The sequence below is a fragment of the Lontra canadensis genome, unplaced genomic scaffold (assembly GCF_010015895.1).
Source record: "Lontra canadensis isolate GAN:19392208 unplaced genomic scaffold, GSC_riverotter_1.0 scaffold108, whole genome shotgun sequence".
In the NCBI taxonomy this organism is placed as follows: domain Eukaryota; kingdom Metazoa; phylum Chordata; class Mammalia; order Carnivora; family Mustelidae; genus Lontra; species Lontra canadensis.
The window spans coordinates 1746841-1814904 of NW_022631102.1; the positions used below are offsets into that span (position 1 = coordinate 1746841).

General features: G+C 57.6%; 3 protein-coding genes across 6 annotated transcripts in view; all 3 read right to left on the reverse strand.

Annotated features, from left to right (window-relative positions):
• Positions 1-26909: 26909 nt before the first annotated feature.
• TNFAIP2 (TNF alpha induced protein 2) lies at positions 26910-40004 on the reverse strand. 4 transcript variants are annotated; one of them, XM_032839568.1, is made up of 12 exons: positions 39982-40004; positions 35922-36282; positions 34958-35600; positions 32908-33022; positions 32623-32745; positions 32409-32509; positions 31654-31752; positions 31002-31125; positions 30031-30153; positions 29635-29790; positions 29355-29476; positions 26910-27994 (listed from the first exon to the last, which is right to left on the reverse strand). In XM_032839568.1, the coding sequence occupies exons 2-12, from the start codon at positions 36265-36267 to the stop codon at positions 27853-27855; spliced, it is 2094 nt and encodes a 697-aa protein (XP_032695459.1). In that variant the 5' UTR covers positions 36268-36282; positions 39982-40004; the 3' UTR covers positions 26910-27852. The 4 variants fall into 4 exon arrangements, with proteins under 4 accessions (XP_032695459.1, XP_032695456.1, XP_032695457.1 ...); XM_032839565.1 differs by lacking the exon at positions 39982-40004 and adding an exon at positions 39100-39170; XM_032839566.1 differs by lacking the exon at positions 39982-40004 and adding an exon at positions 38180-38306.
• Positions 40005-48323: 8319 nt separating this feature from the next.
• On the reverse strand, positions 48324-59393 carry EXOC3L4 (exocyst complex component 3 like 4). The gene is made up of 12 exons (XM_032839620.1): positions 59260-59393; positions 55624-56060; positions 54466-55129; positions 53614-53725; positions 53223-53345; positions 52757-52857; positions 52442-52522; positions 51419-51533; positions 50791-50910; positions 50551-50703; positions 49798-49919; positions 48324-48597 (listed from the first exon to the last, which is right to left on the reverse strand). The coding sequence occupies exons 2-12, from the start codon at positions 56042-56044 to the stop codon at positions 48405-48407; spliced, it is 2205 nt and encodes a 734-aa protein (XP_032695511.1). The 5' UTR covers positions 56045-56060; positions 59260-59393; the 3' UTR covers positions 48324-48404.
• A 4202-nt stretch (positions 59394-63595) lies between these two features.
• Positions 63596-68064, reverse strand: part of LBHD2 (LBH domain containing 2) — a 4738-nt gene continuing 269 nt past the window's right edge. The window contains exons 2-4 of the mRNA XM_032839679.1: positions 66477-66555; positions 64878-65034; positions 63596-63868 (exon numbers count right to left, since the gene is read on the reverse strand). Coding sequence (XP_032695570.1) covers positions 63774-63868; positions 64878-65034; positions 66477-66545 — 321 coding nt within the window. The 5' untranslated portion in view covers positions 66546-66555 and the 3' untranslated portion in view covers positions 63596-63773. The remainder of the gene's footprint in view (positions 63869-64877; positions 65035-66476; positions 66556-68064) is intronic.

Consider the following 68064-nt stretch of genomic DNA (forward strand, 5'->3'; position numbering starts at 1 on the left):
TTTCAGCTAAGGCACTAGAATGCTAGAATGGGACCATCACCCTGCAGGGCTGGGGTTCTATCCATGAGGATGTGGAGTAAGCATTGGACCAACGGCCCATACATGGTGGTCTGTCTAAATTGCTAGGAGACACTGGATGGAAATAGGAACGGCCACTCTCAGCATCACTCCCAGGACCTACGTGAAGAATCTGTGCTTTCAGTAGCTGAAAATTTATGCTCTACTACATTCCTGTCTCGGGGCGGGGGGGTGGGTGGGTGAGTGAATTCTTCCTCCAGAAACTATAAGAGCTCGAAGCTATGACAACCCTCTGGTCCTCTTTGAACACTATCCTGATGGACCAGCAGGCGAAAAAGGAGTGACTTTGCTGGTGGGGTAATTGACCCTAATTACCAGGAGGAGCTCCGTCGTGCCGCGCAGTGACGCAGAGAGGAGTCCATCTGGAGCTCAGGGTCTTCCGGGGCATCTCTTGGTGCTTATAAACTAAATGATGACAGGGCAGTGGGTACAACCACATCTGGACAAAAGTAAGGCAGCTGAAGTCTCAGACTCCTCAAGTCTGAAAGACTTAGTCACTCTAGCAAGCAAGCAACCTAGGGCGTTTAACATTCTTGTTGAAGGACAGGAAAATCTAGAATGAGCGGTGGAGAAGGAGGAAAATCTCAATTATCACCTCGGGTCCAGTCGCATCACTGACTTAATAGTTTATTCCCCTGGTTTTGTGCACTAAGCCTTTAGAGGAACTGAAAGAACCTGAAGAATTGGACTTATAGTGTGACATGAAAGGACCTGAGTGACGCGAGAGGCTTCTGTAGCTGACCCCTCCCATGCCCCATGTCACATACCATCAGCCACAGGTACGAGCTGACTCACCCCGGTCTGGCAGTGTCCTAAGTCAAGAGGGTACTGTGTGATCTTCCTACTCTCTACAGCAGGGCTTTGGTCAGGGTTTTTGTTTTTTTTTTTAAATTTATTTATTTGACAGACAGAGATCACAAGTAGGCAGAGAGGCAGGCAGAGAGAGAGGGGAAAGCAGGCTCCCTGCTGAGCAGAGAGCAGGACCTGGGCCTCGATCCCAGGACCTGGGATCATGACCTGAGCCGAAGGCAGAGGCTTAACCCACTGAGCCACCCAGGCGTCCCTTTGGTTCAGTTTTTGAAAATGACTGCAAATTCTTTGATGTCCATCCCATCAAGAGGCCTTGTCTATCTCTCCGACGCTTGAATTCAGGCTTGGATGTGCGAATTGCTTTGGTCAAAGTGACATTAGCAAACACCACCAACAGAGGCTTGAAAAGTACTTGCTCACTGAGACCTGCCTTTCCAGTTGTTACCTGATCTATGGGCATAGGCCGATATGGTAGAGAGAGTCAAGTAAAAGCACCACCATTAAAGATTTAAAACCTACAAGGATGGTGGCCCTTCCAAAATATTGATTCTACTCACCTGTCTGCCATCCACATGACCTAGAGGGGTTATAGGAGATGGCGATGGACGAATGTTCACTTAAACAGGTGACGGTTCCAACTGCAGCTGCTCTTCTGAGCGTGTCATTTTCCAGCGAAGCCTCTGGAACGGGATACATGGTTATTGGTATGGTGAACGGATACGTCTCGATACCTATGAAGACAGAAGAGGAAAGGCAGTTCAACTCTTGGCGATGAGGATATTAACATACCTGTGCGTCTTGCCTCAGTGCTATGTTAGCAACCGCTCTCCATTCCGACGCAGTCTGTAGGGATTCGATCGTCCTGTGGCTTGTGCGACATCATGGCGGCCCCCCGTGCTGACGGTGTCGTGTTAGTTGGACCTGTTACGCAGGAAACGGCAACGGCCTGGATACACCAGTAAGTCTCAGGTGGACAGATAGTGGGAAAGTTAACCCTAAAGAATAATCAGCCGACTGCCATGTCAGTGAGGTTTTTAGAGGTTCGATGGCCTGGACCTTCTGAAACATGTTCCCTAAGTTAAAGTTCAAGTTGCTACTTCTTGCATCTGTGAGTGCGGAGCAGAGGTACAGCTGGGTGTCTGGGTGTCTGTGTGAGAGGCCCAGCTGCTTAAGGGGGCCCTTTGCATGTATGAGGTAACAATACTGAATCCATTTATACAATGATCCAAAGACTTCCAGTTTTGAATAGCGCCCAGCCCAAGGGACCGAGCACTTCACAGAATGTCCAGGATGCCTCTTGAGCCACAGATCCAACAGATGTGATGGAAATGAAAGTATCTGGATTGGGTTAGAGTACTATTTGGCTTGTCTGGCGATCCCCGATAGGAGCCTTGCTGCAAAGTCATCCAGCATATGGAGCAGACCCGCGCCCTTGTCTGCACCTGAGGAACAGCTCCTCAAAAGCTGTCAGGCCCTCGTAGACACACAGCAGAGGACCACGGGACACACGTGCCCATGCAACAAGGGTTCCCCAGCACGAGCCGTTATTTGACCCACTGAGTCATAACAGAGTCCCGGGACAGGCACACACAGGAGCAACCCGTCACATAAGGGAAGTGACCCGTTCAAAACCAGGCTCAAGACGGTCCAGAAGACATGAATAAATTCTGTCATAGATGCACCCCGTGTCTGTCCGTTCACACCTATGGCCTCGTGAGGAGTTCCCAACGAGCACTCGACAGAAAAAGATGCACTTGGGCCAGTGACCCACTTGTGAAACTTCTGGTTCTTGTCCCTAAAATTCTGCCAAGTTGCAGGTGCAGGGGGTCCCTCCCAGGGAAGAAACTTAACCTGAGGTCACTGTTGGTTTTGCCAGTTGTCACTTGGCTACTGGTTGTCACTGGTAAGCTTTCCTCTAAATATCGTGCAGCTTCGGGTGCCATTGAACCAAGAGATAAGAAGGTGCTAGATTCTAGTGACCATGAGATGCTGTGGTTGTTCCCCTATGATGGAGGCAGGAAGAGATCGTCCAGAACCTGGGGATTCACTGGGACATCGACCCTTAAGACTTCCAAGAGACTGGCCACCACTTGAAAGGGGGTGTTTGATTACTTAGAACGATATCATCCTGTTCTTATTAAGAAAAAAAAAAGGAGAACCCACAGTGTAGCATGGAAGCTAGATACAGACAGAGGAGGCGATCTAGGGAAGTAAGGGGAGAAGGGCTGTAACGGACACACGAGGCGCGTACCTCCCCACGTGCCACGCCCCCCCAGCCCTCCGCTGCTTGCTCCTTCCGGCTGCCTCCACTCCCAGGTGACTCAGCTAGGGCCCAGGCTGTCCCGGCCCCTGGGACAGGTGGGCACGCACCCTGGGTATAATGGACTCTCCTCCTTTGCCACCACTTTGTAGTCAAACAGACCCAACACGTCTGTGGGGTGCTGGCCTCCTGCCGCTCCTGGATGAAGCGCCGTGCCCCAGGCTGTGGGACCTGCAGTCTGGCCCCCGAAGGACCCAGCAAGCAGCTCAGAAGCACGAGGAAGTGAACTCCTCATAGGGCAAACTTTGGCCAATGGAAAACCAAAGATGGGAAGGATCTAATGCCCTTTCCCTCCTCTCTCTGAAGTGCTGAGGAAAACTCCTTCCAGTTTTTCCAAAGAAGCCCCACGAACCAAGCAAACCCGTGCACTAAGCAGTCTGCTCGTTCCCTTGGGGCTCACGGTGACATGGCAGCCAGCATGGCAGCGAACCGTTTCACCCTGGGTCCTGTCGTCCCTTGCCTTTCTTTGTCTCCCTCCCCTTGCTGCCTGGGTGGGTACCTCCCCTGAAAAGCGTGAGTATATTTGTCTCTGCCTCGGTTGTTTTCTGGGAAACCCAGACCAAGCCATACCTCATTTACTTATTTTTGTTTTGAAGTTTTTATTGGATGAAGTCATTAAAGTTGTGCTCTTTTTTCTCTGTAATTGTTTCCCAGAGCATTTCCATGATCATTCATTTTTAGAACGTCTTCAATTTCAGTTATATCCTCCCTAATTGTTTAACGGAGAGGTAATTTTTTTCCTTTCAAGATGGAAAGACTTTTTTAAAAATTAACTTCTGGTTTTATTATACTGGGATGAAGTTTGTTTGTATTATTTCTACTTTATGGATCTTCTTGAGACTTTCTTGGTGACCTGGTCATCCAAAGTATGACGGATGCTTTGTCATGAGTGTTCAACATACACTAAAAATATGTATTTTCTGGGGCACCTGGGTGGCTCAGTGGGTTAAAGCCTCTGCCTTCGGCTCAGGTCATGATCTCAGGGTTGTGGGATCGAGCCCCGCATCAGGCTCTCTGCTCAGCGGGGAGCCTGCATCCCTCTCTCTGCCTACCTCTCTGCCAGCTTGTGATCTGTCAAATAAATACATTTTTAAAAATCTTTAAAAATAATTTTACTCTTTATTACAAATAGTTTCTTTATCGTCCAATATATGCTGCTTCTACAGTTTCCTTGCAGGACAGCTCTCAGGGCCAAGCCATACTCCCAAGAGAGCCTGTCATTCACCTTGCTAACAAGGCATGTTTTCCTTTTAGGAAATCACTCAGGAAGGAAAGAGGGAGAGGAATTACCACTTATGATATGCTAGGTTCTCACATTCACTCATATTTTCACTTTTATTCCTCACAACTACCTTTTCATCAATGAGAAAATTGAGGTTCAGAAAGGGTAAGTAACATACCACCATAGTTAGCTAAAGGAAGGACCAGAATTTAAATTGGGTCTGATTTCAAACCCATACTCATTTCATACATAAATTTGTCTCATTTTGGGGCACCTGGGTGGCTCAGAGGGTTAAACCTCTGCCTTCGGCTCAGGTCATGGTCTCAGGGTCCTGGGATCGAGCCCTGCACGGAGCTCGTGTCGGGCTTTCTGCTAGGCGGGGAGCCTGCTTCCTCCTCTCTGGCTGCCTGCCTGTCTACTTGTGATCTCTGTTTGTCAAATAAATAAATAAAATCTTTAAAAAAATATATGTATTTTCCTTTACTTGACAGCACAGTTTACATTTATATGATGTGCCTTCTTGGTTCTGTTGAACGTCTGACTTAATATTTCTGTCAGTTTAACTTTGATTGGCCCAAAGTCCAGGAGATAAAGGAAGACATAGAAAAAAAAAATTAGATATAACTAGACGTTTTGGGGGCGGTGGCGCGAGGAGGGGAGAACACTAGAGCGCCCTCCAGAAGCGTCAGGCAGCACCCCCTAGAGCCAAGCCTGCGGGCTCCCAGGCCAGCAGTTTCACTCCCCGGGGTGTGTGTGTAACAAAGTAGGGCTTCTGTCCCACAAGGCATGTGTGAAAATGTTCATAGCAGCTTTATTCCTGCTGGAATAAAACTGGAAGCAAATGCCCATCGGGGGTAGAATGAGCAGGTAAACTGTGGGATAGTCATACAACGGAATAACCCGCCAGGAAGGGAAAGTACACTCTGCGGACACTTGCAGCACAAGGGGTGAGTCCCCCAGATGCGGCGCTCAGTGAGAGAAGTCGGGCATGGGAGACAATGCCGCGCATGCGTCCGTTCGCGTGATCAAACCCAGGCAAAGCTAATCTATGCTAACAGGTTAGGAGGAGTGTCCTTCTGGGGGGCATATTGCCCGGGTGGGGGACACAAAGGAATACTGTGCACGTCCTGACCCAGTGCTACCAGTTTGCAGATGTAAAAACGATGCCTGAGGTTTGCGCGCGTCACTGAGCCTAAGTTAGAGCCCCATAAATCACGCGACATTCAGATTAAGTTAGATACAGTCCGGAGAGGGATGGGACCGTTTTATTTTTCAGTCTCAATGTTGGCAGTGTGCCAGAAATTACATCCCTGGAAACAGTTTAAACTTTTGTTAAAAAAAAAAAAGAAAGAAAGAAAGAAAGAAAGAAAGAAAGAAAGAAAAAGAAAGGAAGAAAGAAAGAAAGAAAGAGAAAGAAAGAAAGAAAGAAAAGAAAGAAAGAAAGAAAGAAAGAAAGAAAGAAAGAAAGAAAGAAAGAAAGAAAGAAAGAAAGGAAGAAAGGGTTGTAAGTTCCCATGAAAAAGCGTGGGACATTTCAACAGATTTCAAACTTGTTTCAGTGAGTACGTCAGCAACAGGTGTCATGGTCTGCTCCGTGCTTTTCCTTGGACTGCTTGTGTGTGCCATGGGCTCCTGATGAGCTGCCTTGACCTTGTAGTGAGAGCTGGGTCGTACACCCTTAGCTCAAGGGGAGCAACCAAGTGGCGCCTCCCCTGGGCACATCCCCCGCTGTCACCACTAGGGGGCAGAACCAGCACGGCAGAAGAGAGGCCCGCCGCCCCTGGCTTCCAGATCAGGGTGTGGGGCCAGGGCCTGCCATCCCCAGACAGCTTCCAGGGAAGCCTAGTGGCCAGGTCTTCTCTTGCCCCAGGGGACCCTGCTCTCCGAGGCTCCGCTGGGGGGACGGGCTCCTGGAAATCCCCTCACCGCCCACCCCCAGCTCTTTCTGCAGCTATGGGATCCTCCGTGTCCAGAGGCACTTGCTCTCTGAAGCTGGGGGTCCCACAGTCCCGGACAGTCCCGGGGGCCACGGCCTGTCTGACCCCTCCTGGTGGCCGCACCCTTCCCAGGAGCTGGAATCTTAGTCTAGTGCTTGAGTCTATTAGGATTTGTGTGTGATTTTCAATTCTTTCTTTCTTTTTTTTTTTTTTTTTGACACAGAGAGAGGTCACAAGCAGGCAGAGAGGCAGGCAGAGAGAGATGGGGAAGCAGGCCCCCCGCTGAGCAGAGAGCCTGATGCGGGCCTCGATCCCAGGACCCTGAGATCATGACCTGAGCTGAAGGCAGAGGCTTTAACCCACTAAGCCACCCAGGCGCCCCACAATTCTTTATTTCAATATTTTATTTAGTTTGGATACTTTCTCCAATAAAGCATTTTTGAAGCTAGAAAAAAAAATTTTTAAGAAAAAATGTTTTAATAAAAGTCTGTATAATAGAGGAAAGGACGCCTAAGATTTTACATCAGATGGGGACCAGGTCACCTGGAGATGGGAGAGCAGACCTGCCTCCAGGGGCAGGACGGGGACTTTTCCCACCTGATGGGTCAATCCTTCTGCCAGTTCTTTGGTGAGGGGCCCCATCCAGGTCTGGATGGAGGCTGGGGGCAGGCGGGAGGGAGGGACAGAGGGGGGGCCTGCAGCTTGGCGGACAGACGGGACAGGGTGGATATAGAACCTATGAGCTCGGGACATCCAGAAGGGGAACCTAGAGTACGGCCAGCTCCGGGCAGCAGGGAGGATGGTGGGCTGTCCCATCTGGCCCGAAGCCTCTTGAGAAGGGGGTCGTACATATTTGCATCTTACCCGTGAGCAAACAACCAGCCCAGTGTCCACTATCCATGGGCACCCCCCAGGGGTGACCCAGCCTGTTCCCTGTCCCTGGGCCCAAGGACCCCTCCCCACCAGTGCAAGGGGGGAGGGGCTGGCACTTGGCTTGGGTCACCTTCTCTCTCTGGGGTTCCTGTGGCCCCAGCCCCGCGGTTTTGCTCCATCCAGCCAAGGTACCCTGTTTCCCGGGGAGTGCCAACACTGCTGCTCCTTTCAGTCGGTCTAGAAGCTCACAAGGCGCTCCCCCTTGCTAAAGAGCTAGAAGAACCTGTGCATACTTGGGGAAAATGAACCCCCTTTCTGTTCTTCCAGGTCCCACCAGGGTTCTCTGCTCGGGGCACTCAGGCACCCGACAGAGCAGCCCCCTCCTCCGTATGGGTCTGGGGGGCCTGAGGCAGAAGCCCTCCTGGCTAAAAGGGGACTCTTGCACCCCCGGTCACGCTGGGGATGGACCCCACGGTTCCTGCACACGGTGTGGCTGGGTCTCTACTCAGGAACAGGATGAATAGGAGGGCGTGGCCAGGTTGATGGGGCTGGTCCTGGCAGGCAGTTGTGGCCCTGCAAGTTCCAGACCTCGCCCATCCCTGAGAAACAGCCGCCCTCCTGGCCTAGGAACCCATCTGCTGACCACACCTGACTCCTTCTGCTCTGTTGCCCAGTGGCAAGAACCGCACCCCCGCCCCCCGGGTACTTGTTGGCCCTGTGTGGGCTCCACCTTCCTGTGGCTCTGCCCCAAACCCACACAAGTGTGGGGGGTCCACAGCTGGCCCCTGCCCCGCCCTCCTGGCTGCGCTCCGCCAAGCTGCAGGCCCCCCGTCTGTCCCTCCCTCCCGCCTGCCCCCAGCCTCCATCCAGACCTGGATGGGGCCCCTCACCAAAGAACTGGCAGAAGGATTGACCCATCAGGTGGGAAAAGTCCCCGTCCTGCCCCTGGAGGCAGGTCTGCTCTCCCATCTCCAGGTGACCTGGTCCCCATCTGATGTAAAATCTTAGGCGTCCTTTCCTCTATTATACAGACTTTTATTAAAACATTTTTTCTTAAAAATTTTTTTTTCTAGCTTCAAAAATGCTTTATTGGAGAAAGTATCCAAACTAAATAAAATATTGAAATAAAGAATTGTGGGGCGCCTGGGTGGCTTAGTGGGTTAAAGCCTCTGCCTTCAGCTCAGGTCATGATCTCAGGGTCCTGGGATCGAGGCCCGCATCAGGCTCTCTGCTCAGCGGGGGGGCCTGCTTCCCCATCTCTCTCTGCCTGCCTCTCTGCCTGCTTGTGACCTCTCTCTGTGTCAAAAAAAAAAAAAAAGAAAGAAAGAATTGAAAATCACACACAAATCCTAATAGACTCAAGCACTAGACTAAGGTCTTTTTTTTTTTTAAGATCCATTTATTTTGAGAGAGAGAAGGGGGGAGGAGCAAAGGGGGAGGGAGGGAGAGAATCTGAAGCAGACCCCGCACTGAGTGTGGCGCCCACTGGGGGCTGGACCCCACTGCCCAAGGCCGTGACCTGAGCCAAAATGAAGAGTCTGATGCTTTGCCGTCTGGGCCACCCAGGCGCCCCCAGACATAGGTCTTTAATGCCCTCCCCCTCCCCCCCGCACAAAAGCACTGTTCTCAAAAATCTGAACAAGGAAGAATCTCATGGGCTGAAAGTCTTGGTTCACCTTGAACAAGATCTTCGAGGTAACAGTTCCCGCTCGTGGGGAACGCGGGGCTCAGAAAGAATAGATTCTAAGGAATGACGTGGAGCAGAGATGGGACGTCACCCTCCCCTCAGCCCAGCGATGCTCTCACGCGCCTGCCCCAGGCATACGCCATGCCAGCGATCTGGTACAAGCGCGTGTATATTTATGCAGCGATTGTGCTGTAGACATCGCTCTGCAAATCTGCGTGTTCCTTAATGCCGTGCCAAGGACACTTTCCCCACCCCTGAGGATGGAGTCAGCGAGTCGTCTGAATGGTCACACTGTCCTTGGTAGTGGAACTGTTTCCCTCTTTCCCTCTTGCTGGATATTTGGGGATTTTCCAGTGTTCCCTACAATGAAAGTCTTGTGTGTGTGTGTGTGTGTGTGTGTGTGTGCGTGTGCGTTTGTCCTATTATTCTGAAACATATATTCCCTGGAAGTAGGATTCATACCTCAAAGATCTTATTTAAGGCGAGTCAAGACTCAATGTCTTCCTTGCGATACGAAATCCAGCAGAGACGGACACTGTCTTGTGTTTGAGGAATCTTCCAGGTTCTTGTTCCATGCAGGAATCCAGAAACATGATTGCACACTCCACCCCCCGGCAATGCTTACCAAGTACGACAGAGTTCCAGCTTTCTATCTGAAGTGATCTTCTTAGAAATATTGTAAGACCCTTTACGTTAAATACCAGATTCACTGAAACCGAGAAATGAGCGAGGTGGTAACAGTTATGAGTGTGCAGACAAGTCCCAGTTTTGCATAGATTTGCAAAATTTACACACTTGTAAATGATCTGACTCAACAACTTACCAAGTTAAGTTCTTTGAGTTTCATGATTCAGAATGATATCTTTCCCTCCATGATTTCGGGGGAAAAGACACATCTTTAACTCTTTCTTAGGTTCCTTTTGTTACATAGACTTTTATTTTTAAGGATTATTTATTTATTTATTTGAGGGAGTGAGAGCAGGAGTGGGGAGGAGGGGCAGAAACAGGCTCCCCACTGGGCAGAGAGCCCCATGCGGGCCTCCATCCCAGGACCCCCGGATCATGATCTGAGCTGAAGGCAGACGCTTCACCGACTGCGCCCCTAGACTTTCATTTTGAAAGCCAGGCTGTGGAAATTCATTACTTGGCCACAGAAGTTGAGGAGCTTAATTTTACTGAGACAAAAAAAGAAGTAAATGAAAAGGATCTTAATAACAGCTATGGTATTTTTTTCTTGCCCAAAGAACAGAAACGTTTTTCAATGGATGCTGCAAAAATGAATTCCAGAAAGAATTACATCAATGCATTCTTCCAGGGGTAACGTAGCCAGTTTCCTCACAGTTTTGCCAGACCTGGAGGCAATTATCTTGTTTATTTTTTGATCATCTAGTAAGTCCAAAAAATTACCACGTGTCCATGTTTTTTTAAGAAACAGCTTTACCGAGATATAATGGGTGTGCAATAAACTGCACATATTTAAAGTAAGTTGTAAGCATATACTCATGAGACCATCACAGCGATAAGGAGAATTAACACGTCCATCATCACTGGAAGTTTTCCTGGGCCCTTTGTAATCATGCCCCCAGCCCTCCCCAGGCACAGGCACGGGGCCAGCTACTTGCTTAGCCAGATCAGTTAACATCTTCTAATAGCGAGGTGGCCAGCCCCCAGAACGTTCACTCACTGCTCTGGGAGTGTAATTTTGCATGTCCCTGTGGAGGACCCCTTAGTAATATCAGTTCCGCTGACAAAGCCTCCTGTGAACCAGCCATCCCCCTTCCACGGATTTATCTTACTGATCCTCTAACATCCATGCACAGCGAGGCGGGCACCAGGTCAGTTCCTTTGACTGCAGTAGCACAGTACTGGAAACTCCCTAAATGCCCATCAGTAAAACCCAGGGAAATAATTGCCAAGCCCGAACAGTGGAATACTATACAGCTGTAAAAAGGAGGAGGAAGTTCTCTTTGTCCTGACGCAGAAATACCTCCAAGATAGGAGGTAAAGGGGAAGTGGGTGTGCAGAAGTGGGTGGTATGCATCCCTCTTTCCAATCTGGGAGGCAACCATGAACGCCATGACCCTGACCTTGCCTCTTTTATTCTCCCCTACCCCTCACCTTCGGAGAAGGAGGAGGCGCTCAATAACTATGACGCTCTCTGTCTTCATGGTTTTGGTTGCTCGAAGTACTTTGTCTAAGCGGAATCACACCATCTTTCTCTTGCTGTGACTGCTTATTTCACTCAGCATAATGTCCTCCAGCGTCACCCATGTGGTAGCCCTATTGCAGAATAATTAAGATGGAATGATAAATTCTGTTTTTAGACTTTTTCACATCTGAATAATTAATTCCACTGTAATCCCGTTGTATGTATATGCCATGCTTTGCTTATCCATTCGTCCGACCACGGACGCTCGGGCTGCTTCCGTGGTTTCGCTATTGCCTGCAGTGCGGCTCTGAACGTGAGTGTGCAGATGTCTCCTTGAGACCTTCCTTTCCCTCCTTTAGGGCACATACCTGGAAGTGGGGCTGCTGGATCACATGTAGTTCCTCATTTAAGTTTTCAAGGAACCACCGTTCTGTTGTCCACAGCGGCTGCACCGCTTTCCATTCCCACCGACAGCTCACGAGGGATCCGGTTTCCCTACATCCCTGCCAACCCTCGTTTTCTATTTTTTCTTTCCTTTGATGGAGGCCATCCCACTGGATATTAGCTGGTATCTCCTTGGAGTTGTGGCTTGTGTTTCCTTGAATGTCTTTTCATGTTCTTATTGGCCATTCATGTATCTTCTCTGGGTCTAGTCTTTTGCCCATTTTTGAAGCAGGTAGCTGTGTTTTGTTATTATTACTAATATTATTGAGTTTTAGGAGTTCTCCACATAGTCTGGATATTAATCCCTTATCAGATCTATGGTCTGCAAATATTTTTTTCATTTTCTCCCCTTCTGTGGGCTGCATTTTTACTCTGTGGTTTGTGTCTTTTGACGGACACATTTTTAAAGTTTTCATGAAGTTTAATTTGTCAGTTTTTTATTTTGTTACCTGTGCCTTCAGTGTCACATCCAAGAACTCACTGCCAATTCCAATGTTGTATAGCTTTTGACCTATGTTTTCTTCAAAGAGTCTGATAGTTATAGGTCTATCATTTAGGTCCTTGATCCATGTCAAGTTAATTTTTGTATATGGTGTGAGGTAAAAGTACAAATTCTGTCTTTTCCATGGCGATATCCAGCTTTCCCATCAAATTCAAAATTTTCAATTTTCTATTTCTGAAAATAATGTCATTAGGGTTTTGATAGGAATTGCATCAAATCTGAAGATTACTTTGGGTAGTATTGACACTTTGATAATATTACATCTTCCAGAGTGCCTGGGTGGCTCAGTGGGTTAAAGCATCTGCCTTGGCTCAGGTCATGATCCCAGGGTCCTGGGCTCTCTGCTCAGCATGGAGACTTCTTCCTCCTCTCTCTGCCTGCTTCTCTGCATACTTGTGATCTCTGTCTGTCAAATAAATAAATAAATAAAATCTTTAAAAAAAATACCAAGTCTTCCAATCCATGAACTTCAGTGTGTTTCCATTTCTTTGTCTCTTTATTTTATTTGAGCAGTGTCTTGTAGTTTGCCTTGTGCAAGTCTTTCACCACCCCCACACCCAGTTAATTCTTAAGTATTTTATTCTTTTTGATGCTATTATAAATTGTTTTGGTTTTGTATTTTCCTTTTCAGATTGTTCACTGTAAATAGAAATGCAACCAATTTTTTTGTGTTTTGCTTTTGTGTCCTACTTGCTGAATTTATTTATTAGTTCTGATGGCTTTTTATGGAGTATTTAGGGTTTTCTACATATAAGATCATGTCATCTGCAAACAGATAATTTACTTCTTTTCCAAAGAGGATGCCTTTTATCTCTTTTTCTTGCCTAATTGCTCTGGCAAGAACTTCCAATACTATGTAGAAGGAAGGTAGTGAACATGGTCATCTTTACCTTGTTCCTGATCTTGAAGGAAAAGCTTTCAATCTTTCAGCAATGAGAATGATGTTTGCCGTGGGTTTTCTTTTTTTATGTGTGGCTTTTATTATGTTGAGGTATTTTCATTCTATTCCAGTTTTGTTGAGTGTTTGATTATGAAAGCGTGATGAATTTTGCCCCGTGCTTTCTCTACATCAGTTGAGATGATCAGGTGGTTTCTTGCCTCCATTTTGTTGCTGTGATGTACACCACTGATTGAGTCTCATATGTCAAACCATCTTTGCATTCCAGGAATATATCCTGTTTGGTCATGGTGCATGACCCTTCTAATGTGCCACTGAATTTGGTTTGGAATATTTTGTTGAGGATTTTTACATCTATGCTCATAAGGAATACTGATCTGTAATCTCTTTTCTTGTGGTGTCTGTCTGGCTTTGGCATCAGAGTTATGCTAGCCTCACTGAAAGAGAAAGTGTTCCCTCTTCAATTTTTGGAAATGTTTGAGAAGAATAGTATTAGTTCTTCTTTAAGTGTTTGGAAGAATTTGCCAGTGAAGTTATCAGATCCAAGACTTCTCTATGTTGGGAGTTGTTTTGTTTTGTTTTGCTTTGTTTTAATTTAAGCAGTCTCCACACTACTGTGGAGCCTGAAGGGGGTTTGAACTCACTACCCTGAGATCAAGATCTGAGCTAAGATCAAGAGTCAGATGCTTAACTGACTGAGCCACCCAGGCACCCCTATGTTGGGAGATTTTTGATGACTGATACAATCTCCTTACTAGTTATAGGTCTATTCAGATCTTCTATTTCTTCATGACTTGGTCTTGGTAGGTTTCCTTTTTCTTGAAATTTGTCCATTTCATCTAGGCTATCCAATTTTTTCCAGTACAATTGTTTATACTATTCTCTTATAATCCTTTTTATTTCTGTAGGAATCAGTGGTAATGTCCTCACTTTCATTTCTGATTTTAGTAGTTTGAATCTTCTCTTTTTCTTACTCCATCCAGCTAACAGTTTGTCAATTTTGTGATTTTTTTTTAAAAGAATCAACTTTTAGTTTCATTGATTTTTTTTCTGTGACTTCCTGTTTCCTCTCTCATTTATCTCTGCTCCAGTCTCTATTGTTTCCTTCCTTCTGGCAGCTGTGGTCTCATTTTGTTGTTCTTTTTCTAGTTCCTTTAGTTGTAAAGTTAGCTTGTTGATTTGAGACCTTTCTTATTTTTTAATGGAAGCATGTATAGTTGTACAATTTCCTCTCTGCACAACTTTTACTGTGTCTCATAAATTTTGGTACGTTGTGCTTTCAATTTCATTAATCTCTAAGTGTTTTCTAATTTCCCTTAAGATTTCTTCTTTGATCTCTTTGTTGTTTAAAAGTATGTTGTTTAATTTCCACAATGTTGTGGATTTTCTAGTTTTCCTCTTGCCAATGATTTCTAACTTCATCCCACTGTGGTTAGAGAAGATACTTTGTGTGATATTTGTCTTCTTAAATCTATTGGGACTTAATTTGTGGCCTTATTTCCATTCTAAATAATTCCCCTTGTGCACTTGAGAAGAAGATGTGTGTTGTTGGGTGGGATGATCTGTGTGTGTGTGTGTTTGTGTGTGTGCATGCACGTGCATGTGTGTGATCTGGTCAGTTTATTTTGTGTTCAAGTCCTGTTTCCTGCCTTATCTTCTGTCTGGTTGTTCTGTCTGTTGGGAGTGGGAGATTGGAGCATCTGACTATAATTGTAGAACTGTCTGTTCTTCAGTTCTGGCAATTTTTCCTTCATATATTTTGATGGTCTGTCATTAAGTGTGTAGATATTGTAATTGTTTTATCTTCTATTTGCTTTGAATCTTTTATTTATTACTTGCAATTTCATTTTTATCTCCTTTTTTAATTTGAGTATAATTGACATGCAATGTTACCTTAGTTTCAGATGTACAACTTGGCGATTTGACAATTTTATACATGAACCTCATATTAACAGATAAATTAGTCTTCATCTTTTGTAAACCTTATTGATATATAGTCTATTTTGTCTATTGTTGATATAGTCAGCTGTTCTGTTTGGGGGGCTATTTGCATGACCTATCTTTTTTTATCCTTTCACTTTCAACCTGTCTGTGTCTTTGGATCTTAGCAGAGCCTCTTTCTTGTAGGAAGTATGTTATTGGGTCATATGTTTTTATTCATTCTGCCAGCCTCTGTGTGTTGATTGAACAGTTTAACCATTTACATTTAAGGTAATTACTGATAATGTACTGTTTTTTTTTTTCTCTATGCCATGTAGCTTTCTTGTCCTTCATTTGTGGCATTACTATCTTCTTTTGTGATTAGTTAATTTTTTTGTAGTGAAATGTTTAAGTTTCTTTTTTTTTAAGATTTTATTTATTTATTTGACAGAGAGATCACAAGCAGGCAGAGAGCAGGCAGAGAGAGAGGGGGAAGCAGGCTCCCTGCTGAGCAGAGAGTCCGATGCGGGCCTCGATCCCAGGACCCTGAGATCATGACCTGAGCTGGAGGCAGAGGCTTTAACCCACTGAGCCACCCAGGCGCCCAATGTTTAAGTTTCTTTTGTGCATATTGTATAACTATTTTCCTTTTCAGATAACATTTAACATCCTAAGGTTATAACACCCTTATTTGAATTTATACCAGTTTAACCTCAATAACATACAAAAACTTTGCTCCTTTACAGCTTTTTCGTTACTGATAGCACAAAATTACATCCTTACACAGTGTCATGGTGTCAGTCCCAGTCTATTGGTGGTAATGCCCTCAGCTAGGAATGTCTGAGGCGCTGGCCCAGCCCAGCATTGCTCACAGAGAGCTCCATAGCCATCTCCCTCAATGGGGCCAATTATAACTGGGCCAGCCCTTGATTTCTTATTGTTATGAGAGGATGTACTCCAGAAAAAAAAAATCAAGGAACTTTGAGGAAAAAGCTTTATTTCTCACAGGTTTTGGAGGGTACACGGCATACCTGAGGCCACAAGGTGAGGTCAGGGAGGGGAGAGTAAGACAGGGAGAGGGACGAGGAATGCGGATCTGGGGCTCTCCCTCTATTAGGGTCCAAAGGTGGGGTTTCTGGGGTTTTGTGGTGTCTCTCATTATTGCCTAATTTGAAGCATTTACCAATGGGAATCAGGCTGTAGGAGGGTGGAGATCAGTCAAGTGGTCAGTTATCTAGGTTGCCCCCAGTTGTCTGCAAGGGGAATTTCCTGGGTGTGGTTGGCCTCATTCCTCATCTGGTGGTTTTGCTGTGTCTTGCAGCTGGCAATCTGTTTATTCAAAATGGGTGTATTTTGGAATGAATCCTTCAGTTACTAAAAGCTTAATGTTAGGCACTCCCACCTGTGGTCTTGAAAACATAAACCAATTATTCTTTGAAAGGTATCAGTCTTCTAGATTATGTAGAAAACAAGATTTGGAGTTGCAAACCAAGTTACAGTAGTGCTAGCTTTTACACTAGTAATTGTTTTTTTAAAAAGTTATTAGACTCCTAATCATGTAGAAAATCAATAAATGTACAGTTCTAAACCATTGTTGCAATACTAGCTTTTCTAATTGCCTATGTATTTGTCTTTATGGAGATCTTTACTTCCCCATACATCTTCAAGTTGCTGTCTGAGGTCTTTTCATTTCATCTCGTAGGACCCCCTGAGCATTTATTGCACAGTAGCACTAGTGGTTGCAAAGTCTCTTGATTTTTGTTAATCTGGGAATATGTTCTTTCTCACTTTTGTCAGATACGGGATTCTTGATTGATGTTTTCTTCTTTTAGCCCTTTGCCCATATTAACCCACTGCCTTCTGTCTGCCAGAGTTTCTTTTAAAAATTATTTATTTATTTATTTATTTATTTATTTATTTATTTTGAGAGAGAGTACATGCATAAGCAGGGGGGAGGGGCAGGAGAGAGAGAATATCAAGCAGGCTCCCCACTGAGCACAGAACCCAGTACGGGGCTCGATCTCACGACCCCGAGATCAAGGCCTGAGCTGAAGTCAAGAGTCAGACATATAACCAACTGAGCCACCCATCGCCCCTGGCTTCCAAAGTTTCTGATGTGAAAGCTGCTCATTATCTCACTGGGACTAACTCCGATGTGATGATTTGCTTCTCTTGCTGCTTTCACAATTCTCTTTTTCCTTTGAAAGTTTGATGATAATGTTGTCGAAGTGTTGATCTCTCTGGGTTCATCTTACTTAAAGTGTGTTGGACATCTTTAAGATGGTTGTTTTAAAGTCTTTCTCTAGTAGATCTGTCATCTGGTCTTTTTCCAGGGCAGTTTCCTTTTCTTTATGCCCTACTCTCTACTGTCTGGTTTCCAGAGGGAGAGAAAGTAAAAAATGAAGGGGGCAAAAGGGCACTCGTCCCTTAAATTTCCTGGAAGTCACTTCAGCCAGAGGGGAAGGGTCTGGCTACAATGCGGAGGAGGTGAGACAACAGAGCCCCCTCACTTCTTGTCTGCACTCTGTGACCAGACGCAGCCATCAGTGATGAGAGCACAGGTCCCAGTATTTGGAGGGCGTGGTCTTTTTGCCCACCCTGACTCCCACAGCTGTGTGGAGGCTGCTCCAGGAACAGGTGCACAGCTGCCTGCCTCGCGGCAGGTATGGGGTGGGGTATGGGGTTTGCTATTGTGCTAAGAGCTGAGATTGACCAACTAACTTCACTTTATTGTCCGGGTCTTGCCCTAGAAGTTGCAAGCCTGCAACAAACTCCAGAGCTCCAGAATCATCATATCAGACAAATTTTGCTGGCCCATTTGTTATCTAAGTTGGGGAGGCAGATTCCCAATGCTTCTTACTCAGCTCTCTTCCCAGGATCTTCTCTAGGACATGTATATTTTATAGAGACATTACACAATGCATACATGGATGCATAATCTCCCCAAATGATAGGATTGTTCATCCAGAAAATAGAAGAGACTAAACTAAAAGCCTCTTAGAACAAATAATACAATCTGATAAGGTGCAGAGCACGGACTCCTTCATGATAAACCTAAAACTGTTATTTGACTTTTTAAACTATGTTTACAGGGTAGTCTGGTAAAAATTTAAATTGAAAACGTAAAAATTCACAAGACAGAATGCATTTGTGAGAAGTTATGAGGCAAGTTTGGAATCTTGAAATCACATTTCGTTAAATAAATATTCAAATGCCCTCCAGGAATTTTGTGCCAAGCTACAGTCCCCTCAATGGCAGGTGCCTGTATTAACTTTCCACACTCCACTCACATAGCCCTGGGCGTGAGTGTTTCCTCCAGAGCAGGGCACCTAGGGAATGACATTTGAGTTCAGGCTCAGAATTTGCACAATCCTGGGAGTGAGAACCTCCTTAAATTTTGTGTCCTCGTGCCTCACTTCATCCAAGGCCTGGCCCTGAGTGTGTCCCTGGGTCATTACAGGGATTAATGCCACCACTGAAGACTTGAAAGAAGTGGAACTGGGAACACCTGTCACATTCCCACAGGTCTACCTCGCCCGGATATTGGTTGGATCCTGGATTAAGACCGTGATGCAACCGTCATTCTACTTTCCATCTCTGTGAATTGATCTTTTTTTTTTTTTTTGATCCTAACATTCCACATTATATCACATTGGCCACCACATTGATGACATTATACTGATTGGATCTGATAAGAAATAGCAAGAAGTACATGAGATGTCTTAAGAAGATATGCGTGAACTTGAGAGTGGGAGACATCCCTCCCCTCCAAAAGCCCAGGAGCCTGTGATTTCTAAGTTTCTGGGAGTTATTTGGTCTGGTGGATTTTTTAATATCCTCTCTAAGTTCAAAGACAATTTGTTGGGCCTGTTGACATCTACCATGAAAAAAAAAAGAGGCAAATGCTTGGTAGGTCTTTTTAGATTTTGGAAGCAACACATTTCAGTGCGCTGTGTTGTTGTCTATCTGGCCAGTTTCAAGAGGAGACCAGAAGGGAAGGCTCTGCAGATCCAGGCTGCTCTACACACACCAGTGAATCTATCCCCCGGGCTCTGGGATCCGGCAGGTCCACCAGGACTCAAAATTTTCCTGACTGGCATCAATGGGAGAATCAGAGCCAGATCTCTAGAACTGGGGACCAAGTCTATGTTTTCTTCTGGAGATGACTGTTTTCCTTCTGAGAAACTGCTTCTGGCCTTATCTGCGATCCGATGGAGACTGAATGCCCAACCATGGGACACTGGCGACCGTTTTGCCTGAGTTTCCCATCATGAGCTAAAAGTTGTTGTTGGACCCACCTCGCCATAAGGTTTGGTGGGGGTGACCACATTTCATCATCATATGAAAGTAGCATGTGAGAGTCTGAGCTCAGTCACGTCCACGAGGCACAAGTCATGGGCACAGAAGGTGGCTAAGATGTCTTCAACAGCGGCTCCCGCTGCATGGCTTCCCCTCCCGCCGTCTGTGCCTGTGGCCTCCTGCGATGGTGAACAACTTCCTGAGATGCTGAGTTGAAAACTCAAGCCTACTTGACCGATGGGTCTGCACGATGTGCTAGTTCCATGAGAACGTGGACAGCTGGAGCCGCAGCCGCAATCCGTGGGTGCCCTGGAGGACGTGCGGAAGGAACGTCCCTCTAGGGTGCGGAACTCAGAGCAGCACATTCGCTCGACCGCTAGATCTCGACCGAGAGATGGCCAGAGGTGCAGATCCACGCTAACCTGGACAGTTGCTCACAGTTTGGCTGGACGGGGAAGGACTCAGGGAAAAACAAACAAACAAAACAGAACTGGGAGTTTGGTGATAAGAAAAACCGGGGAAGAGGTGTGTAGGCGGACATCTCCAAGTGGGCCGAGGTTATGAAGACGTGTGCACACTTGACGAGCGCCCACCCAAGGGCACCCTCCCCAGAAGAGACCCTTCCTCATCAGGCGAGGGAATGAAGCTCTGCAGAGATGTCCGTCAGCCTCCGTCTTTGCTTGCTGGGGCGCCACGAACGAGCACCACAGCCTCGGGCATTCAAACAACAGAGACGGATGTCTCACCGCTCCGGAAGCTGAAGGAGACAAGCTGGTGGCAGGCGGCTTCCTTCCGAGGCTGGGAGAAGCGACCCTTCCGTGCCGGTGGCTCTCTGGAGGGCTGACGCTCCCGGCTGGGAGAGACGTGACCCCAGCCTTCTCCCCACACGGAGCTCTTCCCGTGCGCGCGTCCGTCCGCCTCCACAGTCCCCCTCTCTAAAGGCGCAGTCAGACCGGGTAGCGCTCCCCCAAAGACTTCGTTTTCCTTCGTTCTCCTCTGCGAGGATCCGATCTGCAGCTCAGGTCGTCGGCTCAGGTGCTGGGCCCTGGGACTTCGGTATGAGTTGGGGGGGCACAGTTCAGCCCCAAACAGCCTCTTTCCCCGGCCACTCCGGTGCTTTCTCAACAGACCCACGAACAAAGTAGCTAAGGTGACGGGGACGGAGGCTGTTCGTGGGCTCAGCGACACGGGCTTCTCTTACCAGGCGCTCTGGCCCCTGCCGAGTGCCTCACCCGACAAGCGTGCAGACCCGCGCTTAGCCCTGGACGCCCGGTCCCTGGAGAACGCAGCCACCCGCCCGGACCGCTTCTGTCTGGGAGGGGCACTGGGTCACCCTCCGGAAGGGACGCGTTCTGGAATGGCCTTGGCTTCCTCGCCCTCCTCATGCCGCCGCTGGCCCCACGCTTCACGGGCTCGCAGGGGCCTCCGCCGCCATCACGTGTCCGCACAGCCCTGCTTCTGGCCAAGGGGTCAGGTCTCCGCCGCCGACGGTGTGGCAGGGTGGGCTGCACCGTGGGCTCGTGGCCGTGGACTTCACTGGAGTCCCCACAGCCCCCCTCACCCTGAAGTGGCCGCCGGAGCGAGAGGCCGCGCGACCCCCAAAGGGTCAGTTATGGGCCAGCGGGGAGACGGCACCGGCAGCGACGGGCTCTGTGTCGCAGGGTTGCCCTTGGAGTTGTTAGTGTTATTAGGACCCCCAGGGGTGGATACAGCTGCTCTGCGCGTCTCCCCACCGCCGCCAAGCGTCTTCCGTGGCGGAGGGACAGGTGGGCCGAGCCCGGGGCCGCTGTCATGAGGCTCCGTGTATGCAGAAGAGCTTGCGTGGGAGCGACTGCCTCTCGTCGCTCTCCTGCCAACCGGCCCCAAACTCATCTTTCATCGGCCTATGTGGGCATTCTGGAACTTTCTCCGTCAGTAGAGGGCGCTGGAGAGACAGCCCAGGAGGACGGGTTGTGCCACGCACCTGGCGGTCTCCCCAGGACGCTTCCCGCACCGCCGCCTCCGCTGCTTTGCGGCAGGTTTGAGCACCGCACCCTGCGGTGCCGGTGCGCCGCCGACCTGCATCCCGGGGCGCAGCCTTCCAGCAGGTTCTGCTGGCAGAGCATCTCTGCGAACAGCACCAAGGCTGCATCCTCTCCAGGGAGGCCTGACTGAGGCCCAGTGCGGGGGCTGGGGGGTGAGGAGACCCTTCTGGATTTACCCCTTCCTTGGCGCTCTGCCTCAGTGGTCCCACATACCTGCTCTGCCTGTATTTTTAGGGTTCTCATCCTCTCCCTAGCTGACCCCTTGTGACCCCAAGCCCCTGCTACAGGCTTCTTTAGAAGTCCCCTGTTCCAATTTCTGGGGCGTCCCCCCTCTTGATTGGGCCCTGAATGATGGAAAGACTAGGAAGTTGCTCGGCTACCAACATGGGCGGTTGGTTATAGCAAAGGAGGGCCCCTGGGTGGGCAGAGCTCGGCGCAGATGCAGGGCGGTGGAGTCCAGGGCTGTCCAGGAGACGGCAGGCAGCTCCTTACCTGCGGGGTCCCTTCCCTTATTTTTTAAAGATTTATTTATTTATTTTTGAAAGCAAGAGCGCACAAGCCGGGGGAGGGGCAGAGGGAAAGGGAATCCCCAGCAGACTCCCAGCTCAGCACAGAGCCCAGTGCAGGGCTTAGTCCCACAACCCTGAGATCATGACCTGAGCCAAAATCAAGAGTCAGACACTCAACCCATTGAGACACCCAGGTGCTCCACTCCCACCCACCCCCAATTCAATGATGTCACCAACCGTCACCATCCTGTCCCTGCACCTCCACTCTGTGTTGAGCATGTCAGACAACTGACTTGTGTTTTTAGTTCTTGGGGTGTGGGTCTGGAGTTGCTGGCCCAAGGAGCTACGCAGAGAAACTCCTCTACATTCGGTCCCACTAAAGGTCAGAGATCATGTTTGGCCCGCCTGATCCATGACTGGATAAGACCAGGTGATCTGGGGATGGGGGCGACCCTGTGATTCACAAGGGAAGCACTTCTAGTCACAAGACAAATTGGGGAAAATGTCATGAACACTTCAGTTTCCCCAGCAAAGGGAATCCTGTTTCTCTTGAATGTGGACCTGGTCGTGTGAGTGTGACTGGCTTTGACCACGGGGTCGTTAGCAAAAATGTGCACAAGTAGAAGCTGGAAAAGCACTCGTGTACTAGGTTCACCTTTGCTTGTTTCCAGAACCTTCCGGCCTGTGTGTGAACAAGCCCAGGCTAGCATCCTGAGAGAGACGCACCCCGGGTGTTCTAGCCATCCCCCTTGACCCTGACAACCCCCAGACCCTCAGGGTGTCTCTGCAGGGACAGTCACTGCCCATATGGAAGCCTTGACCACCTGACTCACTGCCATCCTTAACAGACCACCCACCTAGAAGGCTCAGAGAATCAGGGTATCTTTCCTTCCCAGGGTCATGCCAACACAGCCTTCCCACCTGAGCTCTGGCATGACCCATCACAAGCCTGATCCATCCACTGAGTCCCAGGACTCTCCACTGCTCTAAGGCAAGGGCCAGACGCCAGGAGTTAAAGCCGATCGGTGCCTGCCCAGGTTGGCAGGCACCCATCTCGCTTCTCTTCACCAGGGCCCTCACTGCCGGGTCTCTCCCTGGCATCCTCAGAAGTCACCTGCCCCATGATTCCGTCAGTGTTCTTGGGGCCTTCTGCATCCACAGGCTGCCTCCTGGTTCCTGGAGCCCTCAGCACTCCCCATGTCAGCACACCGTCCCAAGGTCCTACCCTCGCCTCCCCCAGCCCCCGTCCTCAGTGACCGCATCACTTCCACGACCTCGGCTGCAAGGGTCCTCCTCTGTGGCCCCAGTCCTCTGGCCTGGCACTCCCTCCCTGCTGTGACTACCCCAGCAGTCCCCCACCTGACCCTCCTCTGACCCAGTCTGATTCTACAGCCCCTCCTGCCTGCCCAGCCCCCAGGACCATGGCCGTGACCTCTCCCGGTGAGCCCCTCTCCATGCTGTAGCTCTGCTCACCCCTGGTGGGACCGCCTGACCAAAGCCCTGTTCTCAGTTAAACCCAGCTCTGGAACCCCGGGTGGACTCCCGAGCACTGAACTTGGCTGCAGAAAATCTCAGGCTGCAGATGAACCCACTTGAAGGGGTACTTGACCTTGATGGACAATCCCACACCCAAGACCCCGGACCTCATCTCCTCTCCCCTCGAGCCCCCCACCACACTGGCTTCCATCCTCAAATAAATGTCAGATTATAGAATGTGGATGTGTAACACATTCATGTGGCTCAGTAATAAAAATTTAAACTAGGATATATGGTGAACTAGCTCCTTCCCATCTGTCTCCCTCCCCATTGCCCTCCTACCTCCTGCTCTCTCCTTCCCCATTCCTGGTGCACGCGTGCACACACACACACACACACACGCATGCACGCACGCACACCCCTGTGTGCCCACACACTCACAAGTAATCGCTCTTATTAGTTTCTGGTGTATTTTTTCAGGCTGCTTTAATGCACACGCAGGCAAATACAAATGAATATATTCTACATGTGATGTGTAAGGTACCAGGTTCTCTCCGTATCTTTCCCCACTTTTATTTATTTGGATGTAACACACCGCAAACTGCTCTGCATTGTGCTTCTCTCTCCAGGACATTCTGTATTGGAACGATTTCCACACCAGGACAGAGGGGGCTTCCTCAGGCTTCTGTACAGCTGTATCATTCCCCGTTGTCTGGTGCCCGGGGGCTACTGATGGACAGGTGGGGAGTTTACAGCACTTTGCTGGTACACGGTGACTGGCCTGGTACCTGCATCGCTAGGCGTGGATATTAGAGTATGGATGAGATTCATTCCTGGAGGGGCACCTCGGTGGCCCAGTCGGTTAAGTGTGTGCCTTCGGCTCAGGTCATGATCCCAGGGGCCTGCAGTGAGCTCCTTGCTCAGCGGGGAGCCTGCTTCTCCCTCTGCCGCTGACTCTCCCTCTCTTTGTGTGTGCACGCGCTCTCTGACAAATAAATAAAATCTTTTAAAAATTTTCATTTCTGGAATGGCTGGTTTACAGAAGTTTTGCTGACGTGGCCCATGCTGCCAGACGGCCCTCCCAGCACAGCAAGTGACAGTGGCCGATGGCTGTCAGCCTTGCCAAGCAGACTCTTGTCACCCACTTGGGTCTTGGACAATCTAATGAGAGGTACTCTTTCTGCAGACCTTTCAAACGTCACTCCCCAAGTCTCCCCTCGGGCCTCCTCCTGCTCCCCTCAGGCCCTCCTCCTCCGGGAGGTGACACCACTGTCCCCCTGGTTTGCTTAGGGGCGGGCTCTTCTCTCACTTCAGAAGCCGACCCCGTCTCCCCCCCCATCACAGCCCTCCTTGACAACATCATCTCCCCAGGCAACGCCAGCACCCCTTAAAGGGTCTCCCGGCCTCCCCCCAGCCCTGTTCTCCAGGCGGCACCCGGAATGCTCTTTCTGAGTCGAATGTCCCATCAGTCCCAGCTGCCTCTTCAAAACCCTCAGTGCTTTCACGGCTGGAGTGAACCCCAACTCCCAGCCCCAACCAGGGTTCTCAGACCCCTGCCTCCCACCTTCACGTCCCACCCCCAACCCCAGTGCTCCTTCCCTCCAACTGGCTCTTTCCCTCCAACTGGAGCCCTTCCAGCACCACCACCCGCCTGCCCTTTGCCCCCTGCTGTTCCCTCCCCTGCACGGCTCTGCCCAGGTCCGTGTAAGTGGTCTTGTCAAGTCTGGGGTCCCAAACCAACCGTCTCCTCCTGCGTGAGCAGCCTCACGGCCAGAGTGGGAGCTGCTCGACTGTAATCGGCCTCAATCTCTCTGAGTCACTCCCACCCCATCACCCCACTGCACTTGGACCTGAACTGTTTGTTTGCTTGCTCTGTTTCTTGTGCGCTGGGAATGTCAGCCCTTCTGGGTGGCCTTGGCCACCTCTCCCCACTGTCCCGCCCCCAGCAGCGATGGGGGAGGATCGGAGGACCCCATCAGGGCTGGTGACCCGACTGACTACAGATTCCCTTCCCATTCACAGGGGCCCCGTGTCCACGTATGAACTTAGAATAGGTGGCCACCCCCTGTCCAGGCTGTCCCCTCAGTGCCCCGAGCCTGGTGACTCACTCCTCCACTGGGGTTGGATCCTTCCCCTAAGGGGACTTTTCCCACAGGGGTGGGAGAGGAGGGGGAAGGACAGGGAAGTTCCTGAAGTGGAAACCTTAATGGTAGCACAGCCTGTGACCTCGTGTCCCTTGTGCCCCTTCTCGTCCCCTTTGAGTCCTGTTCCTCATTCCTCCTGGAGCTCTGCCTGCCCAAGGGGGTGGGGTGGGGGTGGGGCAGAGGTGGGGCTCTGGGGTCCTCGCCCCTCTCCCGTGCTCCGAAGACCCCCACCCGCTGTGGCTACAGCCAGTCTGGGGTCCTGGCTCCCCAGCCTTTCCTGTCTTTAGGTCTATCAGGTCAGCCTGGGCAGAGGAATCTAAAGCTGGTTCTGGGCGCCTTCACTCCCTGTGGGCAGTACCGAGGGGGAAGGGTGCGCTGGCCCTGGCAGCCCTAGCACCCCCCGCCCCCGCCCCTCACTCCCCAACCCCCACTCCTGCTGCCCCTGTGTAGACCTGCGGGCCCAGCTGAACAGAGGGGAAGGAGGATCCCAGGGTCCCAGTTCCCCTCTGTCCTTGCTCCCCACTGCCAGGCTGCTCCAGCCCCTCCCCCCCCCACTGGAAGTGGCTGAAAGGGCCCCCTAGAACCTCAGACGCCACCTGTGGCTCCCCTGGGGCCCCTCCCTCAGCCGTGTGGAATGGAGGGGATCGGGTCCTTAGGGACTCGGCCCTTCTCCAAATCCTGGACCAGGTGAACTAGTGTGCAGGTGAGCTGGGCCGTCTCTGGAGACAGACTGTGCGGCTCCTCCGACCACAGCTGCAGCTTTGTGAGGTCAGTTCCAGAAATATAAGGGTAGGTTCCCACTGGGTCCTGTGAGTGGGCTTGAAATGACTGTCTGAGGTCCACCCCCCTCCCCCCTCCTCCTCAGAAGGCATGTAGGGGAGACCAAAGGGGCTTATGGTCCCCTGTTTACAGGTAAGGAAACTGAGGCACAGAAGAGGGAAATGACTGGCCGTGCCCCATAGGCAGAGCCGGCCCCCCAAAGCTCAAGGGGGAGGAGGCACCATAGGCTGGACTCACAGGGGGTCTGACACAGAGCCTGGCAGACAGGATTTCCCAGGCCCAGGAGGCTGAGAAAGTCACCGCTGTCCCTTCCTGCTCCCCAAATAAATCACTCCAAGCCACTTTGGAAATCAGTTTTATATTAAGGTATAAAAACTCAGACCCTGTCCTGAGTACATATGTACAAAAGCAGTACTATCAAAAATAATATTAACAACATCAACCACACGAATTCCTACAAATGTACAAAGGCCCTGTGCACCATTTACATGGGCCAGTTCCTGGCCACAGTACCTGGAAAGGAGGGGGGCGGGGACAAGCCCAAGGGCACTTGCTCCAGACCCCATCTCAGCATGCTCAGGGGCACACGGCTGAGACCCGCCGTAAGGCTCAGGGGGCCTCGTGGGTCGGTAGGTCTAGGCGCATTCCTGGAGCCACGTTTTCCGGGGTGGGCTAAGGCACCATTGGGGGTAGGGGGAGGCCAGGGGCAAATCATGCCCCCCCCCCAAGCCCATGCCCTAGCACCTGCCACCTGTGATTACATCAGGGTCTGTGGCAAAGTGCCTGAGGTTACAGGTGGGGTAAGGCTGCTAATCAGCTAACCCTAAAATAGGGGCAAAGGTCAACAAAAGGGTCCTTAAAAGTGGGAGAGGGTGCAGGAGTGGAGGTCTGAGGTCCGCAGTGTGAAAAGACTTGACTGGCTGCTGCTGGCTTTGAAGATGGAGGGAGCCACGGGCCAGGGAATAGACAGCCTCTAAAAATCGGGAGAAGCAAGGAAATTCCCCCCAGAACCTTCCAGAAGGAACCAGCCCTGCTGACACCTTGGCTTTAGCCTATGAGACCTGCGTCGGACTTCTGACCTCCAGGCTGAAAGCTAAGTTTTGGTTTCAACCACGACGTTTGTGGAAATGTGCTCCAGCAGCAAGAGGACACTGACCCAGAGGCCAGGGGGTCAGAGGTCAAGTCAGCCCTGCCCAGACCGCAGGCTGACTTCCAGGTAGAGGCCCCACGGAGGGCCCCTGTCCGGGCCTATCCCTGCTTGGAAGACCCAGGATGTCCAGGGTCCAGATAAGAGTTCATTGTTTTCTTCTTTCTAGCTCTGCCTTCGCTTCCGCGGACACACTGAGCCCCACTCACTATCCTGGGCCAGAGGAGGTGGGATGGGCAAGCCTAGCGCTTGGCAGCTGGGAAGGTGCTCAGGCCCAGCCATGAGGAGGACAGTTACGACAGACTGTGGAGGGGCCCCCTGGATGGGAGGTAACCCGGGATCTCTGGGCCACTCTCCCTCCTGGCTCCCCGCTTTAGTACACACACGATCAATCGTCATTTACAAGGAGTTTCTCGGGGATGAACTCATGGCCTCCCTACGATGGCGCCCCTGCCCGCACGGGCCTATCCAGTCCAGCTGCCCAGGGGCTCACGCCTTAGCCAAGGCTGGGCAGAAGCAGCAGCAGGAGGCACGAAGCCTGTTGAGGGGCCGTGAAGTGGGGTGGTCGCCCACCAAGGGGGTGGTGTCCGATGCTCGCTGGGGGCTCCCAAGTAGGCCAGGCCGCAGGGAAAGCTAACCGACCTTTATAAGTGAAAATAGGGGCTTGGAGGACTGGTGCGCCCCCATGCTGACGTCCAGGATGCTTCGGATGCTCTTGACGTCGCCGCTTGACAAGTTGCCCTTGATGGACAAGATGGCACTCAGGTGGCCTTTGCTGGTGAGGAGAGCATCCGTCAGTCCAGTCTCGTCCCCAACACCCCTACTCACACCTCTTCCCAGCTCCCAGACTCCTCGCCCAAGCCACAAGGGCCCTGCAGCCAAGGCCCTGTCCACGAGGGTGTCGTAGTCTCCTTTCCCCACTGTGCTCCAGCAGCCCCGGACACCTGTCCTTCCCTAGAGGGCACCAAACACCTGCCTGCCTCAGGTCTTTGCACTGGCTGTTCCCCCGAAATGTTCTTCCCCATGCTCCGGCGATGAGCAGCTCCTTCTCACACCTTGGGCCTCAGTGAAAGTGTCACTGCCCCCAGGATTTCCCATCTCTGAAGTCAGCACCTCCTGCCCTCACAACCTTGCTTAAATAATCTTTACAGCTCATACTATTTCTTTCCCTGGTTACTCATTATTATTAAAGCTCATTAGGCCGTAAGCTACACAAGGGAGGACTGAGACCTGGTCTGTCTTATACTTCATTGTATCCCAATACCTACAACAGAGCCCAGCACTTAGCGGGAAAGTACTTAGTAACTGGTAGGATGGGTGGGTGGGTGGGTGGATGGAGGATGGGGGGGTAGTTGCATGAGTGGATGGAGGGATGAGTGGGAAGATGGACAGACGGATGTTTGGGTAGAAGGTGGGAGCAGGTGGATGGATAGATCCATGGATGGGGAGATGAGCAGACGGGTGTCTTTACGGGTAGACGGATGAACAGGTGAGTACGTAGAAAGCCGATAGGCGGGTGGATGCATGGAGGGGATCAAAAAGAGGCTAGACTAGGCCGGACTGGGATAGGCACTCCAACTCAAAACTGCTCGAACTTTCCCCACCACATCAGAGGACTCATCCTAGACAGAGTCACCCTAGCTCACTGGATCGTAGGTTGGGGGGTAAGCCTCCACTCTGATCACCCCCAGGCTGACTCCAGGTGTGGACCCCAGCTTAGCAAGGCTTCCAGCAGGTCCCTAGTGTCTCTGCTCTCGATTTCCCCTCTAAGGGGCAGTATCAGATCAGGCTAAAGGCATGGACTGTGGGGCCAGTGGACCTGGCTTTGGCATCTTGGCTTTACCCCTGGCTAGCTATGTCGCCGCAGACACCTTCCTGAAGCTTTCCAGGCCTCATCTGCAGGGTGGGAAAGAAAAGCATCCCCTTCATAAGGCTGGAGTGAGCTTCCAGTGAATGAGCCACTGTAAACGTCTTAGCACAGTGTCCAGCGCTCGGCCAGCCCTCCACCAGGGTTAACGGCTGGGACTGGAATCAGCCCTAGCAACCCCGCGGCCCCGAGGCCAGTTCCCCCAGGCTCCGGCCAGCACTAGCAGGGCCTTGCGGATGGCCCCGTCTTGCAGTGCCCTGGCTCTCACCTGAAGTCGGGGTACCAGGTAGCATAAGTGGCCACCTCAATCTTGATGGCACTGGGGTCCTGCAGGCGGATGATCTCGGCGAGCTTGGGGAGGGCGTGATGCAGCCAGGTCGCCGAGGAGCCCTGCGAGCATAGGTCTGGTTGGAGGCGGGCCGCGCCTTCCGGGAGGGGCCCCCCCCCCCGAGGGCCCAGAGACGCTCAGGTCAGAACTGCTCCAGTGGGCGGGGGTAAGGGGGGGCCCCTGCAGGACTTGGGGGAGGGGCAGGCAGGAGCCTACGCACGTTCTGGGCGCAGAAGCGCTGGATGGCGTCGCCGTTGGCCAGGATGTGCCCGGCCAGCTGCTGCTGCTGCTCCACCGTCTTGAGGACCAGGCTCCTCTTGCTGAGGCGGGTGATGTACTCCTTCACCAGGTGCAGGTGCACAACTTCCACGAGCTCCTGGAAGGGTGAGCGGGCAGGGCCGTGTGAGCCGCCGCTGGCGGGGAGCTCACCCCCTTCCCTCTGAGCCCCGAAGCTGGGAGTCCAGGGAGGGGCAGAGGCATATGTGCGCTCGTATGTGAGCGTGCGTGTGCTTGCAGGTGTGCCTGGCACCTGTGTTAGGGTGCGTGTCCAGACTGTCCCCCATCCCTCTATCCCCCTCCCCCGCCAGGCCCAACCCCCAGCCCAGCACCACCTCACCTCCCGGAAACAGTCGAGCAGCTCCGAGAACTCCGGCAGCCTGTCAGCCACGGTGGAGAGGATTTCCTCCAGGGTCTGCTCTGGGGCCGCCCAGCGGGTCTGCGTGAACTTCTTGAACAGAGGCTGTGACGGGAGAGAGGCAGGATGTCTGGTCACACCCCACAGACACACGCACGGCGACACACATACAGCCTGGTGCAGGGGCAAGGGGGATCCCGAGGACTCGGGACCCTGAGGCACCGGGGCAGAACTCGGGCCCTGTTCCCAGACCGGAAGCGGAGACAGGGCCCCTGCACCCATCTCTAAGGTCAACCAGCTGCTGCTCTGGGGCCGGGAGGCCATCTGCCAGCCTTGAGGCCTTTTCCATTGCCTCCCTCTGAAATAAATAAATTCCTGCATAAATAAGGACTTGTGCTTGGCTGGGCCTGTGAGGACCTGTGCCAAGTCATCAGGGGTCACCGCCCGGCCTTCACGCCCGGTTGGTTACTCACAGCCTTCCACCTTGGGCAGTAGGGACAGGGCAGGCTCCCGTGGAAAGCGGGCAGGGAGCTCCTACTTCTTCCCTCCAGGGACTGCTGCCTCCCTCTCCGCTAAGGGAGCCAAGGGGTTTCTGTGGACTATTTGGCCCATGGCAGACGGGGCAGCGGCTCCCACAGGCTCTGTGCATCCCCGCTGGAAGGGAGTCATGGCGATGGGGATGGGACGCAGACAGGTCTAGGGACAGCTGGAGAGGGCGTGCACAGGCCTGGGCTGAGTCTCTGCGCGGGAGGGGCATGAAGCCTCCTCTGAGGGTTCCCAGCCCAAGGCGCCCCTGTGAGGCCAAGCCCAGGCTGAAGGGGTGGGGACAAGGTCAAACCTCTCAGTGGCCCCCATCACCTGGGCCTGTATCTGCCACCTCTCCCTTCCCCGTCTCTCCCTGCGTCTCCCCACCCACGCTAAGCGCGGCAGGCTCCCTGCGGAGGCTCCAGTACCTTCAGGTCCCCGAACAGGCGCTGGAGCAGGGCGTCAAAGCCTCGACTCTTCAGCTCACTCAGGGGATCCAGCAGGTGGCCCGGGAGGTCCTGTGGGTTCTGCCACTTCTGCTCCATGGATGTCCTGAAAAGACGCAGATGGGGCAGAGAGATCACACCGGCCCTGTCCAGACCAGAGTCTCCCGCGCAGAGAGCCCACTGGCCCTAAGCAAATCTTCCTAACCCGTCTCCCCACTGTAGAACCCTCGGTGACTCCCCATTCCCTATGGAAGCAAGTTCGGACCATCCCATCCCTGCTCCGGGGCAGCACTCGGGCTTCCCACCCCCAGGAACACCTGCCACCACCTGCTCTTAATTCCCATTTGCCTAACGGACACAGCCTCCGCATCCATTTCCTAGGGGCCCTAAAAGGAACAAATAAGGCATAGAGCCTTTGCGTGAATGCCTGACCCAGCAGCACCTGAAAAATGTTTGCTGCCGCCCCTACAGACCTTACAGACCCAATTCCTCACAGCCAGGTGCTTCGTAATCCCACGTCTTTGCTTAGGCTGTGCCTCCCCTCCCCCTCCCAGCCATCCTCTTCCTCCAAGCGACTGGCAGGCCCAGGGAGTCCTGCTCCCACAAACCCCTCCTAGCACCCTTACCCCCTTACCGGAGGGACAGACAGTTGTTGATGTTGGCGATGACATTGCCCCTATAATTTCTCAGCTGTCTGCATCTCTCCAGAAAGTCATCAAAGGCTCGCTGGTAGCTGGTGAAACCGGAAGGGGCACATGCAAGGGCCAGCACAAACACTGGGACAATAGCAGCCTTGGACCTGCCTCTTAGCCCCGCCCCGCCCCCCCAGGCCTAGAGAGTGCGTTTCCGGTTGGCAGGCTCCCGGCAGCCCAGGGAGGGGATGCCAGCCCCTAAGCATCCTGTAACTGGCTTGGCAGGCCAAGGTCAGAGGAGCCGAGGACCCTGAGGAGTTCCTGCTGCCCCTACTCCTCCCCTCAGATCCTTCTACAGCTGGAAGCCAGGAAGGGTGTAGGGGAGTCAATGGGTAGATGCCGGAGACCCTGGAGGCGGGGAGAGAGGCAGCCTAGAGAAACAGGAGGGCTGGAGCCCTGGAGCACCACCAGAAGGGAGGCCAGGGCCTCAGTCCCCTGGGAGGCATCGTCTTTGCAGCTGTGGGCTTCCTGCTGGGTGGCAGGATCACCTGAGACTCTCAGGGCTCAGTGGAAGGTTTGGGGAGGATGGAAGGACTCCTGCTCCTAGTGATAGACACTCCAGAGGCAGGAAGGGGACACTGATGTAGCTTGGATACCCACGCGGGATGTGAGGGAGCACAGGTAGCTCTGAGAGAAGTGGCCACAGGGACCACCTCCCAGCCCCCCACCCCCGCAGGCACCCGCAGGCAACACCCACCTCCTCAGGAACGCAGCCAGCTCCAGCAGCAGCATGTGCTTTATCTGCATGCCCAGGTCCAGGGTGATGCTCTCGGCCTTTGCCTGGCCCTGGGAGATGATCTGCAGGGGTGAGGGGTGAGCTGAGACCAGGGGAGGGGAGGGCGCTGCAACAAGGCGGGGGCGGCACTCAGAGCGGACGCACGCAGACACACACACAGGGCGGGCCGTAGCACCTGGATGATGTCGATGGCCAGCTCGCTGTGGCAGTGGCCGTCCAGCCTCTGGGGAGCCACGTCCTGGGCCCAGCGCTGGGACTCCAGCTGCAGGGCGCGGGCCATCAGCTCCCTCACACTGGCCTGGGGGCGGGAGAGGAGGGTCAGGGCAGCGCAGAGCCCAGTGGCCCGGCCCACACCAGAGTCGCTGTCAAGCTCCTGGCTGGCGTCCCGCCCGACTCCGAGCCTCCCTGAGCGTCCTTCCTAGCCCGCCCTGGCCCCGGCCCTAGTGCAGCACGGACTCACCACCTCGTTGGACAAGAACGTGGCCTCCAGCAGCCGGATCTGCCGCGGGGGCAGAAGGCTCCCCAGCCGGACTCTCTGCAGCTCTCCTGCCAGCTTAGGGCTGTTGATGATGTCACTGAGGGTACAGGGGGGCTGGCGTGAGGAAGACTGCCCCCACCCAGCATCGCGGCTCATCCAGGAGCCGGCCTCCTCGGCCCCCGTCTCTGTCGGCCCCAGAACTTGATGGCCTTCCGCCCCTCCCTGCTTCTCTGTCTCGGCGGATGGGGTCCAGATCTGCTCAGCTGGATTCCAGTCAGAAGCCTTGGGATCTCCATGCCTGCCAGGACCCTCTCATTCCCGGCCATCCCCTCCTACTGAAGCAGATCGGCCTTAAGCCACGCTGCCCAATGCCAAAAGCACCGCCATCTCTCTCCTGGCCGCTGTGGGGACCCACTCTCCAGCCCCGGCAGTACTCCCTTCGCCCAGCAGACCTGACCGCCTTTGGAGTCCAGCCCCCTCCCTGCCACAAGGCCTCTAACTCCCACAGACAAGACTGGCCGCTGGATCTCCACCCTGTCCCTACCCCATTCCCTCACTGCACTCCAGGCCCCCTGGCCTCGGGTGTCCTGCCTGCCCTGCACCAGCACACCCTGGCTGGCCCTGCTGCCCCCCGAGGGTGGGTAGGAAGGGCTGCCCCACCCCAGCTACTGCGTTCTTGTAGCGCATGTGTGGGATCCGGGAGCCCCAGGGACGGCCCAGCCCTCCCTGGCACTTCCTCGGGGTCCTTTGTCTGCCTGGACACTCAAGAAGGGGCCTCTCGCCCTTCTCCCAGCCTGGCTGTGGTGGGGACCCTTTCCTCCCTGTATTCTGGACACTCTGGCCACACAGGGCTCCACGGCAACCCGTGGGACTCCCTCTCTCCAGGACTCTGCCCTGCTGGCCTCAGTTTCCTGCTGTGCCGACCCCAGTGGGCCCCAGGCCCAAAGGCCTGAGGTCACTGGGACAGGAAGACTGAGGTGCAAATACCCAGTATTTCCTGGTGAGTCAGGATAAGCAAAGAAAAACTGGCTCCCGACTGGCCTTTCTAGCCCGCAGCCCCTGCCCTCCGCCAGTTTCCCTGTGCCCTGCTGACTCACCCAACAGCCCCGCGGCGCCCTCCCTCTGGCCCCTTGCTGGAGGCTGAGCCACCAACAGCATCCTGTGAGACCACTGGCCACCCAGATGTGTCTCTGAGGCCCTTAGAGGCTGCTCACAGTCTGTACCTCCAGGCTTCCTGCAGACTTTACCCTGGGGGCTGGAGTTGGCCCGCACAGGAACCCCCAGCCTCCCGTGTCCTGGGCATTTCCACCCAGCACCGCACTCCTCACGGAGCATGGACAAATGACAGATGTGCTCAGGACCCCAGGGGGGTCCGGGTGAATCAGAGGGCGCCTGAGGCACTCTGTCGGCAGAGCCAGCCTCCCACCCAAGGAGCCCTGGGCCTCGAACCCAGTTCTGCGGTGGGCTCACCAGGTGACCCTGCACAAGGGCCACAGGGCCCTGCTCTGCCCCTCTTCTGTGCGGCCTGGGAGCACCGGGACAGCCTGCCGGCTAGACAGCCGCGCACTCTGCACAACTCCCAGGTGTCTGCGCTCAGCCCCGGGCGCTGCAGGATGACTCCTCGGGTTGGGAACACCATCCTCCCTCCATCGACTTCCAGGCCTTCCTTCTCCCCTCCCCTGCCCGCCTCTCTTCCTTCCGGCAGCAGAATTCGGTTCCTCTTCCTCCTGCACCGCCTCGGGGATGGCTTCCTCCACGATGGCACCAACGTGAGGTCAGGGCCCCTGCTGGAGGCTCTCAGCCACCGCCACCGCCCTTCCTGCTCTGGATGGTGCCCTGCCTCGCCCCCTCCTCACACTGGGAGCTCAGGAAGAAGGACGAAGTCCCTGCCGCGCGTGCCTCAGTTTCCCTCACTGTGGAATGCGGCTGAGGGTCCCCAGCGCAAAGCTCCCCGAGCACCGGCCCCGCTCCCCCCACCCCCGAGTCTCCGGGGCCCGAGGCAGAGCCCCCGCCCGAGCCTCCCCGCACTCACTTGGGGTAGAGGTTCTGCACCCAGACCAGCAGCATGTAGGTGTCGCGCTCGCACAGCTCGAACTGCGCCATGGCCGCCAGCTGCGCCGCGAAGTGCTCGTGGTAGCTCTCGGCGTAGGCGGCCACCACGTCCACGTCGGCGGGGAACAGCGGCTTCAGCCGCTCCACCACAGCCTCCAGGTCCTCCTTCATGGTGCGGCCCATGTGCAGGAAGACGCGCTCGGCCTCCGACCGGCCCTCGGCGCCCGCCGCCGGCCTCGCGCACAGGCGCTCCTCGGCCGCCTGCGCCACCCCGCGCCGCCACAGCTGCAGCCAACGCCGCGGCCGCGCGCTCACCAGCGCCGACGCCCCCGGCCCCGCCGCCTCCGCCTCCGCCGCCCGGCGGTCCTCGCGCTCCTGCTCGGCCAGCACGGCCAGGGCCTGGCGCAGCCGCTCGGGCGCCACGTCCAGCGGCCGCCGCAGCAGCCCAAGCACCTGGTCCCGCAGCAGCGCGTACAGCGCCTCCACCTTGCTCTGGCGCCGCACCAGCTCCTCCGCGCTCTCGCCGCCCCGCGCCGCCGCCGCCTGCAGCTCCCGCTCCAGCGCCAGCAGCGGCCCCGCCGCCTCCAGCCGCCCGCGCTCCAGCGCCGCCTTGAGCTCCTCCACTGCGGCCGAGACAGCACGCTCAGCGCCGCCCGCCCGCCCGCCCGACGGCGCCCCCCGCCTCCCCCGACCCGGGACAGGGGAAGGGGTGCGCCCCGAGAGCCCCGCCGGTGCCCCGGACCCGGACCCGGACCCGGCCGGCCCCAGGACTGGGAGGCGCAGGGGAAAGCCAGGAGGGAGACGCGGCCCAGCCCATCGCTGCCGGCCTCCCTGCGTCCAGGGTGGGGGGCCCTTCACTCGGATGAGCCCGAGCCCTGCCCAGCACCCCCCGACCTCGCCAGCTCTGATCCCCGATTCCTACCCTGCCCAGGGTCCCAGCATACCTGTGGGCAGCGGGCGGCTGGACTCAGGCTGGGACTCGGGCTCGCCCTCCGGCTGCGCTGAGCTGGGCGGACCCTTCTTCCGCCCTTTAGTGAAGACGCTGAACATGTTGGCCAGGCCTTTGGGCCTCTTCTTCTTCTGCTTTGTCAACTGGTCCTTGTTGCTCTCTGGGGCTGCCTTGGCCTCCAGGGGCGGGACCAGGTCTTCAGAAGAGGCCTCTGACATGGAGGTCTCGGACTCCCCCTCGGATGTGGAGGGCAACTTCTGGGAGCTTCTGGGAAAGTCAAGAACCCCTGGCACCGTTTGCTGGCCTGGAAGGCCTTGGAAGAAAGTCATCATCTTCAGCATCCCCCTGGCTGGGGCCTGCAGATTGGCAAGGGGAGGGGAATGAGAGCGCCGCCGCAGCAGACAGGTGCACACACAGCAGCTCCCAGGCCCGAGGACACAGCTGCAGCGGCCGCCACGAGCGGCACCATCTCATCTTGCCATGCGACCATCAGGGTCAGGCTACCTCCTGGACCACAGGGGCACCTACAGTTCAGCTTCCTCCTTGGACACCAGTGTCTCAGCACCCACAAGTCCAATACCCCCCAGCACCTCCCCAAATCACCAGAAGCAGGGAAGAATCTGGAGATGCCAAGACTCCCAGACAGAGGGGGCCGTCACTTCATTTTGGCACAAACTTCCTCAGCAGCCCACCCCCTGGGCAAAGAGAAAGGACTGGACAGCATGAGTTCCATCCTGCTTCCCAGGAGGCCCTGGGAGAGGTGGCAGAGCACAGGCTGCCGTTCTACTCCCCAGAGCAAGAATCGCGGTCCAGAAAGGTCGAGACACCAGGGGCTGCTTCATCCTCCCCGCCCCAGCCTCCATCTTGCCTGCTTCTTCTCTTCTCTATGTGGAGCCGCAGAGGGATGCTTTGAGCAGAAACAGGGCTGCTCCTGGGGGTGACCACAAGGGGAGCAGAGCCCGACCCCCTCCCTTGGCCTTGGGGCTCAGGTCTAGAACTCATAGTGCCCTCCCAAACTTCAAGGGCTAGGAAAGGACCCTGAAGACTTTCACATGTCAGCAGGGACAAGGGGCCCAATGAGACACCCAGCTGCCTTAGGATCCCCAGTAACTCGGGCCAGGAACCAGGCTTCCGGGCTCCCATTTCACCCTGGCTGCTCCCAAACGGGGTGACATCATCGTCACAAAGGCTTCCACTTTCCGTGCCGTCCCTGGTGCCCATCCCATCTCTTCCGCATTCCCTTCAGGGAGGGCATTGCAATCCTCATTGCCCAAAACTGATCCGGGGAAATGTCCCTACAGCTGACAGATCAGGCTTGTAACTCGGATCATCCAGTGCTGGGTCCCCCACCTCCATGTCCCTGCCCCCCACCTGCAGGCCACTTTCGGAGACGTAGGGCCCCCTCATGTCCAGCAGCACCCTCCCCAGCACCATGGCCATTACCAAAGCAAGGCCAGCACCAGTGGAGGGAAACATGGCTGAGCCCAGGAGAGGGGAGCAAGGCAGGGCTGGGAGTGGGGAGCAGATAGGGTCGGGCTTCCCTGATGACTGGGGCGATCCAGGACCACAGCGCCTGCCCCCTGCCCTCCCAAGAGTAAATACAATGAGTTGTGACCCGTGCAACACGATGACTTCGAGTCACCCCTGCCACAGCCCTGCAAGGCAAGTGGGGTGACCCCTCATCCAGGAGAAACTGAGGCAGGGAAGGGGGCTGGGGGCGCTTGCCCCAAGCACATAGCAGGTATGGATTAGGCCTGTCAGACTCTTCCCACAGCCCCTACTACGTCCCTCCCAGCCCAGCTACTCCAAGCCTCATCACAACCCCGGACGCTGGCCAGAGCTACCTTGGAGCGGGGGCAGGAAGCCCAAGTTTCTCCCAAAGGGCTTCACCAAGTGCCCTCAGCCAAGTCCAACGCCACTGGACTGCGGGCGCCCCTCCTGTGCCATCGGGGCTGAGAGTTCCACTCCAGGGTCAAGCGAGGGGTGCCCCAGAGAGCCCCAGAGAGCCCCAGAGCCAAGGTGCAAGCAAGGCCACTAGGCTCTCCTGCCCTGCCCATCCGCTGGTCTGCTCCTTTCCCTATGCCACGCACCCGCAGGAGCTGGTCGGGCCAGCTGACTGCCCAGACCCCCACTTTGCTGTCCAGCGAGGGTGAGGGAAAGGGCGTCTGTGACGCACCAGCCTCACCTCTGCCCACACACACCCCCCTCCAGCCACGAGCATGCGCACGCGCTGGGCTCTGTTTGACCTCACACCTGGCTCCTGCAGGTCCCCACATAACATGGCTGCCTCCTTGCCTCTCTGGTACAAAATCCTCCTCACCCTTCTGGGTCCTGCAACGGCACCCTTGACTCCATCCCAGGCCTTGATTTTCAGAGGCAGCTGGTGCAGTGGAAAGAGAAGCAGCAGGGGAGTCATCTAGACCACTCCCTAGCGTGTGGACACCACCACCCTACCACCGTCTGTGAAATGGGCACAAAGACCCCCACCCCACAGTGCTGCTGACAGGAAGTGGCAAAACCCCACAGCGCCGTGCTGGCCCCTCGCCAGCCTTCGTGAGGGTGCCTGTCCCGTTCCCTGTGTCCATCAAGCCAGCCTCAGCACTGGGGTAGAGAAGAGGGCAGGAAAGGCGTTCCTTCCAGCCCGGGCTCTAGGCTGGGCACACTGACACAAGGGCCCTGCCTGGTCATAGCATGTGACCACAGCCTGTGGCCTCGTGGTGGCACCCTCTCCTGACCTCCCAGCTTCTCCTCAGGCACCGCACACCCCGCTTTGCTCCTTCCCGGGGTCAGGGATCCCGCAGTGAGGACACCCAGACACCGGCAGCAAAGCAGCTTGACCTGCCGGCCCCACACCCCCGGGCCAGTCCTCTGCAAAAGGGGCAGGGACCCCTGCACCTTCCTCCACACCCCCCTCCTCGCCCTTTGCAGTCCCAAACCAGGGGCCCCTGCACCCTGGCTTGCCGCGGCGGCCTCAGTTTCCCTAGAAGTGGGGCTGCCGGAGGCCTGCGGCCCTGGGGCGCTCTGCGCCCCCTCTTTCCCTCCCAGCCCCGGTCGGGCCGTGCCCGCCGCTCCATCGGGGTAGCCGGCCCGGAGCCCGGAGCCCGGGGTGGAGGTGGGCGGGCAGCCGCGCGGGGCGGCAGGGGACCGACGCGGTGCGGGCGGAGGTCACTTACTGTGTCCGGGCCTGGCCGCCGCTGTCCCCGCGGAGCCTGGCGCCGCCTGAAATAGTCACAGACTCCGCCCCCTGCCCCCCGCCTCCGCCTCCCCCCCCCCCCCCCGCCCCCGCTCGCCCCGCTCGCCCCGCCCGCGGCGGCCGCGGAAAACCCGCGGGCGGAGGCCAAGGCCGAGCGCGACCCTGCGCGCCCGAGCCCGGAGTCGCGCGCGCCCCTCGAGGGAGCGGGGCTGTCACGCCTTCCCAGCGGCCCGGGCGGTCTGTGGGCGCGGGGAACCGCACCCCGCGCGGCCCGGGCTCGGCCTGGCGCGGGCCCATTGTCCGACGGCGGCCGCCCATTGGCAGGCCGGGGCCGCGCGCTCGGGACCCCCTCCCCTCGTCACAGAGCGGCGCCCAGCCCCGCACGACGACGGTCGCCCCGCCGGGTCCCCGGGACCCCCCGCCCCCGCCCTGGCGCCTTGGGCCGCGCGAGGACTGCCGCGTCGGGGCAGAGCCTTCCCACCCAGGCGGCGGGGAAGGGACCCCGCTGGAGCAGGCGCCTAAGGGGAAGGGGTCCGGGACAGCTCTTGACAAAGGGCACGTCCCCGGGGTGCCCGGCATTCGCTGTCTTGTTTGACAGGGGAACAGAGCTCAGAAAGGCAAGCGACCTGCAGCTCCCGCGGCGTCACACACCCGCCAGACTCCCACGGGACCACTTTCCCTTTCTGGGCCTGCGGTTGGGCCAGGACAGGCTTCGGGACGCACCGGGTCCGGTCCCCGACAGCTCAGGCCTGCTCTCAGGCAGTGCGGCCTTGTCCTTCCTCCACGTGGCCGTTTCTCGGGGTCTGCCGTCGGTGGGGCATGGGGGGCTGTTGCTGGTGAAGAGCGACCATTAGGGACTCACCTCTCTTTCTCATTTTAGGAATTCCTGCTCTCTGGAAAGAACCATGTCGTTCAGGAATTTCCCAGCTGGGCACCAGCTTCCCTTTTCCTTCATTGCTAGAACCCCTGCCCCTCCCATGTTTTGTTTGCCCCACCCTTGGTGTCGCCCTTCCGTGGACTCCCTGCTCCCCCAGCAGCTGGGCACAGATCTCTGGGCCCTGGGAGTGGGCGGTGGGGAGGAGGAGCTGGAGGTGCCCCTTGGGACTGAGAACATCCTTTTCCTCCTTGGGAATGGAAGTCAAGTGCTAGGTTTGGGCTTGCCAGTAATCCTGTCCCTGGGGGTCCTTGTGGGGAGGGGGATGCCAGAAAGTGGCCCACACTCTTCCCTTGAGTCCCTGGGGGAGGGGGTCGAGGGCTGACAGAGTTCACATGATCCCTCAGAGCCACAGTGCCTCAGGGCTGGGAGGGTCACTCCATTTGCTCCCAGTGAACAGATGGGGAGATAAAAGGCCAGGTCCCCAAATTCATCCAGCGACATAGGGCCAGGGCCGATGAGGATGGAAAGCAGAGCTCCTGGCTCATTGCCTCTGTGGCTGCCTCCTGTGGCCTTCTTGTGCAATCCCCACACTTTCCGGCCAGGCCTCCTCTCCTCACCCCAAACAGATTGGGAAATTGCTGGGGAATCTGAAGCTTTCTGAGTCATAGGGTGGGGGCACGGGGTGTGGTTGTCAGGCCTGAAGATCCCACCATCCCCTCAGAGCCCAGGATCCTGATCAGGGGAGGCAGGAAGGACATTTCCCAGGGTGGGGCCTGGGCGGCCGACCTTGTCCCCGGATGCCCAGGCTGCCTGAGCTCCCTCTCCATGGCTTCACCCTGAGCAGCAGCCAGGAGTCGGGAAAAGTTGCCTTCTCCTTTGTGCTTGCACCGGTCCCTTTCCCTTTCCGTGAGTTAAGATAGGAGGGTTGGGGGTCCCCCATATGGAGGCCCCAACACAAGGGAAATCCTCTGAAAACAGGGCTGCATAGGGCCAAGGGATGATAGGCAGCGGGACAGGCGCTACCCTTACCCCCTTGTGATAGATGAGGAAGCCGTCTTCAAGGGGCCAGACACTTCCAGAGGGAGCCAAACCAGCCAAGAATTCCATCCCCAGCAGGAAATGAGCATCAGATGCGCTCGGCTGGCTCGGGAGTGTTCCTGGCCAGCTGCTGTCCCATTTGCCATCTCCCCAGGGGATGGGCAGGGGAGACCAGGCCAGCTCCACCTGGGAGAGAGGACAGCGGTGGAAGCCAGAAGCGGACTGGCAGCAGACCTCCCCAGTCCAGCCTAGAAGTCAAGTGTGCGGCACTGGGAGCAGCAGCCAGCTCCTCACTGTGAACTCGGGGCCTCAGAAGCCCAGGACCGTGGGCAGACCTCCCTGCCCTCTGCTCAGACATGACAGCGGACCGTTTTTTTCAACTGTGATAAAACACACAGAACCAAATCTACCATATTGACCTTTTTAAGTGTACAGTTCAGGGACATGTACATTATCAACCAACACCCATCTCCGGAACATTCCTCACTTCGCAAGAATGAGGCTCTGAAATTATTAACCCTATTCCCCCTATCCTACTTCCCCCCACCCCTGGAGATCACTGTCCTACTTTCTCTCTATAAACGTGACTATTCTAAGCAGCTGATAGAAGTGGTACCCTAAGAGTGTTAGTCCGTTTGTAACTGGCTTATTTCACTCAGCGTGATGCCCTCAAGGTCCAGCCGCATTATAGCAGGTGTCAGATTTTCCTTCCTTTCTACAGTTGAATAATATTTCACTGTTATCGGTCCGTGGTCTCTGGGGTTGCTGCCCCCTCTTGGCTATTGCAAATAACACTGCCTTGAACACGGGTGAGCGAATACGGAACCGCCTGCTTTCAATTCTGTGGGTAGACAAGTGACTCTCCTTGAACTTGGTGCCACCCTCTGTTCTAAATGCTTGGCGTGCATTAACTGATTTCATCAGACCATCTTAGGAAATGGGTACTCCTTAATTATCCCCTTTTCACAGATGAGAAAAACTGAGGCACAGATAGGTTCCAACATGGGCTGGTCGGCGTGGAGCTCAGCATGCCACCAGGAAGCCCTGTGCTCTACTGCTTCTCCCCCAGTGTTGATCAACGTCTGAAATGCAGCTTGACTTAAGTCGGACAAAAGTAAAGACTGCCAGAGCAGAGAGCTTAGATGCAAACACGGGGGGGGCGCGTTGCCCTCTACTTCTTTTTCGTCTTTGGGAAAAAAAAAAAAACAACCCTCATCTCTCTGGTCAATGACTTGTTCAGTCAATAACTTGAGTCTTCACCTTCAACCTGTGGGGCAGCAGGTGGGGTTAACTCCATCCTGGCAGCCCAGCCAGGTTGGGCCACAGACCAATAGAGGGCAGTGTGTGTGTCACTAGTGGTCCTCCCTCTCCTCCGTCTCAGGCCTGCCTGAGAGCCCTGCTGGAGAGAAGCTCCCTGGAAGAGGTGGACGCTGCCGGCAGGAGGGTGAAGTTTGGTGCAGACATCAGCAGGTACAAAGGCCCAGGAGCACATTGCATGGGAATGAAGGGGCTGGGGGTCACTGGGCCAGCATCCCTTGGTCACAAGGCAGTGTTGACCTTGGGGAGGGCTCCCCAGGACTGGGAAATGAGGGCATTCCAGGATATATCAAAGCCCTCCCCCAGGGCTAGGCCCACTTCCCTCTGAGAGATGACTTGCACTTCCCATGGCCCCAACCTGGGCCTGCTTCTTCCTTTATTTCCCAGGCCGACCATCATCTGACCAGGGATCCCTCCTAGGCCCTCTTGTTTCCAGGGATGCCCCACTCACCAGCTGCACTGGGCAGAGCCATTGTACCCCCTGGTTACAGATGAGGAAACTGAGTCTCAGAGTGGGAAGTGGATGCAAAGTTCAAGGCCTTGGGGCTGTGGTCCTTGCTGCCACCCGGCCTTCTCCAAAAGGGGAAGTCGACAGCTCCAGGATATTTGAAACCACACCGGACCTCTGCCGGGGTCTGCTGACCTTCCCAGGGACCACGGGATGGCCAGGACAGCTGACCAGGAACCGTCTCACAGGGCAGCGCCGCCCAGAAGGGCGATCCCACACCAAGTGTTTACCAACAGATCGTGCCCCTCCCTTCCCGTGAAGCTTCTCCCCTTCCCCCCAGGAGGAAGCGGGGCTTGTGGAGAAACTGAGGCGAGGGTAAGTGGCTTTGCCAAGAGTCCCAGGACCCTGGCCCACCACCAGCCAGGCACCCTCCCAAGGCCAAGTTCAGTTTCCACCTCTTCAGGCCTGGGGCTGCCCTGGGGCCTTTCTCTCAGGCCCTTGACTTCCAGGAAAACAACCAAGAGGTGCCTTGCTCCCCATCAGGCCCCACCCAGTGACAGAGGCACCTCACGAGGCAGGAGCTCCCGGGGAACCCAAGCATTGCAGGGCCAGGAGGGAAACCAGGCTGTCCCCAAACCCCTCAGGGCCTGGGTGTTGGGCACTCCCCCTTCGATAAGACAGAGGGGACCCCTCGCTGCTCTGGGCTTCTGGACTTTGGAGAGGGAAGGCATAATGGTGGGGGCTGAGGTGTGAAGACCCCCTGGCCCTGGGGAGCTCCATCACCCACACCTGTGTTCATTTAGACATGGGGTCCATCCCCCAGGCCTCAGCTTTCCTTCCTGGAGATGGGTGTGACACAGGCTTGGGAGGTTGCCAGGAAAGGGTTATGGGAGACGGGGTCGCGTACATAACAATAATGTCCCTCTTGGGGGCTTGGCCCTCAGCCAGCACCACATTTACATTTTCTCATGGATGCTCTCCATCTTACACCTGCAGAGACAGCCCAGAGAGGCAGAGTCACTTGCCCAAAGTCACACAGCCAGGAAGGTGCCGAGCTGGAGTCCCAGCCCAGAGGGGTCTGGATCTAGAAGCAGATTCTTAACCCTGGCACCAAGTCCACGGAGAGGGTAGAAAGTGTAAATCAGTGAGCTCAGCCAGGCACACACCACGGGTACCCCAGAAATGGCAGGTGCCCCAGAAACGGCAGGACTTCTCATGACATTCCTCTTTTACAAGACCTCGAGATCCCCTTCTTTGAGGATTCCATCCGTGTGAAAGCATTGGGTTCTTCGTTTGTTTTTGCGGGGCTCAAGAAGGACGCCACACTCCCCCGACCCCCCACCTCCAGCAAAAGCAGGTGCTTGCTTCACCAGCACCCGCCTCTTCATTATTCATGGATGAGGAGCCCCAGTCGCTTCTGGGGAAGGACGCCGAGGGACGGAAACAAAGAGACATCTCCTCTTAGAACCTTTTTGTACTTCTCGAATTCTGAGCTGTGTGATGGTGTCGCTATCCGAAACACGCGTTAAACACTGAAAACATCTAACAAGTAAGTTTTGAAGGCCACTAAGAGGTGGGAGGTGTGGACACAGGAAGGGAATCCCTGCAAGGATGACAAGCCTTTGCAGTGACTAGTCCAGGCCCCACGGGTCCCAGGAGAGGAGCGGACCCGGGTCTGGGTTAGACTTGTCCAGGTTCATCCCCGCCAACCATTTCACCAGAGGAGGGGGCCCAGGGAGGCTGGGCCGAGACCCTGGCAGCACTCACCATTGGGCCCTCCTGGCCCCTGGCACATCTCCCCTGCAGGGAGGGCCTGCACCGCCACTGGGCGTGGGGGATGAGGGGGGCCGGGACTGATCCCCCCAGACCTGGGATGCTGTGGGGCTGGACCTCGACAGCGGCATCCTTGTCTCACCAGCCCCCGCACAGGCCCGCTGCCCAGCCCTCCACGTGGACCGGCTGGAGAAGGGCAGACACGGAGCTGGGAGAGGGGCCTCTCTGGCCTGCTGAGTTCCCAAAGGGACCTGGTGGTAGCAAAGGAAGGAAGTGACGATGGGGGTGGGGGGTGACCCTGGGAACGCTGCAGCCTCCTCCCCTCCCCTCCCCGGCAGTGGTGAGGGCCTGCAGGACTGCATCCTGGCCATGCGGATGCTGACCCCATGAGTTGTGGGGTCAGGAAGGAAGGGGCTGGAGTTGCCAGGCACGCAGGGAAGAGGGAGAGACCTTTCAGGCACGGGGATGACACGCTGATGATGCTGGCGGCATGCTCTGGGTGCCAGGACCCGTGGACACTCTCATCTACCCCCGCCCCCCAGGGAGGGCAAGGCCAAGACCTGAGCACACCTCTGCCTGGTGTGGCCTTGTGGCTGGTACAGCACAGCACTCTCAAGGGGAGCTGGGCCCAAGCATCCGGGGACCAGCAGGGAGAGGTACCCACAGAAGGCACCAGTCCCAGGCTGAGTTGGGGCTAGGTTCCCAGGTGACACTCAGGTCCCCTCCCGATACCCCAGGATTGTCTTTGGGCTGGCAGAAGGACCAGCAGGCCGTGGCTCATGGTGTCTTTGGACCTGAGGTCTCTGCCCTGGGCAGGATGGCCCTCTGTGCTCTCTCACTGCCCTCCCCAGGCTGGGCTGGAGTCCCAGAAACTGCTCCAAGGGGGCCTTGTTTTCCCCACAGGCCTGAGGCCAGAGACCAGAAGCAACCCCCCAGTCATTGAAAAAGCCCTAGGAAGGGTGGGCATTGAAGGAAGCCAAGCTGAGCTGGCGAGGAGAGACGGGGGAGCCACACAGGAGAATGAGGGTAGCCAGGCAGAGACCAGACCAGGGATCAGATGGCAGGGCCCAGGACCCCCGCTCTGGGGGCAAAAAGTATGTCCTGCTCCATAGGGGAACACAGACACTGGGCACGGCCCCTCTGCCCCCAGGCACACCGCAGGCTCACACACACACCCAGGCTTCTGTAGCAGCCAGACAACCTAGCCCACGAGTCCGGAAGCTGCCCTCTGACGGCCTCTGATGGGGCCCTCCCCCATGCTTGGCCTGGACAACAGGATGGCCAAGGAAATACGCTACACTCTCGGCAAGGCCTCCTGGGACGTGGTGGGCAGGGAGAATGGGAGGGTCTGGGGCAGAATGATCAATGGCCAGAGTCTGGCTCCCTTGGTCTGGCCCACCTCTGGGCCCCAGCCTTCCTGACCACCCGCCTCAGGGCCACTGTCTGGCTTCCGGCTCATCCCCGCTTAGCCCCGGGAAGCCAGCCCCTGTGTCCAGACCCTGCTAGGCCCACAGGAACATGCACGAGGCCCACACACCCGCCTGGGCATGAAGGTTCCGGCCAGGAAAACTTGACTTCCTATCTCCAGGCCCAGACACGCTCAGGAAGGGGGCCTGGGTCTCGGCCCAAAGCCTTTCCCCTGCGGCAGGAAGCTCCTGTCAGAGAATGGCTCCTCCGCTTCTGTTCCCAGCCTCCTCTGGGCGCCTTCCCCGCTCACCCACCCCACCACCTCAGGCTTCACTACCTCTCAGAGCCCCCCACTGCCGCACAGCCGCCCACTCAGCCTCTGTTTGTAGCCCGGGGCTGGCTTCTAATTCAGCCTCCCCAGCCTGGGGGCACAGACGGCCTCCTCTCACGTTGTGGGAAACAGAGGCACAGGGAGGTGCCTCTGGGTGCCACAGAGAGGTGTCCCATGGCTGGGACTGAACCCCCTTCTCCCCAGCTCTGGAGCCTGTCTTGGAAACCCAACCCTGGGACCCTCAGCCTCCGGCCAAGGGGCTCGGGCAAGGCCAGGCCTGTTAGGGATGGGGTCAGGGCCAACTGTGGGAGGAGGCTTCCACGAGGAGACTGGGGCTCCAACATGGGGTACGGGCTCCCTAGGGAGAACCAGGCTGGGGTCTGATCCAGGCCTCCTACCCCACCCAGGCAGTGCCCCTCCGACACACCCCTTCTCCCTGGCTACCCCCCCTTCTCCTCAAGCTACCTATGCTGGGGCCTGCTGTGCAGCAACCTCTACCCTCTGTGTGCCTCAGTTTCCCAACAGCAGAAAGATGCAACGATTGCTTGTCAGTGGCAGCGCTGGAACATGCCCTCCCCCGCCCTCCCCCCTCCCCCACTCCCCTACACTCCCCCGCGCTCCCCCCCACCTGCCTGGAGCCTGCACACTGAACCATAGCCTCTCCTTGCCCTCATTCCTGCCCCACCCTCCTCCAGGTTCCCTGCTTAGGGAGGTCTAGACATCCCCTCAGCCCCCTGCCTGCCCCACCCCTGACCCCCAGCCCCCGTGTATCTATGGAGGGGGCTGCCCCTGGTACCTGCTTCCACTCCCCTCAGGAACCCGACAATACTCAGACTTGGCTGTGTTCTCTGGCCTTGGCCTTGGGGCTGTGGCAGACCTCCCCGGCACTGCCCCTGGCCATCCACGGTGTGGGGAGGTGGGCCCCGACGGAAGCCGGGGAGTCCTATCCCCCACCTGCCAGGGCCTGTTGCCTGTCAGAACCCTCATCTTGTGCTCAGGAGACTCGTCCTCACTGGGTGATCAGGACCTTGGCCCACCTGCCGTCAGTTGCCCCCTACCACTGGTGGTGAAGGTCAGGTTCAGAGAGCCGGTGGTCTGCTGCAGAAGGGCGGTGGGAAGGCACCCACGTCTGGCTGCCTGTCTCAGTGTCTCCCCCCACCATCTTCCGTGCTCAGGCTCTCTGGCAATCTAGAGGCTGCCCATGCAAATGAGTTTCCCTGTAGCCTTGCCAGTAGGTAGGAGTCAAATTCCAGGGCCAAGCTTCTGGGAGAGAAGGGGGGCAGGGAGGGGTAACAGGTGCACACTGGAGGGATCTCCTTGCAGCCCCGCCTCACAGAGCTGAGACCAGCAGGCTCAGCACCCCCCACATATACTCCCCGGGTGACACTTGCCCTGCTGGGAAGTCCCTCTCACATCTAACCCAAATACTTCAGGCTGCAGAACACGTCTTGGCCTTTTCTTGTCTCCCAGGAGCCCGGGCCTGTTGAGAACTGACAGAGCAGTGCCCACCCCAGCTGGGTGAGGTTCACTTGGCATGTGAAGTCAGTGGACCCAGGATCCCAGGGTTAAAGACTGTTTTCTCTGCAGCCACAGGCACAGGCCTTCCCAGCTCTGGACCTGCCTCAGTCTCCCCATTTGTACAATGGGCAGAACCCACAGCCACAGAATTTTCCATCCCAACCCCTCGCTACGTGGAGACACATACCTTCTGCTCCCAGCCAACTCAGACCTGCTCCCTCTTTCGGGAGGCACCATTTTAATTCACTTTTATTTTCAAAATAAATACTCTGTCCTTCACATTCGAACTGGGGGTGGAGCTGGACCGTTGGGCAGGGAGGCCTCCCCTGGAGGGCAGTCCTGAAGGGAGCTTCTGCCCCCCCCCAAACACTCCCCTGCAAATGCCCAACATGCCTCTCTTCTCGCCCTTCCTCCTGAGGCACAGCCACCGTGTCTGAGGGTGAAGATTCCTCATCATGGGCTTCAAGGCTGGCAGCAGGGCTGAGGGCATCTCCCTGGGCTCCAAGCCTGGGGCGAGGTGCCCTCGAGCTAACGCAGCCCCCCAACCTGAGCCCGCCCCCTCCCAGACTCAGGCCGTTAGATGCAGGCGATCAGCAGGTCCATGGAGGCAGGCACCTCGATCTCTTCAAAGAGCACGTGGCCCCCTGCTGCCCCGGAGCCCCCTGCCTTGGCAGCAGCCCTCAGCAGGCCCTGGGCATGCTGCAAGAGCCGCTGGTTCCGCCGGCGGCCCAGTCTGCGCAGTGCTAGGATGGCCAGCACGTGGTCCCGCCTGCAAAGACACGCCTCTGTCCCTGCCAGCCCATCTCCAGGGTCAATCCCGACTTTGAGGGAGGGGAAGCCCTGGGCTCAAGTGCAGGGCCACCCAGCATTCCTGGGGCCCGGCCTGAGAAAAGTCAAGAATGATCGAGGCTGAGGGAGGGGGCAGTGCCCCTGCACAGGGTGGCTAGGGCTCCAAGGGTGCTGAGCTGGGTGGGGAGAGGAAGGAGTGTGCCCAACAGGGACAACAGTCCAAGCTGGAGGTCAAGAAACAGTGGAGAAGTGATCGAGAGAGTGGGATGGCCTCCAGGAGCGGGGGCCCTGGCCAGGAGGTGTCCCGGGCCTCTTCCTGGGAGCACTGTGCAGGGAGCCGCATACACAGGCAGCAGGGAGAGAGGCAGCGTGCAGTGGGCGGGCAGCCCTGGCTCAGCAGCATCCGGAGTCCCCCCTTCTCCCCCCTCCAGAAGGTGGGGGCAGGGGAGGAGCTGGCCGAGTGTAGAGGAACCCCAGGGACCGGGGGAACCCCCCTTGCGCTCTGAGGGGGCAGTCATTTCCAGCCAAAGACAGAGTGCAGGCTGTGGAAAAGGGCTTTGCCCCGGGCTCTCTGTTGCCTCCCCATGCTGGACTCTCCAAGGTTATGGAGAGGTTGGGGTTGGAATTTCCACAGGATCGATGACTCACCATTCTCCCCAACACACCCCCAGGGATCAAAGTCTCCTTCCTCCTGTCGGGGTGTCGGGAGTCTCCAGGCTCCCAATAGGGCTTTCTTGCAGAGGGGCCATGCTTTCCCTTCAAACTCAGGGATGGGTACTTGTCTCTGGGGTATGATGCCCAAGGAGGGGCCACGACCACAACCCACTCGCCCAGGCTGTAGGGGCCTCCCCATCCAAGGGCACTGAAGAAGAGTGGCCCAGAATAGCTTCTGAAGGAGGGCTAACCCCCGCTCCTCCCCCCTCAACCCCCTCATCCCCCTCACCCTGCCTGAAGGTCAGGGGCCATGGTCCCCAGGCACTGGCACCTAGTGGCCCGAGGAAGCGCCCACCTGGCCTGCATGGCAGCTCCCCTGCCCACCAGAAAAAGCTGTGCCTCCCTGGGGTTCCTCCCCTGCCCACCTAGAGACACAGCAACCCTCTGAAGGCACCAATCCCCCTGCCCTGGGGCCTGGTGGCCCTCTGTCCTTGGAGGCCCATGAGGGAGCAGGTGGGTAACAGACCTGATGTCAGGGTAGCTCCCGATGAGTGTCTCCAGGTGCCTCAGGATGTCGTCTTTGTAAGTCTCACCCAGTATGTCAGCCACACACGGGATAGCCTGGTCCAGCCACGTGGCCTCAGAGCCCTACGAGACACGGAGACAAGTGCTGGCCGGGCCACCTGCCCCCAGAGCCTCCTTACCTCCCGTGCCCGCAACCCCTCCACTAGTGCCCCGCGAGCCCACCGGCCCCTGCAGCCGCCCTGCAGCCGCCACCGCGTCCCTGCTATGACTGCCTCCTGCGCTTGTGGCGGAAGGGGCCTCGGGCCTCGGCGGTGGACTCGGCCACCTTCCCTTCCCATAATACAGTGCAGAGATGTCTTGCCGTCTCTGCTCAGATGGGTAAACTGAGGCCTCGGCCCGGAGGTACAGCCCAGAATCCTACAGAGTGCGGGACACCAACAGCCCAGATAAGGGGTGTGCGTGTACGAAATGCCCCAGCCCCAAAGGCGGGGTCGGGGGACTGGAAGATCCTCCCACAGGCCCCGCCCCTTCCTGACTCGCCCCACCAACCCACCAGCCGTATGCAAATGTATGGAGATGACCGCCACCTAGCCCCGCCCCAGCCGCGCCGGGGGAGAACCCCTTCTGCCAAAGCCCACCCCCCGGGGGCTCTTGCGGAGGCCACTACAGTGAGAAGGGGGATGCCCGCGTTAGGTCCCCAGGCCAGAGGCCCCAGAGGAGGTGGGCCCTCGGGGCTGGCCGTGGATGCTCCTACCAAACCCTGGAAGGTGTCGCCGATGGCCTGGGCGTCGACGCCCATCTTCTGGGCGCTCCTCATGCGCTCCTCACCCCGGAACCGCTCGCGCGGCCTCAACACCTGCGCCAGGTACTCTCGGACCACGTACCGGTGCAGCTCCTGCAGGGTCTCCTGGGCGGGCCGGCAGCCGCATCAGGGTCAGAGCCAAGGGCCCCGCCCAGCGCGCGTCCCCGCCAGAGCCCTGTGCCCTTGAGATACCTGCGCCCGCAATGGGGCCATGTGCTCCAGATGGCCGGCGAAGGCCACCACCTTGTCCATGAGGGGTTGCAGCACGTCTTGTGTCAGCCACGCCTTGGTGCACAGGTCCCTGAAAAGCGGCTGGGAGCGGAGGGGGACAGGAGTCTTCCAACCATATCCTCCTCCTCCCCAGAACCTCCCCTCAGAGTCCAGTGCCTGGCTCCTCACAGGGGCGTTTCGGGTCAAGGGACAGCCTGTCCCCAGGAAGAAACTCTGGAGGGGATATCTGGCTCCCTTCTAAAGTCCCCCTGGTAACATCTCCTCTCTCGGCCAGGAATGTTACCAGGCCCTTAGCAGGAACGCCTCGTCCGGGCCCTGAGCTCCAGTGGACAGGGTTTGAGTGTGAACCTTTAGGCAGGCCTTTCTTAGAGGAGCCTGGGGAGGCCCGAGGGGCTGGGTGAGGGGTCTGATTCCTTGAACCCATCTTCTCGGAGAGGTGGAGACTGAAGTCAGTGGGCATCTCCTGACCTCATTGGTCAGTTCAAGTCCCTTGCCCACACCCCAGCGTACCACCCCTGAAGCTGCTACGAACCCAGGGCACAGGGAGCACCTACTGGGTGTGGAAAGTGGGGAGGGAAGCCCCACTCACTTGCACATCACCCTGCAGGCCCTGGAGCAGCCGTTTCTGGAAGGTACAGGTGGCAGCCACTAGAGGTTTCTCCAGCTCTTCAAAGGTTCCTGGGAACCTGGCCAGAAGACTGGTCCTGGGGTGGGGCCAGGACAGGGGAGGAAGTGGGCAAGGGGGAGCAGGCTGTGGAAGGAGTTCCAGTATACAGCCATGGAGCCTAGGTACCACACCAACTCCGCGAACTTAGACTAGAATGTGAAGGGCAGCCCCTAGGGCTGCACATGGTAGTAACCCTGAAGGTGAGATGATCCCTCTAAGACATTAAGTCCCCACGCAGCCCTCAGGAGCAGGTGCTCCGATCTCCATTTCACAGGTGACAGAAGGAAGCACAGAAAAGGGAAGTGACTTATCTTGAGGCACACAGCAAGCAGGTGGCAGAGGTAGGATGGGACCCCAGCAGGGGTGGCTCAAAGTCCACCCCCACAGCTGCTGGTGGTCCACAATGTGGGGGACACCGAAGCTGGTCCTGATGTTGAAGGCATAGAAGGGGGGCAGCCGCTGCCAGCAGAAAGGGGGGGCTCTGCCTTCTGGGGACAGAGGGACCCAGGTGCCACCCCCAGAGTAGTGGGGAGAGCCAGGGAGGGCTTCCCAGAGAAAGGAGTGTCCCTGAAAAGGAATATGGCTAACCTGGATGAAGGGAGGAAAGAAAGGAACCCATGGTGACAGGGGACACACTGGGCAGGCACCAGGCCATGACTGGGCTAGCTGGAACTTCTCCTCTGCTCTGCGTTGAAACTCCCTGCATCCCTTCCAGGGCCTCAGCTCTGAAGGGCGGAGGGAGGACCCTCCAGCGGGGGCGGGAGTGGAGACGGGGCCATCCATGGAGGCCTTCTGGGAAGTCCCCCAATGCCTCGGCGGAGTCCAGATTCCTCCCCGGCGCCAGCTGGCCACCGCGGGCGCTCAGGGTGCCCGGTTCCCCGTGCTCGCGCGCCCCCTGCTGGCGGCGCCGGGCACCTCCTCTGCGGAGGAGCAGGAGAGACCCACCGGAGCTCCTCGCAGGCGTTGATATTGGCGCCCAGATGAGGTTCGCTCACCGCCTTCGACTCTAGAAAAGCCTTTGCAAACCTGGGGGCGAAGTACGGAGAGGCCTTAGGGACCCCCTCCTAGCGCGTCAGCCCTCTGCTCAGGTTCCCACCCAGACCCCCAGGGCCTTATAACAAGGCCCCTCCCTCTCACCTGTCCTGAGATCTCAGACTGAGCAAACAGGTCGGGCTCTCCCTCCCCGCACCCAGGGACGAGGGCCGTCCACACCCTGGCCACTCCACCCACTCCATCCCCAGGCGGAGGAGGTGGCCGCACCTGGGCAGGAAGAGGCCAAGTGCACGTGCACAGATGCTCAGGGTGGTGGCCTCCAGTTCTGCAGAGATGGCACCGGCCGCCTTCACGTGCTCTGCCACAAGCTGCAAGAGATGCCACCCACTGAACCCATGTCAGAGCCCAGATCCTGATGTCCCTGTCCCCCACCTGTGGCCCAGAGGTGTCCCCAGCTTGCCCTGCTCTGTCTCCCCATCTCAGCTACAGCTTCCAGAAGCTCCTCCCTGTCCCCACATCCAAGGGCCACTTGCCAAGCTGGGCGCCGAGCCCCGGGGATCCCAGCCTGGCATGTGACCCAGGGTCCCTGATTCCACCCCAGGTGGGGCCTCAGGCTCTCGGCTAATGGGGAAAGGAGGTTGGGACTCGATCATATAGTTCTGGGTGTCCCCACCTCAAAGGGGACCAAACAGCACCAGAGGCCCAAGTATGCTTCCCTCCCCCCCAGGCTCACCATGTGGACATCGATGGACAGCGGCGTGTGGTAGAGACCCTGTAGCACATCGGGGGCCTCTGTGTCTGCCCACCGACTCTGCTCTAGCTGCAGGATGCTATCAAAGCAGCTCATGACCTTGGTCTGTGCGAGGTGGCAAGAGAGGCACAGTGAGACCCTCCCAAGAAGGAGGTCCCAGTTCCCCTACCTCCTGAGCTGTCATGCACCCTCGGAGGAAAGGACCACCCTGCTGGGGCATAGGCCTATGCCAAAGGCCACACGGTGAGAAGAAGGGACTCTGGCCTGATCCAGGGCCACACACCCTGGGTGACTCTGGGCACCACACCTCCCCAGGGTGAGGCAGCCATATTCAGCCTGGACCATGCCCCTCAGGCCTGGCCCCTGGCCTCACCTCTAGGAAGCTGGTGTAGTCACTCTCCAGGCGGGCCCACAAAGCAGGAGCCAGGAGTGGGGGTAGTGGCTCCGTGGACAGGGTCAGGTCTGGGGCACCCAGGAAGTCAGGACTGGAAGGCAGGGTAGGGGCTGAGGGCCTGGGCTGGGCTCCGATGCACGAGTGGCTGCCCCGAATTTCCCCCTGGCCAAGCCTAACACCATCACCAAGCACCAGGCAGCTCAGGGATCTGCCACTCCCCAGGCCCCACCAGGGAGATCCAGAGAGTGACGGACACCTGCCTGAGGCCACACAACAAATTAATGAGCCCAGGAGTGTTTAGTCACCCTCCTCCCACCTGCTCTCTGGCCTTCAGAGCTGAGAAGTGCTCAGAGGCGAAGGTAATCCACCCCATCACACCATGCAGAGCTGGGGGCGGGAGCTGGAGACAGGCGGGGCCTGTACCTAAGGGCCCGTCCAAAGGGAAGAGTGGGGGTGAGATCCAGCTTCTGTGAGCCGCCCTGTGTCTGGCCTGGAGGGCTGCCCTTTTGTAAATGCGCAAAGGCACCCTGTGGACTAGCACATGCCCTCTCTCTGGACTCCTCTCAGATGTTTTCCCGCTTTCAGGAACGGGTGCATAGGTGGCCCCTTAAGAAAATTATGGTGGGAGAGTACCAGGGCCCAAGAAGAAAAGAATGTCAAAGTCCCCGGGATCTCTGCTGCCCAATCACCAGCCCTCCCCCAGGGAAGAGAGAAGAAAGGAGCCCTGAGCTGCCCAGGGTGAGCGGGCACCCACCGGCCTCCGGCTGGGCAGCGGCCAGGCGGGCAATGCCAGCCTCTGGGGCCTCCCGCGGCCGCTGGCTGGGGCCTCACCTGCCGTAGACATTGACCGCCCAGTCCAGCAGGACGTAGAGCTGCTCGCAGCCCCGGGCGTCCTGAGCGAGCTCCTGGAGGCGCTGCGCCACCGCACCGTGGAAGGCGCGCAGATAGGCCTCCCCCGCCGGGAAGCCGGCGGCCGAGTAAGCCGGCAGCACCTCCCGCCGCACCTTCTGCAGGTCGCTGCGAACCACGCCGCCCAGCTCAGCCAGCAGCTGGGCCAGGCCCGACGCTCCCTCGGCCTCGGCCGCCCCAGGAGCCGCCCCGGCGCCCGCCTGCTGCACGCGCTCCTGCGCGCTCTGCTTCACCGCGTCCTCCCAGTGCTGGCGCCAGCGGCGCGGGGTGAGCAGGAAGTCGCCGTCGGCGGGGGGCTCCGGGTGCGCCTCCTCCTCCGCGCTCACCGTGCGGGCCAGCTCGCCGATCGCGGCCGCGTCCACGCCGCCCGGGCCCAGCGTCTCGCGCACGATGGCTCCGATCTCGGCCGCCAGCCCGTCGTAGTGCAGACACACGTCCATGGCGCGCCGCGCGAAGCCCGTGGGGTCCTCCTGGAAGCTGTGCGAGGCTTTCTCGGCCACGAGCCGCCCCTCCAGCTGCCGCAGCTGCTCGAAGGCCGCCGACAGCTGGCGCTCGGTGATGAGGTCGGCCACGGATTTGCCTTGTGCTAGGACGCGCGAGGACACCGGCAGTGAGGGTGCTCGGCAGCCTTGGGGCCCAGCTCCAGTGTGTCCCGCCCTGGCAGTCCCCCAGAACCTCCCTCCGGGCACATGGCTGCCAGGAGCCCTCCGGGACCTGAGAGGACCAGGGTCTTGCCCATCCCTCTAGTTTGGCCAGGAGCCAGGCTGTGGACCACGATGGGGAGGTGAGGGTTCCTGAGTCCTGCAGATCCGGGTTCAAATACCATTTCCCCACTTCCTGGCTGTGAGACTGGAGGCAAGTCACTTAACCTCTCTGAGTCTCGCTTGACTCACTCTCACCTCTCTGAGCCGCCCCGTGGAGGCTCCCCTGGTTGAAATGCTGGGAGAATGTAAAATGCGTTTGGGCAGGGCAGTGTTTGGGGTAGCTGGGGAGGACAGCCTGTCAGGAAGCCTGGGCCCTGCTGCTCACCCTCTGACCTCAGATTCCGCCCATGCTCAGTATTGTTTGTGAAGCTCTCACCTGCCTCAGGTTCCAGTTCCTCACGTCCCACCCCAGTGGAGGACCGCCGGCGGCCACCATCCATGACCCTAGAGGGCACCTGTGGGTCGTGGGTCACCCCTGGCACAGCCATGGCCTGGGACTGGTCAGCCGTGGAGCTGTCCTCCCGGGCTCGCCGTAGGGACCGGGACAGGAAGCGAGAGCTGCGCTGGAACAGGCCCAGGTTCTCCTTGGGGGCCTGGCCTGAGGCCCGCTGGCTTGACCGGGAGAAGGCCTGCCGGAATGTGCCCAGGCCGGGCCAAGTGTCCTCACGGCGGGTGCCGGGAGCTCCCTCACCGCTTGCCCGCCAGGTACCCCGCACTGGTGGGGTCTGCAGCTTCTTCGCAGGCTCCTCGGGGCTGTGCAGCTCTGGCCCAGAGATCACGGTCTGTGGCAACGACATCTTGGTAGCAGGAAAGCTGGAGATGAAAAGGAGGCTCAGGAGCTCTGGGGTGGGGGAGGGGTGGTGTCCGCCCTGGGGAATAGGCACGGAAACCCCGTGAGAAACCTGTAAGACCTCAGGGAGCCCAGCAGCTGGACTTGGTCGGGGAAGCTTCTCCCAGGAGATGACCCTAGGCCGGCACCAGGCAGCTCTCGTGGCCGGGGCTGTCTTTGTGCCAGGCTGCAGCTGGCTCTGAGATGCAGACAGCTACTTCCTTCTGGAAAACTTCCCCGACACCACCTTCCCCAGGGCAGTGCCCCCTGGCCCCGTGCTGACCCTCCCTGACTTGGCCAGGCCAGACCCTCCCGTCAGAATGGGAGAGGAGAGTTGAACTTGCACTGTTGTCCTGTGGCCCAGCCCAAGCCACAGCCCACAGCCCCCGGGGCTGGGCCCAGCAACCACATCCAGGATTTCCTGGATGTGAAGTCCTGAAGCCTAAAATGCCCACTCCCCCCACCAGCCTTCACTGCCCTTCCCCCCGACCAAAGCCCTCAGTGCACCCTTATTCAGCCCATCGGGCCTAACTGCTTCTGCTCAAAGGAGAGCTAAGGGACCCCTGTAAGAGTCTACCCCTTCTCTGGGTAACTCAGAATTGGAGGGAAGCGGGGTCAGGCCTGAGGTCTGTGGCCATCCCCCGCTGTCCCCAAGGCTTATCTCCCTATCCAGCCTTGCAGCACCGTAGAGGGCATGGTGAGAGGGACCTGGAGGTCCCCAAGGCAGTACTCCCTCATTGCTTCTTCTTTCCACCCAGCCCTGCTGTGCTCCCCCAGTGACGGGGTACCGAGGGGGTCTCTAGAGCATGGAGGTGCAAAACAGGGGCCGCCCTTGCCCACCCTGGGCTCCAGGCCTGCCCCAGGGTACACTCACACTCCCTTGTGGCTCAGCCTGGCCTGTGTTTGATTTTCTGCCTCTAGGTAACGCTGGCATGGGAGAGAGGAGACTCCTCAGTGTTGGGGGACCTCCCACCCACCCCTTTGTGATGGTGTGGCCAGGGTGGGGCCTCTCTTAGACCAGCAAGGTCTTACTTTAGCCTTGGAGAAGTGTGCCAAAAGGAGGGCTGGACCTACTGAAGTCACAGATTAACCAGAGGCCAGAGCCCCCAGCCCATCCCCAGGTTACCCCCACTCCCAGGACAAAGGTCAAGATGTCACCTGACCCTTGGGTGACATCAGGCAGGAACACCTCTTCCAAATGCCTTGGTGGGGATGACACTGGGATGGTCAAGGCCCAGACCCTCACCCACCCCCCGAATGCCCTCCAGGGGTCAGACGCACAGGTTGTCAGCGAAGGCCTCCTTTCCTGTTCCCAGAGGCCACCTAACAGCTGGAGAGAGGCCTTGCTGAGGGAGAGGCACGCGCAGGTGATTGATGGGTTCTTATCAGCCCTGCCCAGGTCACAGGTCATTGTCCTCTCCTGGGCACTGGGACTCAGGGACCCTGCCCCAACTCGGACTGACCCACACATGCAGGGAACATTGTCCCGAGAGCTTTCTTCCCTCCCCGCCCCCAGCTCCATTGTGCCCGGGGCCCCTTAGCCACCAGCAGGGTCCAGGCGACCTGTGCTGTGCCCAGATGTGCTTTGAGTATTGTCACTAGGGGCATGGGAGAAGGTCAACTGGGCCCTGTCTTGGCTGGGGAGAGCTTACACTTGGTAAACACCTACTGTGTGCCCAGCCCAAGGCCTGGTGCACATCAGGTTTCCCTAACAACAAAGCTGCAGGGTGTCACCTCATCTCATAGATGAGCAAACAGGCTCAGAAAAGAGGCAGGGTCTTGCCTCCAGCCACAGCTCAGGGTCAGGGAGCCTCGGGAGCAGAGCCTGGGTCCCCGCGTCTCCCAGCTACAGTGAGCCACGCTGCTGCCCAAGGAACCCTTTCTCCTGGCTGAGGTGCCCACAGTGGCAGCTGCTCCCGGACGCCAGGAGTGAGGCCGAGAGGCAGATTCGGGGGGAAGGAGGGACGGCTGGCAGTTTGGGTCTTATGTGAGGCTACACAAGCAGACGGGTCCCCCCAGCCTGCTCGACCACCCTTATCCAGAACCGGACCTGTCCTGAAGGCCCCTCGAGGCCCCCAGCTGGTCCCTCTGCCCTCTTTGACCTTGCTCCCACACTTCCCCAAGCCGTTATTGACCCTTCCACAGCACAAGTCAACGAGGTCACTCCCTTGCTTTAAGCCCTTCCATGGCTCCCCAGATCCTGGCACTCAGAGCCCCCCACCCCTGAACTTCCTCCAACCTCACCTCTGGGCCTCCTTGACCTGCACGCATCCAGCCTCCCGGGCACCTCTTTGGCCCTCGAATGTCCAGCCTCCCAGCTCCCTCTCAGGCTGCTCCCTCTCCCAGCCTCCCCATCTTAGCTCTCCAAATCTGACCTGGATTTCGGGGCCCAGGGGACATGGGTGCCCCCACCTCCAAGGTGTCTTTGGGCTGTGCTGCCCAGTGTTCCTGTGGCAATGGGCTTTCCTTCCTGGCCCGGGAGTCTCTGTCCATCGGCCCCGTGCCCATCAGCCCAGAGCCAGCCTGGTGGAGGAGGGGACCGTCAGGTTCAGGGTCCCGTTGCGATCCTGGCCAGGCCCCATACCGGTATCTGCTGGCCCCCATGCCCTGTGGACTCCACCTTGACCCCGCCCCATACCTGCCTCGGCAGCCTCTCTGAGGCCCGCTCAGGGCCTGGTTTCACATTGGGTGTCCCGTGACTGAGGGACGGTGGCATGGGGTGGGGCATCTTCCCCTGAGCCACGAGCGCCCCAGGGTGGGGAGTGGGCCTGACTCAGCCCCCAGCCAGGCCTGCCCAGTACCTGGCAGGTACCCAAGGAAAACAGATAAGCTATCTAACGTGGGGGGAGGCCTGAGGGGGTTCCCCCTTTTGTGTGGACGGGCCTTGTGTATTAACCTGAGTGTGTCCCCCGTACATGTGTCTCAGAGGCCTGCGAGTGGCTCTGTCTGTGAGTCCGTGTGTCTGTCAGTGCCCATGTGTGGGTCTTTCCATCCGCATAGCTGCGTTCTGCATGTCTTTGTCTGCACCCGGTGATTTGAGCTGAGCTCGGGCCTGGGCTCCGAGCTGAGATCCTTGGCCCAGAAGGCCACTGGCAGACCCCGAGCAGTCCTCAGCCCCCTGAGTCCCCGCCCACTGCCCGAGGCATCCCCACAGCCCTCCTGGGCCACCTGCACAGAACGTACCTGCTGGGTGAGGAGGGCCCAGGCCCCAGGCAGGACAGAGCTGCCAGGAGAAGCCTGCTGAGCCAGGGCCCGGGAACTGGGCCTCGGTGCTAAGGCCTCTGGAGCAGCCCGAGTGAGTGACCAACAGCTGGGACTTCCCAGCCTGGTCTGCGCAAGCCCTGGGCCCACCGGCCCCACCCCCCGCCCCACCCCCCGGCCCCAAACCCATAGTTTCACTTTCAGAAGTGCCCCTCCTGTCGCAGACACTATTACTCTAACCTTTGATTCCTAGCAGTCCATGCGCAGGCTGTCAGGGAGCACAGCAGGGGAGGGGCAGCCCTTCAGGGCTCAAGGCAGTGTGAGGGGGACCCTTCTGTGGTCCCACTGAGGCCAGGGGCCAGAGGCACCGGCCTGCCACAGTGGGCGGCATCCCAGCCCAGAAGAAGCCCTCCCTCTTCTGGGCCCATGTGCCAAGCTCATTCGGAGAGCCCCTGCCTGGCTCAGAGAGCCAAGAACCCATGGGGCACGGGGGTGGGGGTGGGGGGGGGATAGTTCGGGAGGATGTCACAGTGACAGCAAAGGGAATGTCATAAGCCACAGGCCATTCCAGAGAGCTTCAGGAGCTAGTGTGGGAGGGGGCTCAGGGGGAGAAGGATTCCGCTCAAGAGTGAGGAGAGATGGCGCTCTGGGCAGCGGTCAGCAAAGGTGTGGATGCGGCCTGGGCCTGCGGAATGGAGAGCACAGGCCCTCCTCCCCCACCGCGGATCCAGCTGGGGAGGGTTTGTGGGGAGGGACCCTGAGTCTTCCCAGAAGAGGCAGGCCCCACATCTTCATGGGGGGATTCCTGTGCTGGCATCCTTGGAAAAAACTTAGGGAAAATCCAAGGAGGACTGATCCAGGCTTGAACAGGCTGGAGCCTCTGGGCAGGGGGCAGAGCCGGGCAGGTGGAGACAGGCTCGTGTCCAAGGGCTGCCAGGACACAGCGCCACTGGCTGGGGGGCTTAAGCAGCAGACATTTATTTTTCCAAGTTCTGGAGGTAGAAATCTGAGATCCAGGTGTCAGCAAAGCTGATTTCTCCTGAGGCCTCTCTCCTGGGCAGGTGGACGCCATGCTCTCCCCGAGTCCTCACACGGTCGTTCCTCCGTGCGTGTCTCTGTGTTTCTGTTCTTATGAGGACACCAGTCCTATAGGATCAGGACTCACCATAATGGCCTCATTTTAACATAATCACCTTCTTCAAGGCACTATCTCCAAATATAGTCACCTTCTGAGGAATTGTTGGGAGTTAGGACTTCAACGTAGGAATTTTCGGAGGACAAACTCCAGCCCACAACGGATTAGAAGGCACCTGAGATGCTGCAGTGCCCCACTGCCATCTGTAGCCAGGTCAGATTGGACCCAGAGATACCAGCACCTCCTCCAGGAAGCCCTCTGGCTTCCCACTAGAGTCATGAGCCCCCTGAGCCCTGGGTACCCCTCTGTGAAACAGGGTCACAAGTCTCAGCTCGAGCCCCATGGGCTGGAGGGTCCGCCCCGCCCCAGCTCAGGCTGGTCTGCTCGCTGGTCTCCTGCGCCACGTGTCTCCAGCAGTCAGAAACGAGAGATGGGAGGGGAACGCACAGCTTCAGAGACAGAGGGACACCCCACAGTGACAGCCCTGGGCTCTTCTTTGGCAGTCCCAGGGCTTCTGTGGAGTGAATACTTCCACCCTCATTGCACCGGAACACCGACTCAGAGGCGTAGAAACCTGCCCGCGGCCCACAAAGCTGGTGAGATAGAGACCAGGATGCCAGCCCCGGGTCCGGCCTCTAAGGACTGCGGTCTTCCCATAGGGCGAGGCTTTCCTGGTCTCTACTTCACAGGGCACATTAGGGTCACCTCCTCTCAAGAGAGGGGTCCCTGGAAAGCTGGCAGCACCCAGGGCCTGGGGAGTTGGCCGGGCCTCTCCCCAGCTCCCAGCTCCACCCCGCACCCATTCCCAGCCTGGGTCCACTTTTCAGCAGGAGGCTGTGCTGGTTCTTTCATCCCATCTCCACGCTGTGGTTCCCCAATTGCCTCAGTAAAATCCCTGTAGAAAAGTCCCAGCTTTGTCTCCATTTAAAAAAAAAAAAAAATGCAGCTCTTGGGGACATGTGTCCACGGCAGCAGAGAACCTGCTCCCAGGTGGGAGAGGGCAGGGAGAAGGCCTCTCACCCCCAGATGCTTGCTTGTGCCCGTGGTTCCGGGGAAGCCAGGCTGTCACACCTCGAATGCAGATTCCAGAGGCGGCAAATGTCACCCACACTGCAGCCAGGACCAAACAGACCGGGCAGAGAGCAGGAAGCCTGGGTTCAGTCCTCTGCTCCTAACTGGCTTTGGGTCGGGGCAGGGGACAGCGTCTCTCCGAGACCGATATTGCAAAGTCGAGGTGGCCCATCTCCGACCTGCACTAGGCAATGACCCCAACCCATGCCGGAATGGGTGCTCCGGATGATTCCCAAGGCCCCTCCCCCCAATGCCAACTGCCTTGGGGGCGGGGCCTCAGGGAATGTGGGCGGGGCTACCGGGTGGGCGGGGCATCCACTTCTGGTACCGCCCCCTCCCGCTCTGCCGGAACCTGCTCTTGTGAGTGAAGGTCAGTGGGGTGGGGACCTGTCTTTAAGAGACTGTCCTGCACGCTGGGGGCCTGCGCTTGGAGGGGCGGACATGCCAAGCTCTGCCCCCAGTGGACTGCCTCAGTGGGCCTGACTCCCCTACCCTGGACTCACTAGGTACCGCAGGCTCCTGGGGCCTCCAATAATGGGTCACCTCCTCTCAAGGCCTGCCCTGGTAGATGGTGGGCTTCAGTGTGGTATCGTGGGTACCACTCAGGCCTGGCTCTCAGGGGGACCTGGATTCTGTCCCAGCTCAGGGATTTGTCAGCTGTGGGACCTTGGGACAGTCGTATACAAATGAGTTTAACACTGTACCTGGGAGGGGCTCCGAAGAAATCTCAGTAAATGAGACCCTGGCCCACCCCACCTTCCACACCAGGAATACACAAATCATCCCTGTTTGCTCAAGTCCCTCACCCCACGACCCATGTGTTGGTCAGCAAGCCCCGGCATGCGTCCTGTGAAATGTCTGCCCCCCTCCCATGTCCCTGTGGAACCATAGGAGGGCTGGAGGCAGAGGACAAGAAGAACTTGGAAGGACAGTCCAACACCTCTTCTAAGCTTGAGACCTGGGTGGGGAGGGGACCACGGAGACATCTGGGACTGTGGAGTGGCTCCTGGGGCCACGGGGTTAAAATTAAAACAGGCTGCCAGGCAAACTTCCTCACCTCCGCCTTCACCTCTCCTGCATTGGGGGCTGGGTTATTTTTAGAAGGAAGGTATGCTGGAGGAAGTGCCTTATTCATCCTTGAGGTGAGCAAGGCCTCCAGGAAAGAAGAGAGGGGCTTGCGTCTCCCAACTGCCCCTCTGAGCTCACCAGGGCCCTGTCCCACCCGGCCTGAGCCCAAGGACTTCATTGAGCTTAACATTTATGCGGGGTTGCCTCCTGCCAGGCTTTCTTTGCCCTGGGTCAGGCTAGCCAAGGGCAGAGGACCAAAAAGGGAGGCTGGGAGGGAGGCCAGCACACCTGGGCTCCAGCAGTGATTGGGTTTCTGCCCCCCACCCATGCTAACCTCAACCAGCCAGGAGGGCTCCCCTTGCGCAGAGGGACAGGGCCAAGAGACAATATCGCTGGACCCCTTGGAGGGAGAGGACACTCACGTGGGCAGGAAGAGGTGCCTCCCCTCCCCATCCCAGGGACCCCATCACAGCTGGGGCCGGGACGAGCTGTGGGTGCCTCTTCACATGTCAGTGTGTTCATCTGCGAAGTGGGACTTTTGCAAGGACTTGAGGAGACCCAGCCTGGAATAGGACCCCCATCCTATGGCCCATTCCTGTGCCCTAGGCTCCCAGTGAGGAGGGTTTTGAGAGGAAGGAATCTTGCCCTCAGGGTCCAGCCAGAGCTGGAGGCCCCAAGGAGAGGGGGAGGGCCACCTGGAGGAAGCTGGTCCTGCCTTGGGTGGTCCTGGCTGAGGCTGAGCAGAGCAGAAGGCCCAAGGCTGGGGGGGCCAGAGGAGCAAAGTCCACAGGAGCAAACGGCCCCACCAGCCACCCCACCCCCAGTGTAGAACACCCGAGTCACTCACTTGGCACTCTGGCCTGGTCACCCTGGGCTCCGAGTCAAGGCCCTTGTCTGGAATGCCATAGCAAAACCCAAACTGTCCCCAGCCCCTCAGGGCCCTAGCAAATGTGCCCGCCAGCCACCAGGAAGGGCCTTTATTTCTGCTTCAAACCTCAGGACAAGGAGGGTGTGACCCAGATCCCGGGCTGCCGACGAAGAGGGCAGGCGGTGGTCCTGGCCAGGCCCCAGGAGGCAGGAGGTAGTGGCTGTGCTGTCCCCTCTCCAAGCATCAGCCCAGCCACCCTGGGGCCGAGGCCCTCCCAGGTGTCAGCCAGCAGGGTTTGCTGGGTGCCCCCACCCCCCAGCCCTGCACAGCAGAATCAGGCCATGTCCTGCCCCCTTACTGGGGGCCCTGGGGGGCCTGGTCCTTGCAGCTGGCATGCTTGCTGCTGGCGTCTTCCGGGGCCTTCCTGGGTGCTTCCCTCGGTGAGGAGGCTGCAGAAACATAAAGGCCTCCATGTTGCTGGGGCTGCATTTCTGACAGGCTGGCAAGGAAAGGGAGGGGGCAGGCAAGGCCCGGCTCTAGGAGCAGGAGCCCTTCGTCCCCTGGGGCCAGAGCGATAAGGTGGCAGATTGAAGGCAAGTCCGGGGCCAATCTGGAGACACTCCCCCGGACCCTAGAGCCCAAGTTCCAGTGTTTACCCAAGGGGTGATCCCTGGTGCCGGCTCTGGGCCCTAGATGGAAGCTGACATTGGGGAAAGGCGGGGGTTATGGCCTGGACAGGCTCCTTCTGGGCCTCAGCTGCTGGGGGCTGACATCTGAGAAGTGGGGGAGTGCAGGTAGGGGGCTAGGCGGCCCCAGCTGAGGCCAAATTCATTTCCTCTTCGAGGGACAGACTTCCCAGGGGACGAGACTTCCCAGGGCACAGCTTGCCCCTCAGTGCCCTCCACAGAGGCCCCCACTGGCCAGCCTGCCATCTCTCCCGTGCCTCACACCTGGGCCCTGGAAGACCCCTCTCCTCCCCATACATCCTACTCCTTCTGGAAGCTTCCTTGGCTCTGGCAGCCTCTTGGCCTTTAATCAGGCAGTGGTGGCCAGTACGGGTGCCTGCCACTAGGGCGGCTTGTCTCCCCACTTCCTGGGCACCCAGGCTGGGCCTGCTCAGCACCCATTCCCTCACCTTTTCCAGGCCCTCTGAATGCACACTTGTCCCCCAGGCAGTGAATCAGGTGGGAGAGGAGAGGAGCTGGAATTGGTAGGAGCACAGAGTCTTGTGTCCAACACACCCCAAATGCGTGCCTCCCTCTGCCGGGCCTGGGGCCCACCACGGCAGGTGGGGTCCTCGTGTGCAGGTGGGAGGGGGCATTGGACAAAGAGAGGGTCAAGGTCACGAGGCTCCCAGGTGCCCCCGCAGAGGCTCAGGCAAGTGGGGGGCGATGATGTGCACAGACTGGAGGGGTAGGCCCCCCCCCCCCCCCCCCCCGCAGGCAGCCCCTCACTCACCAGCCACGCCCTGGGTCTGAGCTGACCCCCTCAGGGCGCCCTCTGGCGGCCAACGCAGCTCCCCACTCTCCACAGAACCCGCCTCGCTGGACTCCACCACAATTGAGGGCAGCCGCGGGCCCAGCTGGGGGCCCTTCTCCCGGGCACCTGCGGCAGCCTGCAGGGAGGGCAGGCAGCGGTCAGGGGATCCCTGCTCGCTCCCACACCCCACACCTGCCCTGCACTCTATTCACTGGGAGCATCACGTGTGTGCGTGTGCAGCGTGGGTGTGCCAACACCTTCCCCATCCCACCACGTGGGGGGACCGAGCACTCAGCACCTGGGGTACCAAAGGATCCATCTGCACTCAGGCCTTAGGCCCATTTCACAGACAGGAGCCTGAGGCCAGAGAGGCCAAGGCCAATGGTGAGCGAGCCCAGGGCTTCTGTGCGCCCAAGCCGCCTCCCGCATCCCGTGGGGCCCCTTCCTGGGGTCTTCCTAGCGGGGCCTTTGGTCTCCTCCCCAGCTCAGAGGAGCTGGGAAGCTGTTACCATGGCAACCAGAGGCTCTCTGGGCTCGCTCTGGGCTCATTGTTCGGTGCCCACAAAAATGTGCGGGGGCTGCCTCCCCAAACCCTCCTGGTCCCCTCTGCATCCCCGCCTCCCATTCAAGGCCTCCAGAAGGAGAGGCCTGCGTGGCCAGCGCTCCCGCACGGCCCTCTGGCTGAGGCCACAGCAGCTGATGTCCTGCCTCCCTCCCCTCAAGGAGTGCCTTGAGGAAAGGCCGGGCCCACCACTGCAGGACTTGGCTAAGTGGCTCAGAACCACCACAGCAGAAACATCTGAACATGTGTTGAAATGCACCTTCCCGGGCTCTCTGGGTGGGGGGCAGGAATCGGCGTTTTCACCAAGAATCGCAGGGTTCCCTCATGAGGCTGGGACTGCCTTGCAATTGGAAGCCTGCCGCGCCCCAGCGACGGGACCATCCGGCTCCTCTTGCTGGCATGGCCTCCGGCATCCTTCCCCACCTGCCGTTCTTCTCCCTGCCCTCCTCTGCGAAGGCCCGCTGACTCCCAGCCTGGGCGCTCCTCGGCCCAGAGTGTGCCACTGGAATGAGGGAGGTCCCACCAGCGGCGCTTGGAGGTCTGAGGCTTGGTGTCCATCTGTCCCGCCTGGGAGGCTGGCCCCCGTGTAACTCTGGGCTGGTCCCCTTCTCTAGCCCCACCAGCCGCCAGCAGTGCCAGCAGTGACAGTGTCCCAACTCTAGAACGCAGGACACCAAGACTGCACCCCTCATGTAGGGACTTCACTTTCTGGATGCATCAACACAGCCCCTGAAAACTAGGGGACCAGGGTGGGGGATTGTGCATTGCCTCACCCACCAGGGAGCAGACCACTTTAGGGAACAATCCTGAGGGTCCTCGAGGTCCAGGAGTGGTGCCGAGGAAGTCAGGGAGGCTCGGCCACCAGTTGCTTTATGAAGCAGACTTCTGGGGAGGAGCATCTGCCTCACTCACACGGATGGGTAAACTGAGGCAGGCCTCAAATCACAAGCCAGGGCTCGAGGCTGGCTTTCTCCTGTCCCCCGTGGCTGGCAGACCCCCGGGCCCCAACTGCATACCTTTCCCGCTGGGCCTCCGGCCTCCTCCGCTGGGCTTAGCTCGGGCATGGCTGGCTGTGGGGCAGTCATGTTGTTGCCGCTGTCGAGGTGCGTGAAGATGGGGGTTGTGGGCGGGGGAGAAACAAGGTGTCTGCCAGGGGACGGATACTGGAGTCCATTCTCCTCCTGTGAGCTTCCGACCGCTCTAGCCTGCGCCCACCCCACCCTAGCCCACTGCCCTGCTTCAGCTGACCTTCCTGCGCCACTGCTCCCTGCCCAAACCCGCCATCGGAAGGGACCCTGGACGGGCACCACGCAGCGTGCCCAGTGTTGCAGGGGGCAGGAGTGGAGCAGAAGCTGACTAAGCCTTGAGACCCATGATGTTTTCTTTGAAGAGGGCCCACTGATCTGTGGCCTGATGGCTGAGCAGAAGGCTGCCAGGCCAGTGGGGAGGGGAGAGGATGTTCTGAGACAGGGAACAGCTAGGCGAGGACACAGAGATGGGAGGACCCAAAGAGGTTTCTGAGCCAGGAGGCTGGGAGCCCCTGGAGTGGGGTTCAAGTCAGCCAGAGGCAAAGGTGGCCAGGTCCTCTCCAAGAGTGGACAAGAGTGGCCCCACTCGGAGCCGGGCCCTCGATACCCACAGCCAAAGGGAAATCAGCATCCTGTCTGCACTTGGCCAAGCCCACTCAGGCCAGCAGAAGGGCAAGGGAGCCCAGCCAGGGACAGCCCAGCAAGGGCTCTGGGAAGAGAAGCCCTGGTGGCCTCCTAGGCACCAGCCTCTGACTCTCCACCTGTACTTGGCCAGAGGCAGAAGTGGGGGTGGGGTCTGGCTGGGAGGCCGCAGGGGGCCGCAGGCAAGGGGCAGGAGTGCTGGGAGGGGGCTGGGCAGAGGGACAGCAGCAAGCTGGGGGATGGAGTGCCTGTGAAGCCTTGCTGGTTGTGGGGGAGGTGGTCCTGCGAGCACCCAGCAAAGGGGGAGGGTTGCTATTCTGGGATATGAGCTTTCTTTCACTGAACGCCCAGCTCAGTTTGGTTCAGGTCCCACTGAGACCCAGGGAAGGCTGGGAGGGGGCCATGTGCCTCCACCCAATCCCAGAGTTGGAGAGAGCCAGGCCCTACCCTCCGTCTCTGAGCTGATGCTCCCACATCAGTCCTTCCATATGTGCCCCTTCTGGAATCCCATCCCAGAACTCAGAACCTCAGCTAGAGCCCAGGGCAGCCAGGGCAGAGACCAAGAGACTGGACTCAGAGATCCACATAGATTCGAGAAAAACCCCAGAGGGAAGGCAGACAAACCAGCTAGCCACAGAGATAAGGCAGAGGTGATAGGACTGGGGAGAGAAGAGGGAAACAGAGCCAGAGGGACCATAGAGATAGAGGAAGAGAGACGGAGAGACAGAGGGATTGAGAAAGAGATGAGAAAGACAAATGACAGAACTGTCACCTTGGGCCCAGCCAGGGGCCAGGCAGCCAGCCAGCAAGTCTCTAAGGGCTGCCTCCCCGCTGTCCCGAGCCGCCAGGGCCAGCGGCAGCCGCAGCATTCGCCCATCAAGGACTCCCGCCACCGGCCACCCCCGCGCCCGCACCTCCGCCGGCGCACAGGTGT

Bases quoted from the DNA above. Each gene is read 5' to 3' on its own strand.
- EXOC3L4 (XM_032839620.1), bottom strand. From the start codon at position 56,044: ATGTCGTTGCCACAGACCGTGATCTCTGGGCCAGAGCTGCACAGCCCC. The intron at 55,130-55,623 runs GTGAGAGCTTCA...CGCGCGTCCTAG, and splicing joins GGAACTGGAACCTGAGGCAG to CACAAGGCAAATCCGTGGCC. The intron at 52,858-53,222 runs GTGAGCCTGGGG...CATCTCTTGCAG, and splicing joins TGTCCATCGATGTCCACATG to CTTGTGGCAGAGCACGTGAA.
- TNFAIP2 (XM_032839568.1), bottom strand. From the start codon at position 36,267: ATGCTGAAGATGATGACTTTCTTCCAAGGCCTTCCAGGCCAGCAAACG. The intron at 35,601-35,921 runs GTATGCTGGGAC...TCTCGGCCGCAG, and splicing joins CAGCCGCCCGCTGCCCACAG to TGGAGGAGCTCAAGGCGGCG. The intron at 30,154-31,001 runs GTACTGGAGCCT...CTCCCGTCACAG, and splicing joins GCCTGTTCGGGGACCTGAAG to CCTCTGTTCAAGAAGTTCAC.